Source organism: Microtus pennsylvanicus, chromosome 9 (genome assembly GCF_037038515.1).
Source record: "Microtus pennsylvanicus isolate mMicPen1 chromosome 9, mMicPen1.hap1, whole genome shotgun sequence".
In the NCBI taxonomy this organism is placed as follows: domain Eukaryota; kingdom Metazoa; phylum Chordata; class Mammalia; order Rodentia; family Cricetidae; genus Microtus; species Microtus pennsylvanicus.
The window spans coordinates 40,788,572-40,855,048 of record NC_134587.1 but is presented as its reverse complement, the minus strand read 5'-3'; the positions used below and the strand labels follow the sequence as shown (position 1 = coordinate 40,855,048).

The 66,477-nt window shown below is 54.5% G+C and overlaps 2 protein-coding genes across 7 annotated transcripts; one reads left to right on the top strand and one right to left on the bottom strand.

Moving 5' to 3' along the window:
- Positions 1-10,178: 10,178 nt before the first annotated feature.
- Agpat2 (1-acylglycerol-3-phosphate O-acyltransferase 2) lies at positions 10,179-21,431 on the top strand. The gene is made up of 6 exons (XM_075985506.1): positions 10,179-10,453; positions 17,439-17,572; positions 18,225-18,400; positions 18,516-18,611; positions 19,872-19,944; positions 20,755-21,431. The coding sequence occupies exons 1-6, from the start codon at positions 10,272-10,274 to the stop codon at positions 20,925-20,927; spliced, it is 834 nt and encodes a 277-aa protein (XP_075841621.1). The 5' UTR covers positions 10,179-10,271; the 3' UTR covers positions 20,928-21,431.
- Positions 21,405-33,314, bottom strand: Egfl7 (EGF like domain multiple 7). 6 transcript variants are annotated; one of them, XM_075985507.1, is made up of 10 exons: positions 30,302-30,481; positions 28,792-28,882; positions 25,436-25,554; positions 25,095-25,220; positions 24,083-24,198; positions 23,826-23,921; positions 23,496-23,660; positions 22,846-22,910; positions 22,220-22,382; positions 21,405-22,105 (listed from the first exon to the last, which is right to left on the bottom strand). In XM_075985507.1, the coding sequence occupies exons 3-10, from the start codon at positions 25,513-25,515 to the stop codon at positions 22,083-22,085; spliced, it is 834 nt and encodes a 277-aa protein (XP_075841622.1). In that variant the 5' UTR covers positions 25,516-25,554; positions 28,792-28,882; positions 30,302-30,481; the 3' UTR covers positions 21,405-22,082. The 6 variants fall into 6 exon arrangements, with proteins under 6 accessions (XP_075841622.1, XP_075841624.1, XP_075841627.1 ...); XM_075985508.1 differs by lacking the exon at positions 30,302-30,481 and adding an exon at positions 33,211-33,314 and having other exon boundaries at positions 21,939-22,105; XM_075985509.1 differs by lacking the exons at positions 28,792-28,882; positions 30,302-30,481 and adding an exon at positions 27,868-27,900 and having other exon boundaries at positions 21,850-22,105.
- Between the last annotated feature and the right edge of the window lie 33,163 nt (positions 33,315-66,477).

The following is a 66,477-nucleotide window of genomic DNA, read 5'->3' as shown; positions in this document are numbered from 1 at the left end:
GGCTCTAGTGATCTATAACACTGACAGGCTCAGGACCAGGGAGGAAGATGAAAAACGCTAAGAGCCCATCCAGAAGTCAGGCCCCTGTGCTCACACAGGGCACAGTCATGCCAGCACAGGTCCCAGGACCAATGTCCCCAAGTCAAAGACAAACGTTCATTTCATGAGCATGCTCATTTCAGTCATGAATGCCCGACATTCCAGGAGTGGAAGCAAACACATGGTTAGTCCTATTAAAAAGGTTCAATTTGAGACATGGCCTCATGTATCCCAGGCTGGTCTCAAACCTTCTGTGTAACCAGGAATGATTTTGAACTTCTAATCTTCCTGCCTCCACATCCCCAATGGGTCCCATCACATCTTGTTACTGCAGTTCTGGGAATCAAAGCCAGGGCTTCATGCCCTAACCAGTGGAACTGCAGCCCTAACCCCCCAAACAGGTTGTTTTTGTTTATGAGACAAGGTCTCACTATGTAGCCCTGGCTGACCCGGAACTCACCTGCAGACCAGGCTGACCTTGAGCCCACAGAGATTTGTCTGCCTCTTCTGCCTCCCAAATAATGTTATTAAAGGTGTGAGCCATCATGTCCAGTTGAACAACTATTAATTAATTAATTTTTTTGTTTGCTTGCTTGTTTCCAGGGTGTTCCAGACAGCTCTGACTGTCCTGGAACTAGCTCTGTAGACCAGGATGTCTTCTACCTCCCGAGTACTGAGATTAAAGGCATGCACCACCACCGCCCAGCACTGAACAACTTTTTAATACAGGTCAGGGGAATACACAGGACCTTTGGGCCAGGAAGCAGGCAAGAAAGCCTTGGACAGCTTGGCATGGTGGTGCACACCTTTAATGTCAACAAAGGTAAAAAGAGGCAGACAGGCAGATCTCTGTGTGTTTGAGGCCAGCTTGGTCTATATAGTGACAGTTCTGGGGCAGCCAGAGCTACATAGTGAGATCCTACCTCAAAAAATAAATAGACAGACAAACAAATAAGAAGGAAAGGAAAGGAAAGGAACTAAGAAAGAATGCAATCCCTGGGGAATAAGCCTATAGGCCTCCCCTGTTAGTCCTATAAGGAATCTGACCATTGAGTGTAGCTAAGAGACTGACCTCTTGTGACTGGGAAAGCCGCTTACAGAAAAGTGATCAGACTCAGATCTACTAGCCTACAGTTGTGCAGATAAGGAGACCAGGACTCACAGGCAGCAGGTAGCAGCTGCCTGGAGTCATATGCAGAGCCCCGGGTCTAACAATCTTATGAGACTGACTCTTGAGCCCACTATTGAGCCAGGACTGCTTGGCTACCAGGGAGACAGTATCCTTGGGAGCTCGAGACCAGCAAACCTGGACTAGGCAAATTCCACTAAGGTGGTGAACACCATCCCTAAGCAGCAGGCTGGCACTGTGAGATGCCACACACCCCCCGTCCCCTGCGCCAGCAAGACTTAGAAGAAGGGACCACTCAACTTTTTCCCCCAGGTACTTAGGGCTAGGGCAGAGGTCACGAGATCTACTGAGGTTCCTGACACCCCCCCCATAGGGTTGTAGAGATGCCTATCTGAGGGACACAGTAACTGGAGAGTTGTTCTTACCAACCATTGAGAGGAATGGACCCAGGTCTTCAGACTGGTTGTGGATCCTAGACAGAGTGCCTTGTCCACCAGATACCCAGACACAGGGGTACTGCACAGCATCTCAGAGGCACACACAGTCACCTGTGGAGCCTGGCAGGGAATAACCTGGCTTGATGCCAAGGACCTTGGTGATTTTAAGCTGTATTCAAACCCAGAATGGATGATGGAAATGTTTCATCTCTTAAAATCAAAGAAAAAGGCTGGGTAGTGGTGGTGCACACCTTTAATCCCAGCACTTGTGAGGCAGAGGCAGGAGGATCTCTGTGAGTTCCAGGCCAGCCTGGTCTACATAGTGAATTCTAAGCCAGCCAGGGCTACATAGAGAGACCCTGTCTCAAAGAAAAAGAAAAAAGGAAGTGAGGGGGGAAGAAAAATGGCCACCTAGAGTTGAAGATTTGCCCACTTTGGCACCTGTGTGGTCGGGGGGCACTCTTGCTGTTTTGTGGAGGTAGAGACCCAGGACCCCTAAAGACACACCACAGTTCTGACCTCCTCAGGGGAGCACTGGCCATGCGGGGTAAAGGCAAGGAAGGAGGAGAGAGGGGGAGGAGGGAAAGTGACTCCTAGGAGCTGTAAAAACTAGGGCAGAGGTCATGCTCAGTGTCCCCAGAGCAGACTGAGGGAGGGCAGAGGTGGAGGGCACTGCCCTAGGCAGCAGTGTTTTATCCTCCCCTGTGTGGACATCAGGATGGGCTTTCTGTCCACAGGCAGGGGGCTTGAGCTGCTCACAAGCAGCTAAGAACCCCATGTGTAGGGTAAAGACTTGAGTCGGGAAATAAAGTACACCCAAGGGTTAGAGGAGAGGCCTTCTGCAGCCCAGTGCACCCAAAACCATTGGAGCCACCCCTGTAGCTTTGTTAGATAGACAGAGCTGCCTGGACTCTGTGAATTCGAACCCAGCCTGATCTACATAGTGATCGCTAGTCACTGTCTCAGCAGCTCCAGGGCAGTCACCAAGAACCCAAGCCCACTCACTGCAAGGTACTGCTGAACCCTGGATGCCCCTCTGTTTCTGGACATGGAGAGAGTCCAGGCCCACTGGGCCCTGGAGGACGGTGTGTGTGTGTGTGTGTGTGTGTGTGTGTGTGTGTGTGTGTGTGTACTCTGTGCCTGCTGTCCTCCTACACCTATCCAATAGAGGGCAGTGTGCTATGCCTTTTGCCCCAGCTCAGACTCCAACCAAGGGGTCACCAGGTAAGTACAGGCTGGGATTTGAATTTAGATAAACACAATAATGTGTGCTCAGGGCTGGAGAGATGGCTCAGAGGTTAAGAGCACTGGCTGCTCTTCCAGAGGTCCTGAGTTCAATTCCCAGCAACCACATGGTGGCTCACAACCATCTATACTGAGATCTGGCGCCCTCCTCTGGCGTGCGGGCATACATCGAGGCAGAATGTTGTATACATAATAAATAAATAAACCTTAAAAAAAAAACACCAAAAAAAAATAATGTATGCTCATCTGAAACCAAGCCAGACCAGGTCTGGCTTTCCTTTGTTCACTCCAGCAAGCTTCCTAGACACTGCACAGGCCACCCTGAAGACTGAAGGTGCTTCTCAGAAACTAGGGTGGGAGCAGCAGGAGGAAGATGCTGCAGCCCAGCACTGACTCTTGAACTTGCTTAGGAGGGGCGGGGCAAGGTGGCGTGAGGGTTGAGCTCCTGGACCTTGCCTCTCACATCTTAACCAGGAGAGGACCTGGCTCATTGGCTTCCACTTAGGACTCTGAGGTTGAGGCCTCCATGGTACCAGGGTGTGGTGCCGGTCAAAGACCAGACAAGTGGGCCTGCTGGCTCTGGGACTGCTGTGTTCTTCCTCCATGTTGTTGACAAGCCCTAGGCTAGAACAGCACACAGCTTGTATAGCTGAGGCTAGACAGCTTCCTTCTCCATCCAGACACCTGCCCTCATCTGTGCCTGCCTGGGCTTCTAAAACCAACATGGGGTGTGTGTGTGTCCTCTGGTTAGAATCTCCCTGGGTCCTTTAAGTCATGAATCCACTTCCTAAAACCAACATGGTGTGTGTGTGTGTGTGTGTGTGTGTGTGTGTGTGTGTGTGTGTGCGTGTGTGTGTGTGTCCTCTGGTTAGAAACTCCCTGAGTCCTTTGAGTCATAAATTCACTTCCTAACTAACATGGTATGTGTGTATGTGTGCGTGTGTGTGTGTCCCCTCTGGTTAGAATCTCCCTGGGTCCTTTAAGTCATGAATTCACTTCCTAACCAACATAGTGTGTGTATGTGTGAGTGTGAGTGAATGAGTGTGTATGCACGCACACACACGTGTGTATCCTCTGGTTAGAATCTTCCTGGGTCCTTTATGTCGTGAATCCACGTGGAATTTAACTGGGTTTCTGATATGAGTCAGGCGCTATGAATCACCATTACAGCCTTTGGGAGTTGCTACTTGCCTAAGAACAACCACATGGGGGGCGGGGGTTGGAAGAAGGGGTCTCTACAGAACAAAGAAGAGAAAAGAATGAAGTGAGGGATCAGACAGGAATGACAGAGACCCTGAAGTCCTGCACAACCCCTGTGCCCAGGCTCATGCCTGGATACTTGTCTGATCCAAGAGGCACAGCAGCCATACTTCTTCCACGTGGCCTCAGATCCCTCAGCCCTCCTTCGCCGTGAACCCTGGCCTCAGATCTGCATTCTGGACACTCCCACATTCCCAGGTTCACCCAGGCCCACAACCTCCCTGTTCTATAGGGAGGCAGGATCCTTCATTCAATTCTTCTGCAAACTCAGGGTATACACGGAGGACTTCTTGGGGGAGGCCCAGAGCAGCTGTTGAACCAGATGGAGGAAGAGAGATGGTGGGATAAACCAGGGCTGGGATGGAGTAGACAAGAAGCCACCCGCCCCTAACAACAGGGCCTGGCCGGACCCTGGAATGGATGCTACCCCTCCCCCTGCCCACACAGGCAAACATGGGTCCCACAGCCCAGAGTCTGACTTAGCTTACGAAAGGAACAAAGGTCTACTCTGCCTTCTCTGAACTCCATGGAAGGCCTGTAAGGGCCACTTGGGGGTCACACTGGAAGTGGGGCTCTGGGAAAAGGCCACAATAACAGCTCACTCAAGGATAGTCTCTTTTTACCAGGGCCAGGACAGTATTGTCCTTCCTCCCACCTGACAGAGGAGGCCCCAGAGGCCTGCGTGGGGAAAAGGGCCTACCTAGACTTCTAGTCAGAAGAGGCAAACGGGACCCAAGCTGGGCTTCAGACTGCGAAGCTGAAAGCTGGATGGTGGTTCCCGTGGAGCTCGCAAGTCCTTTGACAAGGCCCCTGAGCAAACCTGTTGGAGGCACCGGCTGTAGCTAGAGAGTGGGAAACAGCCAGCTGTCTGTCCCTGAGGGTTGTTGGGAAGTTAGAGGGGATTGGAGGGGAGCAGTCACATGCTTACGTGCGGACCAGACCCTCCAGCCATTCTCTCATCCCCACCTCAGTCACAGAATGAGACCTGACCTTGGGTACCACCCACCGTGACCTCTAGAATCCAGATAGCAGGGCCCACCAGGCAGGGTGCCAGCCGCACAGAGGAGAGAGGACGGGTCATCAGGTGACAGCAGCCAAAGCCAGGCACCCCAAGACTATCCACACAGAGGCAGCCCCTCCCTAATGGGCAGCATGGGGGGAGATAGCACTGCCTGCTTGGGCTCCATTCCTGTCCCTCTCCAGCTGGCAAGAGGAACGGCCAGTGCAGCTGACCGCATTGGAAATGCCAGCTGGGCCAGAGGTCAGGTGGTCTAAAGACTTTAACATGGTCTGCCAAGGGCTTGCTTGGCACATCTGTCATTGCCTCTTCCTCAGATGCTGGAAACCTCCTAAGTCACGTCTTGTCCAGAGCAATGTCCCAAAGTATCTATGCCCCTGTCCCCTTTACACAGACCAGACCAAGAGAGGAGGGACGGGCTGGAGGTGAACTGGCGGACAAGTGGCAGGGCTGGATTGCTTGGCTTTGGGCTTAGGGTCTGTACTATGAAACAAATTCTCTTAACTTGCTGGGGTCCCCGGGGATGTCTACTCACTTTTCTAGGCCTCCTTTACCTGCCCAAGTGTGGGGCTGGGTGAGTGAGCCACCAGGGCTGCTGGTTCAAGGACCAGCAAAGGGTATTTTCTGACGCTGGCCAGGGGCCCCTCTCCAGCTCCTGTTAGCCAACTGAGGGTATCACTTAGATGTAAGGTGGGGGGTCAGTGGGGAGAATCCAGCTCTTCCGAGCAGGGATTCACTTTCACAGAAAGGTCCTCTTAGCCTCCCAGACCGGCTCTTGCTCTTCGGGCCCACCCCCTTTCTCCAATCCCTCAGCATCCATCACACTGGGTGTCACTCTGTTCTACCCCCCACCTCCCCACCCACCCCCACCCCGTGATCAGTACTGATTGCCAACTTGACAGGATCTAAAATCACCTAGGGGAGAAGCCTCTAGGCTTCTGTGAGGGCTTATCTAGATTAAGTTAACTGAGGTGGGAAGACTCACCCTTCAGGCTTGACTCCACCCTGAAGAAAAAGGAGAGAGAGCTGAGCATCAATACTCTCTGTGCTTCCAGTTGCCTGCAGGAGCAGTGTGACCACCTGCCCTAAGCCCCTGATGCAGCCAGAAATCGAATAAACCCTCCCCTCCTTAAATTACTTCTTTTCAGGTACCATGGCCGCAGCATTGAGAAAAGTAGCACATTCCAAGCCTGGAGACCCAGAACTCTGGACGCTACTTCCAGAGGTATGATCTCCCAGATGTGGACAAATCCCTAGGCCTCAGGGAACCTGGCACTGATGTGCCCTTTCTCTCTCTGTTCCCATGGGAATTTGTGGGTACCCCCTTCCCTGCCCAGACAGGAACCCCCTATACCTCCCCGCTTCATTCATTTTTAAGCACCAGCCCATGAAACATTCACAGGCTGCTTTATTTACAGGAGGCAGGGAAGGCATCAGTGTTCCTGTGACACATCCACCAAGGGACCCCAAGCTCTCCAAGAAAACACAAAGGGGACAGGCTGCAGTCAGTTCCTCTGCACAGCTCTGGGCTCTGCCCTCTCTCCTCCTCGGATCTCTGTTCCTCCACCTCCTCTTTCTCTTTCCCTCCCCCACTTCTTCTTCTCCCATGTCCTTTCTCATCCTTCCTCTCCTTCTTTTCCTCCTCCCCCCTTTTCTCCATTCTCCTCCTCCTTTTCTTCACTTTCCTTCTCCTTTTCTTCTTCCTTCTTCTCTTCTTTATCCTCCAGCTTCCTCTACTTCTGAGTTTTCCATAAGGAGCAAAATCCCCTGGAGTCTCCCACCAGAGAGAAGTGGACCACAGAGGGCATTTCTGCTCTGTTTCCAATCCCACCCAAGGCTTTTCTTCTCTCTCCTGGGCAAGGTCATGAGGGCCCCCTGCATGTACCTGCACCCCCCACCTGATGCTTCAGAAACACAGGGCAACAGGTTTTCTTTCAACCCCCTAGTTGAAGCTAGCGTCTGCATTTTACATAGGAGGAAATACATGTGTGTATAAACAAGTAACCTGGAGCTGGCAATCAGGTCAACAGGACTTCAAAGTGGGTACCCCACCCTGCCCTTCCTGCATGGCATGCCACAGTTAGGAGTCACCCAGCCTTTTACCTCAGCTTCCAGGAAGTAAGGAGCTCTGCCTGCTTATGGCCCTTTCCTCCCCCTGCTCCCCAAAAGAGATACAAAGACCTCGGTGCCTCACCAGGTCCTGAAGAGGAAACTGTCAGGGAAGGAGACAGGTGGGTTGGGCTAAGCCTCTGGTTGTCTGTCTACTCCCTGAGCAAGCATACCTCCCACCCAGTGTCCAGGCTTGCTTGCCACAGTGTCCTCTTATCACAGTGGCTCCCCTTCTGGGCCCCGAGCTCTAGGAAGGAAGGGAGCTCAGCCCTGACAATGCCACTTGGTGTCATGTGTTGGCTGGCTGCCTCCCAGCAAATGCCCAGGAGGGCTCTCAGCTGTCATCAGGCTGGGACACAGAGTTGCCTGGCACTGACTGCTTGACACACCCCCAGCACCTCCAGGGTAGTGGGGGCCACCTTCCCTACCCAACCCAACCAGGGGTTCTTTTCTACCCGTCTCTTGGGTAAACAGAGTAGAACCCCCAGAAGTGCCCCAGTGGCTGAGAAGCACTCGTCTTAGGCTTCATTCCCAAAAGTATTTCGACAGCCTCTGAACGTGACTCTGTTGAAAGCTTCCTTGCAACAACCCTTCCCCTTGCATAGGATGAAGGCTGGAAAGCGGCTTTCAACATTTAGTGGGCTAACAGGAGGAAGAGACTGGAGAGAAGTCAGGAGACTGCCTCTCTGAGGGGCCAACTGCCTCGCCTCTGACGATGCCAGCCTCAGCCTCAGCCTCAGCCAAAGCCCCCACCTCAAGCTGCCACCCTTTCCCCCGGAACCAGAAGAGCAGGGCAACTCCCAAACCCTGGCTGGCCTGTGGAGCCAGCCTCCTCCCTCATCACTCGTTGGCTGGTGACTTACCCCCAGGCCTCAGTTACACAGTAAAATAGGGCCAGAATCGATGCACGTGCCAGGGCATAACGGCGCAGAGGGATGAAGGAAGAAAACAAAAACGAGGTGGAATGAAGGGCCAGGAAGAACGGAAGGGCCACATTAAGGTATATAGGACTATCTGGGGGGCTAAGGGAAGAACCAGGAGCTTCAGAAGACCAGCTGGGAACACAGTAAGAGCTTGCCTCAAAACAAGACCTAAATCATGGTCAGGGTTGAGATTATAGTTTAATCAATAACATGTTGCCTAGCGTGCATGAATGTTCGAAGCCCTGGGTGGGACCCTCTGTATCATCAACTTTGCACGGTGGCAAATGCCCTTGAGAGGTGGAAGCAGGAGGTTTAGGAATTCAAGGTCATCCCCAGCTAGGTAGGGCATTTGAAGCCTGGCTGGTTTGCCTTGCTCCAGAAACAAACTGGGCTGGAGAGATGGCTCCATGGTTAGGAGCACTTGCTTTTGTTGTGGACCCAGTTTCAGTTCCCAGCATGCTTGTCTTCTGACTTCCCCGGGTACCTTCCTCAGGTATGCAGACGATACATACATACACACATGCACACCACACACTTACACTCACACATCTTTAAACACTTAAAAGACAGAACTACGGTAGATCAATACATAAAAAGACACATTGGTGGGTTAGAATTAAAAGAGCAAGAAGGAGGAAGCAGCCCCCCCCACACACACTTCCTGAGGGGAATCTCAGGACTCAGCCCTCCCAGCTGGGATCCTAGCAGCAGCTCAGCAGCTCTCCAGCGGTCTCTCTGAGCATCTCCGGGTCTTCTCCCCAAGAAGCTGAAAATCCTGGGCTTGCCCTCCCAGCAGCCTCACAAGCACAGGAGCTCCATCTCAGGCCTGGAACCGGGGTAATATCGAGTGGAGAATGACAAGCTCAGCTGCTCCGGCTGATGGAATGATAGCCAAGGGCTGGATTGGAGCACAGCAAGGAGAGATGACTCTGATAGATTTAGCCACAAAATGCCCACAGGTGTGATGAAGAGGGCCTTGTGTTCATGTCTTTTTTGAAAATGGAGACCACCACTAGGGGGAAACTTTCGCGGTGGTTCCTTAGCCACCCTTCAAGCTGGCACAGCTTTCGGCTCTGCTTTGAAAGCTCAGCAGAGTTCTGTGGGTGGATGTCACAATTATCATCTCCGTATCTGAGAAAAACCAGGGGCCACAGATGCCCTCAGACTGCCTGGGCACGGGCGAGCCCCTGGGCACATCGCAATCTGCAGCCATCCTGAGCCCCACTCCCAGGGGCAGGCTGACCTCTCCAGAAAGAAAGCTAGACGCACTTTGTCATTGTCGTCTGCTTTGAGAATGATTGGGAAGGGTGTATATGCCTGGCCTGCAACCCCAAGGCAGATTTCTTACTACCAGGACTGAGAGGAGAGAGACAAGTGTCCCAGTGAGCACCAAACATAAGGGGCCCTGCTAGGCTACTGGTTCTACTGAGCTGGCCGGGCACCAGAAGGTCCCCAGTGACACACTGCCCCAGGAACACCCCCACTCCAGCTCCAAAACTCATTAATCCCGCCTCCCCCAGCTTGTGCATCATGGGACGGGGCTTCAGTCTCCCTGCTCAAGGCGACCTAAAGGGCCAAGGCTGCCAGCCAGGTGGCCCAGACAGGTCACCATTGGTCACTCAGTAGCCGTTCAATGGTCCTTTGTGTAGTGACAAGATTGGCATAATGGGCACGTCCCTAGAGCCGGCAGCACGCCCTTGGGGAGCTGCGGTTCTGGGCCGCGGTGCAGGGGCGTGGGAGGCAGCGCCAGAGCCCAGGCCACCCGGCTGCTCAGAGATGGGAGCCGCCGGACGAGTGAGGGAAACTCAATGACCGGACACAAGGGGCAGGGTGGCAGGGTGGCAGGGCGGGGCGGGGCGGAGAGGGCAACACCCGGCGGGTAGCAGGAGGCGGGGTCCGCGCCTGGGACTCGGCGGGGCGGAGTGGGGCGCGGTGCCCCCCGGCAGGGCCAGTACCGGAGGGGCGGGGCGGGGACGGGACGGGGCGGGGCGGCCGCACCTAACTCCTGCTGCGAGCCTGGCCCGCCCTCCACCCCCTGGGCTCCTCAAAAGGGACACAGGCGGCCAGCGGGCGGCGGACGGCGGCGCCGTCGGGGTTGGGGTGCGGCCACCATGGATCTGTGGCCGTGGCTGACGGCGGCGCTGCTGCTGCTACTACTACTTGTGCAGCTGAGCCGCACCGCCAGGTTCTACGTCAAGATCGGCCTCTACTGCGTGCTCTGCCTGTCCTTCTCTGCCGTGGCCTCGATCGTCTGCCTGCTGCGCCACGGCGGCCGCACCGTGGATAACATGAGGCAAGAGGGCCGGACGCCGGGATGGGCGCGCGCTTCCGCTTCCCTAACTTCTGTGCTCCTCGCGTTCTTTCCTTCCTGCCCCGCCCGCCCCGCTGTCCTCACGATCCCTAGCCTCCGACGCCCGGCTTCCCGTCCCGGGTCCCCAAGAACGCGCGTCACAATGCGCCCGTGCTTGGCACGACAGAGGGGCTCAGCCCTCTGGCGACCCCTGCGCGCAACGTGGGGTGGTGGGTGGCGCACGCCGCTAGCTTTGGGAGAGGGCGGGGGCCGAGCGAAGGTGGGCCAGGCCCAGTCCCACTTCACCAGCAGGGAAACCCAGACCTGGTGCGGGGCTTCCGGTCCATGCTCCCACCTCTCCGCAGGTGAGAAGACACCTGCGCCCAGGTGCAGCCACAGGTTCCCCTTGTCCTAACTTCTGGCGGCTGGGGGGCTGGGGGCGGGGCGGGGGTGAGCTGCCTTTGGACCAGGGTTGCTAGTGAAGAAGAAGGGGACAGACTGTGACCAAATCCTCCTCTGGCCATCTCCCAGAGAAGGATAGCTTAGTGAATAGGCAGAGGGTACATATAAAGGGATCAGGCTGAGTTAGTTAACCTGCCAATAGGGGCTGCCTGAGAGAAAAGGGCCTCCGGTCCTTTCTCCCTGCCCACATTCCTAGGAGACTGTTGCTACATTTCTCTCTGCCCCGTTTGGACTGTTGAGGTGGTGGGTTTTGCAATGCCCTGGCCTTGGTCTTGGCTGGGTGTTTCGGACTTGTGGCCCCTGACGCCCCACCTCCCCTGCGGTGGTTATAGGAACTATTTTCTGACACTGCTGTACCTGGCCTTGCTAGTCTTTGGCGTTAGGACGCTGTTCTGACCAGTCATATTTCGTGGGTTCCGGTCCTCATTTTTTCAGGGGTTTGGAGTGCTCTATTACCTCCATCCCACGTCCCAGGGAGCAGGCTGCAGGAACCGGCAGGGAGACCCTTACATTTCCTGTTGCTTGACCTGAGATTAAAGCCCGGCTGCGGGAGTGTGTGTGTGTGTGTGTGTGTGCTGTCAGTGAGCAGAGCCGCCCCCCCCCCCCCCCCCCCCCCCCCCCCCCCGGCACTTGAGAGCAGCTGGGGCCTGGTGGGCTTGGGAGCACCAGGTATGTGTTTATCTGGCGGAGTTGCTGCTCTCGCTGAACCGAATCACAGAAAGCCATGTCTGGTCCAAAGGCCATCAGGATGCAGCTGTGGGGTTGATCTACGCTTTTTTTTTTTTTTAAATCAGCCTCTGACTTGAAAGATCTGCAGTTGGTCCCTCCTCCTGGTGCTCTTGTGTGCCTACCTCGGTGGTCTACCACTGCTGCCCAGGAGTCAAATCCAGGCAGCCTTTCTGAGGTGGTGACTGAATATGGCAGGCTGATCAAACCAGAATGGAGTGTCTTGTGCCTCCCCAGCCCCTAGCCCTCTGCCAGATTCCTCTGGGGTTCTGTGGGCCTTCCAGCATCCTCTCCCAGTGTGCCCTGGGGCCCTGGGACATTGGCTGGGTAACAGCAGGTGTTCTGCCCCTGCTGGCAGGAAGGGAAGGCTCCCCACCTCCCTGCCCAGTCTCAGGTCTTAAATCCTCATAATAGCAACAAGTTGAGGTAGAAACAGCAGGCACCTGTGAGCATGCCATCCTCCAGGTGTGACCAGAGAGGGTGAGTGCCAGAGAAAGGGACTGGGTGTCTGGGAGGTGGAGGCTCCCATCCCCATCGAGGGCCTCCCTGGCTGGGGTCAGTCAACTTTGGGCTGCAGGTGCTGGTCAGCCTGGGCAACAGATGAGACTGAGGTTCGGAAAAGCCACCTGAGAGTAAGGTTTGGGGGTGAGTTAGGAGGAAGGGAAGTGAGGGCCCAAGTTTCCCCAGCCAGGACAGGGAGCACTGGGAATCAAACCCCAGAAGGCAATTCCATAATAAATTCTGTTATCATCCCTCATGGCCAGCTCAGCTGTGATGTTGCTGCCCATGGCTGGACACAGTCATGCTAAGGCAGTGGTTTTCAATCTTCCTAATGCTGCGACCCTGTAATATATAGTTCCTCATGCTGGGGTGACCCCAAGTATAAAATTATTTCATGGCTATTTCATAATTGTAATTTTGCTACTGTTATGAAGCAAAATTAAATATTTGAGCCAGGCGGTGGTGGCGCACGCCTTTAATCCCAGCACTCGGGAGGCAGAGGCAGGCGGATCTCTGTGAGTTCGAGGCCAGCCTGGTCTACAAGAGCTAGTTCCAGGACAGGAACCAAAAGCTACAGAGAAACCCTGTCTCAAAAAATCAAAAAAAAAATTAAATATTTGATATGAAACCCTTGAGAAAGGGTCTTTCAAACCCCCCTCCCACACACACAGACACAAAGGATCACAACCCACAGGTTGAGAACTGCTGTGTTAAGGCTGTGGGTACAATCTGAAGGCATTATAGGGCTGTAAGCCAGATCCCGAGTTCCTAGAGGGGCATCCCACTCTGCGCCTGGATTTTAGAGGAAGCCTTTGTCATTCGGTCCAGAGTTCTGAGATGCAAGGAGCAGCATTAGGAACACAGAAGCTATAGCTGACTAATCAGACATGGCTTAGGGACTGAGACCAAGGAAGCCCTTTGCTGTGTGTAGACCAGAGTGGGGTGACAGGAGGCAGAGGCCTTGATTATACCATTTGATTAGGGGATCGTAAAGCCCTGAATGGATGCATAATATTTTGCTCAGCTGCAAAGCTGGGTCACCTAAACAAGAACAATTTAGCCATACACACACACAGCCCCAGTAAAACAAGGGCAAGCCTCTCTTCCCAGCCCTGGATAGCCACCTAGAACTGAAGTGATGCAGCCTGTGACTGCATTGTGTCCTGTTGGGGGTAAGGGTGGGCATGGGGGACGATGGATACCTAGGACCTGCAGAAACTGGTCTTGGTTTTTAGGCAGAACCCTTAGATTTGAGCACTGACTGACTGAGTCCCTAGTGGCTGCAATAAGTGGGCGCCTTCTCTACTGCCTAGCTCCGGCATGGGCCATAAGAGCAGCATCATTTTAGCTAATCCTGGCCATTTGGAGGCAAGCAGCAGCACAGAAGTCTGTGGAACATTGCCAACAGGAAGGGTCCCTTCCTCCCCTGAAGCAATGGTGGCATCTTGACTTTTTGAGGACAGTGAAGCCCAGCTCTCACTGCCTTTGCTACTACTTCCTCTCCTCTTGATCCCTAGCTCCTACTGCCTCCATTCTCTCGGGCGTTTGCCCAGGCTAGATGTCCTACCCTAGCCCCAAGCTCCTGTCCCATCTTGTACTTCATTCCTGTGACATTTGCCAAAAAACTGCTCTGCCAAGTGTCCTTACTCGGATCTTCCCACCGTGGTCCCCCACATGGCCATTCCCAGCAATGTAGGTCTGGTTGGCCACGGAAGCCCCCATCTAACCGTTGCCTATCAACTCCCCACCCATCGTACTCAAGACCAGAAGTGAGGGCAAGGGTCAGAACAGCTGGGCCCTAACCTTGACTGCTTCCCAGCCTGCCTGGGGGAGGGGCCCGAAGAGGTCAGAGGGCTCCTCTCTTGGTGTTACTCTGCCCTTGTCCAGTCACCAAATCACTGTTGACAAAGGTCCACAGTGTGGAGTGACGACATCAGTCAGCTCCGTGGAAGGTGGCTCCGTGCGTCCTTCCCCTTGCACAGGTGGTGATACAAACTCAGGGAAGTCCAGTCACATATGGAATGTGGTGAGCCAGGCTCTGAATTACAGGCTGAGTTGTCCAAAGGGACACTGCCTGACATCCAGGATGCCATGCCAATTGGCTGGGCACTCACTCTGCCCCCAGGCACTTGGGCTTCCAATGGGCTTTGGCTCTGCCCCTGCTTAGAGACAGCAGGGCCCACTGAAGGACCTTGCATCTCATCCTAGGTGCAGGGCTTGGGGACTGTAGCTCCTTTAGGGGAAAGGAGAAGGGCGGTTCTAGTCTAGACTGGGCTGGCAACTCAATTTGTCCTACTGGGAATGACATTTCCCTTCAGGGGAGCCACTCTGTGGCTGAGTGGGGCCAGGCTGCCAAGCCAGCAAAGCAGGCAGACAGGACAGAGAGAGCCTCAGGATGGACTTCTGGAACCCAACAAATCCAGTTGGTATGTGGGCAGCCATGGCCCTGCCCCGGAATGCCCTCTGACCGTACACCTCACCTGGCTGGAAGCAGTGTTAAGAGGTGGACTTGGGTCCACGTGGCTTCCTCATTCCTGGGAACAGGTCACTAACCTTGCTGACCTGAGTTTGTTGTGCAGTCTTTGTAGAGTGGGCGTAAGGGCCTACCCAGTTCCTATGTCCTAGCAGAGCTGGATGATGGGCCTGAAGTCCTAGGTGTGGTACTTGAAGGTGTCTCTCCCCTGTTAGAATAAGGATTCCAGCCTAAACGTCTAATGTCTACCAGCTACACTGTCGCTGTAGAACTTAGCTGGCCCCTTCATCTGGGAAAAACTCATTTATTTGTTAATTGATGGATGGCTAGAACCCAGGGTCTTAATGCAGTCTGGTCCAGTTTTCTGACACTGGACCACACTTCCAGCCCATAATGATAAATGTCTCCCAAACTGGGGAGGGCTGCTAAGGGATGATGTAGCTCAGTGGTAGCATGCTTGCTTAGTGTTGCATGAAACCCTGCACCCCTCCCCGCCCCCACCCCCGCTACCACCCAGTATGAGAGGGGGTGTCCATGTGTGTGCCACTACCAGAGGGCACAGTCTGGAAGTGGCTGGAGACTCTTCCCTGGGCAGCAGCAGCACAGGGGTCTGTAGTGACAACTTCAGGCTGCCTGGCTGTCCCTTACCTAAGATACTCACAGGGAAGATGGTATAGCAGGTAGAGTACTTGCCACGCATGTGTGAAGTCACCAATGCATAAAGCCAGATGTGGTCTGTATTCCTATAAGTCCAGTACTGTAGCTATAGAGGCCAGAGGAGCAAGATTTCAAGGCCATCTTTGGCTACATAGGAAGCCTAAGCTATGTGAGACCCTAATTTAAAAAAAAAAAATTTTTTTTTTTTAAAGAGTAAAAGAGGCTAGGCGATGGTGGCACACACCTTTAATCCCAGCACTTGGGAGGCAGAGGCAGGCAAATCTCAGTGAGTTCAAGAGTTCCAGGCCAGCCTGGTCTACAGAGTGAGTTTCAGGACAGCCAGGACAGTTACACAGAGAAACCCTGTCTTTAAAAGGGCTGGGGGAGGGGGTAAAAGAAAACTTGGAAATAAAGTTTAGATTTTGGATGATTTGAGACTTGGGAGGATTTATACATTTCCAGCGAGGTATCGTGGACTTGAACCGTGTGTGTGTGTGTGTGTGTGTGTGTGTGTGTGTGTGTGTGTGACATGCCCAGAGGTAACTTCCTAGAACATCTGTATTGCGCCTGCCTTTGACTGTGGCCCCTCACATGAGCTCAGATGTGGGACTTTCCACTTGTGACACCCTGTCTGGAAACTTTGGAACTTCGAAGCATTTCAGATGCAGCTTTAGGGATGCTCAGCTTTCATCTTGAGTCTGGGATGTGGCTGGCTGCCAGAGGCTTTGGGTTCCACCCTCAGCATACACACCTTCTCCAAGAAATCATGTGTTCTTTTCAGGGAGTCAATTTTGATACTGTTGCACGGTGTTGGTGTTTCCAGATTCCCTGATTCAGATCTTGATTATCTCCACACCTCTGTGACACTGCCTTAGGACTTCCTGGGAACCTGGCTAGCCACCAACCCGCCCTCTAGATACATCTGGCTATAGCCCTGAGAGCGGTCAGGTGCCTGCGTGCTGGCCTGTTAGCCTTCCTAGTGTGCATCTGAGTAACGGGCCAGGATCCTTCCTGCTTCTCTCTGTGCCTTTGATGGCTGGCGAGACTGGAGGGTTCTCCTGTGTTGACACATTTTCTTCTCTAAGTTGCCTTCCCTGTCCCTTTGGAGCCTCCCGGGGATCCCAGCAGCTGTGACTTACAGATGAGGAAGTGGGTGAGGCCTCAAGCCCTGACCACTCTCTCAGGAGGGTCTAAAACCAGCCTGCCTGCCCCTGCAGTAGATGGGGAGGTCTGGCCTGGAAACAGGACGACCTGAGCTGGCTGAGAGGAGGCACTCCAGGTTTCCAGGCCTAGGGTCATGGCTGGTGTCATCTGGATTAGCATTTTTGCCTCCCTAAGACTCAGTTTCCCCATCGGTGAGAGTTGCTCTCCCCACTGCTGGGTTCTTGATGAGGACAAGCCTTGCAGGCTTGTTTGAGTCCCAGAGTCAGACGCTCTGGGGGGACATAGAGCAGTGGGAGGTGATGGGGACATCGTGTTGGTTTGGAAGGAGAAGTTCCATGGACAGACCGTGGCAGTAGCAGTCTAACACTGATGACCTTAACATACTCAGCTATGTGCATAAAGGCGGTTAAAATAGAAATTTTTACGGCATGCGTATTTTACCATATTTATTTACTTATTTTTGGTTTTTCAAGAGAGGGTTTCTTTGTGTAGCCTTGGAGCCTGTCCTGGAACTAGCTCTATACTCCAGGCTGGCCTCGAACTCACAGATATCCCCCTGCCTCTGCCTCCCGAGTGCTGCCACCACCGCCCAGCCCCATACTATTTTAAAAACTAAGAGTAAAGAACCAGCTTCAAATTGGTTGAACTGTCTAGAGATAGCTCTATAATCTGTAAGGGACCCCTTCCCTCAAGATTGCTGGGGACCCAATGATGGCATCTACTAATGTACATGTAGAATGGACTGTGCTGGGGTCTGGGTGTTGGCACCTCTACTCCCCTGTTCTAGTAGGCAAAGCAGGAGACAGGCCACCCTGTAGTCAGTGCCTGTAGGTCTCTTTTAAATGAAAGAGTACCCCTGTGGGGTAGGCAGCAGAGCTAATTGGCCCTCAGGACTCTGTCTGCCCAAGTCTCCTGTCCTGTGCTGCCTGCTGTACCCTCGCCCCAGCTTGCCCCTCTATGACCTCTCCCTTGGCTCATTTTGGTTACTGGTATCTCTGCCCTCAGCATCATCAGCTGGTTCGTGCGGTCCTTCAAGTACGTGTATGGCCTTCGCTTTGAGGTCAGAGGCCAGAAGAAACTGGAGGTGGATGGTCCCTGTGTCATCATTTCTAACCACCAGAGTATCCTGGACATGATGGGTAGGCTGTCATCAAGCCGTGGCCACAGAGACGGTGGCCTTTTTCATCACAGGTCCGGGGTAGGCTGGGTGGTCCTCTTGCTGGAGTTGGTTTGCAGGACAAGACCTATGCGTCTCTCTAACCACGGGCTTCCCTCAAGCTGGGCAGTAAAAGCAGCAGGCTGTACCAGACACGGGGCACAGGACTGCATTAGAGGCAGGGCCTTGACAGGTGGGCCACCAGCCCCTCCTTCCCAGGGAGTACCAAGCTGGGCTCTGAAACTATTCTCTTGTTCCCCGTACCCCGCCCCCTTTGTCTGTGTCTCTCTTCCTGTCTTTTTTTCCCCATTCGCCCCTCGGTTTCCCCTTCTCTCTCTCCTGTGTCTCATTTCCCCGTTTCTCTCCATCTCTTTCTCTGTGTCTCTCAATCTCCATCTCTGCCTCTCCACCGCTGACTTCTTTTCTCTCCTCTCTGGGTCTTTCCATCTTGCTTGTCTCTCTCTCTCTGGTTTCTGCTTCCTTGGTCTCCCTTGCCTGCTTCTGTCTCTCACTATATTTCTCTATCTCTCTTACGTTTCCCGTCCTCTCTCACTGTCCCCACATCTCTGTCTCCATGTATTGTCTCTCTTCCGTTTCTGTCTCTCGCTGTTTCTCTCTCCCTCTTCCTTCCATAGGCCTCATGGAGATACTCCCTAAGCGCTGTGTGCAGATCGCCAAGCGTGAGCTGCTGTTCACAGGGCCTGTGGGCCTCATCATGTACCTCGGGGGTGTCTACTTCATCAACCGCCAGCGTGCCAGAACTGCCATGTCCCTGATGGCCGACCTGGGTGACCTCATGGTCAAGGACAATGTGAGTATAGGCACAGCAAGGCAAGGTGGGCTTTGGGGGAGGGGGTAGTCCAGCTCTCTGGGGTGGCTAAGCAGGGTGGGGGCAGCCTAAGCCACTTTCTCCTTTCTGCTGGCAGCTCAAAGTGTGGATCTACCCAGAGGGAACCCGTAACGACAATGGGGACCTGCTGCCCTTTAAAAAAGGTGCCTTCTACTTGGCCATCCAGGCCCAGGTAGGCCAAGCTGTGCCCTTCTGGGGTCGGGGGTTGGGATATGGGTCAGAATGGTTTAAGGTTAAAGATGATATCCCAGCCAGACTGGGGACTGCTGGCCTTCAGGGACCTCCTCCACCATGTTGGGAAAGGGCCTCCCCACCAGCTTAGCCCCTAGCACCTGAGCAGGTTGGTGACCCTTGACAGCTCCCGAGAGTATGAACAGCAGCCTCCCCACACCCTAGCTGGCCAGGTGGGTGGTCTCCATCATTTGGGATTTCCTGAAAAGTAGGGGTGGGGCCAGTGAGTAGGTGGTTTGCTCAGCATGATAAAGCAGATTGTGCCTAGAATTTCCCCTGATGCCCCAGGCCTTGGCTTGATCATGATGAGGCTTGAGGAGCAGACACAGGCTAGTGGCAAACCCAGTCCTGAGCAGCACAAATGAGCTCTATCCTGGACCCTGGACTTCCCTTGCCCTCGGCCTGGGGTGGGAAAAGACAACTGGGTATCAGGAGTGTCCCTGAGCGGAGTCTGCCATGGATCAGCGGGTCCCTGCTGTGGGAAAGCCACCACTGGGAGACAGGGACAGGAATTTTTATCCTGCTTTATCGTTTGCTGCCTGGCAAACCTCAGCCTTCTCTGCCTGTAGCAGGCAGCCTTCTGGGCCCCTAGGCCCAAACCCCATACAAGATGGCGTGTACCCTTTCCCTGAAGCCCCCACCAGTTCCAAGGGGTTGGGAAGCCCAGGCTGGAGGAGCAGGAGACGGCACTGTGTCTGATCTTGGGAAAAGAGAGAGACTGGGGGGGCTATGGTAGGGGCAGGAGAATCCGGATATAGCGTTTCCTGCCCCTCCCCCAGGGCCTGTCTCGGGTACAGCCTACCTACCTTCCCGCCCAGGCTCTGGCATCCAGGGTTAATTATTACCCCAGTGCCATCTGTCATCATTGGAGCTGACCCTTGGGCCTTCCAGAAATACCAACAGGCTCCAGCCCCCTCCCCTAGTGTCCTGGGACTGAGAGACAGGGTAGGAGGGGAGGATCAGCACCGTCCACCTCCCCAGTGCTAAATGGAATCCCACCCTTCCACTTCTAGGGTACTTTATGTCCCAGCGTAGAGGGGGGGTGAGGGGGACTGACAAACGTTAACCCCGAGAGCTTCCTACACAGGGTGAGTCTGTGAAACACCAGGCCACCCGCATGGAGGGGTCAGCCACAAGGACGCCTAGCAGCAGCCGAGGCTCCCTTGTAGTGTCGTCCCTCAGCACGCGTCCCTGTCCACAGGTGCCCATCATCCCCGTCGTGTACTCCTCCTTTTCTTCCTTCTACAATGTCAAGACGAAACTCTTCACCTCAGGTGAGCCCACCAGAGCCGCACAGGAGCTCATCAGTCTGTCGTGGTCTCTCTTTTTATTTATTTTGAGGCGGGTTCATGTACCCCAGGTTGGCCTGCAACTCCTTATGTAGCGGAGGATGACTTGTTTAGCAGACGGAGTCCTGGACCCCTAGTAGTGGAGTTCCCACATCTGGGTGGGGAATGAATGAATGTCGGCCCAGCATTGCATCATCTCATTGCTCTAAGTGGGTTTTTCGATTTTTCAGACTGAAAAGCAGGTTCCAAACATAATTGAGTTCCTGCGATAACTGTTGGTCCAGGCTGTGCAGCACAATTAGGGACCTGTAGTGACCCCTGCTGGTGAAGGGTGGGAATTGTAAGCCGTCTGGGCTCCCCTACTCTCACAAACGCAGCCTCTGGCTCTTCCTTTATGTCACTGGCTTCTCTGCCGGTACCCTGACCCTGCCTGTGGGTTATGTGACACTGCCTTGGGAGTCAGAGCGGGGTCAGAGGTCTCCAGCATCTGAGCCCCTGATGCTCAGCACCATGGAGGACTGTAGGACCAAGTGTGACAAGGGACACTCGGGGGTTACGGAGTGCACTTTCAGGGGCAGAGATGTCCTGAGTCATTGGCAGTGGCTACAGGGGAGGGTGGAGTTACTGAAACATTTCCATGTTGCCTTGATTACAAGCATATGTGCCCCTCCCAGGAGCTGAGGATGCTGGCCTGGCTCTGGTGAAGAGAGGCTGGGCAGTAGGAGGCCAGGCGAGGAGGGTGGGTGGTAGTAAGTGGAGCCTCTAAGTCCCTGACATCCACTGCTTCCTCCCCAGGAACAATCAGGGTACAAGTGTTGGATGCTGTCCCTACCAGTGGCCTCACGGAAGCCGATGTCACCACGCTCGTGGACACTTGCTACCAGTCCATGAGGGACACCTTTCTACAAATTTCCCAGATGCCTCAGAACTCTGCCATTAAGGAGCCTGGGGTTGTGCCAGTCCAGTAGCCCAGGCCACAGAGGCAGGGGAGCTGGGGGAAGGCAGGTGGGAAGCAGAGGCTGGAGGATGGACAGAAGACCCTTCCCTCCCACCTACCAAACATCATCTTGTCCCGCTCCCCTGCTGGCCTGGCTCTCACTGGGGCCTGGACACAGGAAGCCCTTTCTGTCACAGGCCTTAGACCCAGGATCCCCATGTAACTTCCCACTTCGTCCCTGTGTCTCCTGAATGTGGCCATTCAGCAAGTGGGCTGACCCCCAAGACCACGAGGCACCTAGGAGTAGGCAACACGAAGCAGGATCAACACTCAGGAACCCGGTAATGGCCTGCATCAGGCCATCAGGAAGAGGAGGAACTTGGTCTCCCAGTCTCAAGGAAACCTGGGTCCCACAGCACCAGAGGGCAGAGACATCCTCACTGTCCAGTCTCAGTCACAAGTCACTGCTGTACTTGGTCTTTTTTTTTTCTTTTTTTTTTTTTTTTTTGTATAAATGAACTCTGAGAAGCACCTTGAGACCAGGGGTCTCTTTCAGAGGATGGGCAAGAGCCCCTCCCCAGACCTCCATCCAGGGATACAGGATAAGGGGGTTATATAACCACCCACATCCCTTCTCTGCGGCTGCAGTGTGTTAAGTTCCTTGCTCCCCACAAGCTGCCTGCAGGAGATGAGCTGTGATCGCCAGTGGTGCTTTTCTCTGTGGATGTGTGGGGTTCACAGAACTGAAGGGTGGGCAGGCCGTGGGCCTGGTGGAATGACCCGCCTGTTAGCCTCTGGCTGTGTGTGGAACCAGCAAGTCACCAAGGGAAAACTGGGGCCCCAGTACCTTCCTGCTGCAGCTCCTTTTCTCAGACAGGCAGGTTCACTAAAGTGAACTGAAGCCTCCAGGGCAGGAGTACAGGGCATGCCCGGTCCCAATTCACCCGCCGACAGCAGCTCAAGTCCCAGCTTTATTATGACAAAGATGGGGACAATCCTGACCTCACCTCTGGACAGGGTGCTCTCGTACCTTTTCTGGAAAGACCCCACTCCCCATGCCCAAGTCCTAGGAACCTCCTGAGAAGGAGGGCCCTCTGCTCACAGGCACCACCAGATAGCACCTGAAGTCTGGCTGGAAGGGGATGTAGAGGCGGCAGCTCAGTCCAGCCTGGGTGGCGAGATGCCATCACAGATCTTTTTTGCAAGAGCCTAGAGCAGAAAAGGAAGGAGGGTGCAAACTTGCAAATCTGTGTATCCCCAGCGGTAGTTCCGGCCGCCCCATGGGTTCCCTAAGATCTCTGGGCGGGCAGGTGTGGCACTCACAGGACCCTAGCTGCTCCTCCAAGAAGGAGACCTGCTCACTCAGGGAATCAATACGGTCCAGCTGCTGGAAGGAGTGGGTCAGCAGGCTGCCAGGGTCTCGCAGCCCATGCTCTGTGGCCCGAGAGGCGACGCTGTACAGTGGGGCCAGCACCATCTGGAGTTTCTGTAAGGGAGGTTGCAAAGAAGCCAAGTGACCCCTCTTAACCTCTATTCCATGAGAATGTAAAAAAGGACCAGCAGGGGGTGATATGTCCTCTACTGAGCTGTAGCAGCAGGGGCCCTGATTGCAAACAGAGGGAGCCCAAAGGCTAAGTAGACGCCCGTGTATAACATACCCACAACCTAGCTAAAAGATCCTGGGACCCTAGAGATAAGCTAGGAAGGTCATGGGGCCTGTGGCTTGATGAGACTTGCAAGACAGCAAGTATAACAGGCTAAGTGGGCTCTGAACCTCAGTTCCTTCCAGGCTGGCGAATCCCACACAGTGCTGCCTGGCATGGTAAGAAAGCCAGAACCCCTACAGCCCTTCCGCCATAGAACCTCCAACCACCCCATGGTTTGGAACCACAGCCTCAGAGACTATGGGGTCTGGACACCAGCGAGAGCCACTCCCAACAAAGCCTCACCTGCTCCAGGACATCAACCCGGGTCTGCAGCCTGTGCACCTCCTCCCTCACCATGCTGTCCATTCCTGGGGGCAGATCCGGGTACTGATCAGAGGAGTTTCCTGCCCCCCTCCTCCCCCAATGAGCTCCTAGCCTTAGGAAGACCTGCGTCTCCTGCCATAGCTGTGGGAGCAGACCCTGGGGATGCAAGGTCTCTGGGTGCTGAGGTCTTGGGTCTCTTGCATGCTAATGGTGGTCCTTACCCAGGTCCGATGTGCCCCTGGTGCTGGGCTGCTGACAACGCATTATTACTCACGGTACGAGTTTGAAGTGTCACAGCGCGTACCAAAAGTAATAATGTGCCGTCACCAGCAAAGACGTGACATCTCCAGGCTCTTTCACACAACTGGCTGAGATGAGGCTCCAGGTATGCCTTATCTCCCCCACGATACCTTCCAGAAACCTCTTCAGAGGGAAGTGGCCCCTTCCACCCAGACGAGGAACCTCCCTCCTGCCCAGGCAGTCTGGGCTCAACCCTCACAGCATCGTGCTGACCTCCATGCAGGGCTAGCTGCCCTCTGTGTCCCCCACGCTCAGCTCAGCCACAGAACAGCGCTCAAAACCTAATAACCACCCGAGTCCATTGCAGCAGGGTGGAAAGGCAAGATTACCTGTTGTGGGGTTTGGGGCCACCAGGGAGGGCCCCTCCTTGGGCAGGCAGCGCATTCCATCCGCAGATGGGCTTTGCCCCTCCCAGCACTGGCACCAGTAACTGCCCACGGTATTGACACAACGCTGGGGACAACTGGCCTCTCCGGTACTGCATTCGTCCACATCTGTAGGAAATGAGGGTGTCCAGTTAGTGTCTACAGAAGGCAAAAGGGCCTGGCCACAGACCCCTGTTAAAACCCACCTATCAATGGAAACCCACTTCAGCCAGCAGTAACCTAGGATCCACAAGGCACTAAGAAGACCTCTCCTTCAAGACGAGTGGGGCTTACCTATCTGGCAAGTATCTCCCTGCCATCCCACAGGGCAGCGGCAGTGGCCTGGGCGGATGCAACTCCCTCCGTTCCCACATGGAGGCTGGCATATGGCTGTGGGCAGAAGAGGCCAGTCTGTCACCAGCTCTGGAGGGGGTCTCCAGAGCCCTATGGCAGCCAGGGAAGCACAGCTTGTGGGGGCAGAAGGCAGCAGGGTTTCTGCTGGGCAATTGGAAGTGGGGTCTCACACATCAGACACTGCACGCTGCCCTCACCTGCTCCACAAGCCCCAGGGAGCCCGCTGGTCCTCTTCCAACCAGGGCAGCAGGCATAGCGAGGCCTGGCGGGAGTCGGCCCAGGGCTGCGGCGATAGGCAGTCCGGTAGATGGTTCTGTGGTGAACAGATGTGGTTCAGAGGGGCCCAACGTGGATGGCCCAGGCCAGGCCTTCTTTAGGTACAATGAACCCTGTCCACCTCATCTGTTTTGGGGCTATCTAGCAAGGATCACTCCCAGGGTCTCAGAGGTTCCCTTTCCAAGGCCCAGCTCGCTTGACACAGACAGGGTCAGCATACAGGCCTGTGTGTACCACTCGATCCACCAAGCTTCTGATGACAGACACACAGGCCCAGGAAGCAGCCCAGGGCTGGCTCCTGCAGTGGTCACTTCAGAGCTGGCTAGGGCCTGGCTTGCTTTGCTTCCTGGGCTCTGGGCCCTGGTGCTAAAGCGGCTCTCTGACTCCAGCACTCCCATAACTTTGGAGGTTCAGAAGTCTCTGAAACCAGGCATCTCGAGCCCGGAGCCAGAGCTCATGCACCTAAGCCTTCCTCAGGTGCTTCTAGGCGGGGAAGAGGCTGAGTTCCCCACATCAGAACAAGGACCTGCCCTCTTGGCTGCGTCCTGTGCTGCTCAGGTTGTTCTCTTAGCCTGGTGGGACATCGGATTGCCCACATGGACAGTGATCCTATGAATAAGGACTTCTAGCTAGCAATGCTGGGAAGGAAGGAGTAAACTCTGAAAGTAGCGGAGTACAGATGTGATGAGAAGCCCCTATACATGTGGGGGATGCCCTTGGAGGCGACATCCTCTCAGAGGACAATGTTGGGCATGATTACACGGCATCCTTGGGTACCAGCCTCCAAAGCGGAGAGGCCACCTTGATCACTGATGTCAAGAATACCTCACTACTTTGGCCTCAGCTCCCCGGGTCAGGGTGAGACAGGCTCTTGGGGCTCCAAGGATTGATTGCTCCTGTGTGGCGATGGGGGGATGGGCAGTGGGCACTCACCGGTAAGTGCTGCAAGCTCGGTGCCCATCACAAGTGGTGAGGAAAGGCTGATACACACGCTGCACAAAGGACTCCAAGACGGGCAAGGCAGGGCCTCCTGAAACTCCCACGGCACACACTCTGCGGCTATAGGGGATGGGGCGGCAGGGGGACAAGAGCTAGGACGCTCCAAGCCCAGATAAGTGGAAACATGAGGCATGGGGGCTTCCCAGTGTTGCTGTGACCAGGATCTTCAGCTGGAGCCCACAGGGAGTTATCTCCAAGAATTGGGGCCCACCTTGGGCAGGGTTAAGGGGCTCTAGACATGACCCCAGCACCCCAAGACCCAAGCCCTTGCTCACCTGGGCCTGTAGACATGCTCAGTACCACTTGCTGCCAACACTAGACACCATGCCACAAGCAGCTGTTGGGAGCCCCACATGGTCTGCGTCTCTAAGCAGAGTAGCCTTCTTTTGGCGGCCTAAGGATAAAGGTTGGGTCCTGTCAATCCCCTGTGAAACTCAGGCTTCCAGCAGCATCTGTACCCACTTACTGGGTGCTGAAGCCACCATTACCCCAGGGGATAGCATCCAAAGGCAATGCTAGCTCTCTCCTGCCTCTGGCCCATCTCTTCCAGTCAAGTTGGCCCCTCGCCAAACACGGAGAGCTAGGCCTGCTGACCAGGACTCTTGGGGCAGGAGGAACCTGAATCCTGCTAGGATTAGGGGCAAAACCCAGAAGACAGGTTCTGGGTGGGACAGAACTTGGCAACTAAGCCAGTCCTCCCCCTACCCAGACCCCGTTTCCTGAATCTTCCACCATCTGAGGTGGAATGCGGTGAATGGGGCTGAAGCTGGCACAGCAGGAGACTTCCTATCCCAGGTGGTCCTTTTGGACTTGGACTTCTTTGTCAAATGCTCAGCAAGCCCCCAAGGCAGTCTGGATTTCACAATGTACAGATGTCTGCTACCTGTAGGTGTGCAAGTTCTGGCCAGCATGGGGGTCAACAGCTTGCAGGGAATACCACTCTTAGACTAGAGTATGCGTATAAACACCTCCCAGCTGCCGGGGCAGTGGCCCTATTGTGCTCATGTCTGGGGCATAATGGGACAAACCCCCTCACACCCACCCAGCATGTCTTCAGAGCTCATCTCCAGCCTTCTTCCGGCTGTGTGTTAGGGAGCAGGAAGGCTGGTGAGGAACGCAAGAAACCCCAAGCCAGATTTAATGCTCTGTGACAATGCCAAAGGGACTGAGTCAGACCTGTGCAGAGGGGGAGGGGCAGCTGTCCCCCTGTCCAGCACAGAGTCAAGAGTGTGGGAGGCTGGCAGGGCTCCACTCAAGGTGCTTCCTAAAGGGGCAGCTTCCCCCTCCCCAGGCCCAGCATGGCCCTACAGACCCACTACCCCAAAGGAATGGGCCAGGAGACAGGTGTGAAGGCATCTGGGGTAATCCCTTTCTGTGAGACACCCCTAGGATGTCTGAGGCCCCTCTGTCCCCCTCAGTGATGGCATTAAATGGTTACTGAGCTCTGGCCGCTAGCTCAGCCCCTCTTCAAGGGCTATTCCGAGTCCACTGGGTTCTACACCACAGTCAAAGGCAGGAAGGTGAGAGGGAGCCTCTTCCCTGTAATCCCTATCCGTCGAAGGAGGGCAGAGATGAGTCATGGAGACTTAACGTGGGGGCAAGAAGACCATAGCAGGTGTGTGTCGTGCACTCTGTCTGAGCCAGCTTGGGAAAATTAACCCTGAAGGGAGAGCACCCTCAGGGGGTGGGCATTATCGTGCCAAGCAAATATCAAATGGCCCTGAGGAATGGGGCCTAGAAAGAGATATAAGCCGGTATATGACATGGGCGAGAAGGGGTCAGAAGTTTACAATCCCTGTGTGCCTAGCCCCTGGGGCCTGGAGGGTTCCTCTCCAGATGTTATTGCCCCCACAAATCTTAGTCCACAGCCACCTTCCTAGACTAGGCTGTCTAGAAAGGGAACTGTGTTTTAAAACAGGAGAAGCAATTTTGAAAAGTCATGTTTTGCCCAAGGCCAGAAGAGGCCAGCACAACAACTGGGCCGGCAGCTCATTTCCTTTGGTGTTCAGCCACTATGTGCCCCCTGCCATGAATCAGGCACAGGCTGTGGTGTGGCCTTCAAGTTGACAAGTAATCACGAACCCTCAAGTATCACCATAGGCCCTAGCAGCCCCTCTCCACCTACCGCTCAGCAGCCCCCAATGGGGGAGACTGGTCCGGCAGAGGAGGAGCCTGGATACCGCAGGAAGAGGGCCCTTGGCCCCTTTGCTGCAGGACAAGTGTCTGGACATCACCACCCACGGATTGGTGTGGAGAGACTAGAGGGACTCGGTGGGGGCGTCCTCTCCACGGCCTTGCCCCTGCCCCTTTCCAGGCTCCTTGGCGGTAGGGGCAGAGTGTGACACCCCCCTAGGACGACCCGACTGAGCTAAACTGTGGGGGTACTGCAACCATGGTGGAGGTCGCATGGCCAGGATGGGTAAGGGGGAAAGGCGCTCCGGCAGCCAGCAGGGGTCGCCATTTCTCAAGGCCCCTGGGCTCATTTTTTCTGGCGGCTGCAGGACCCGGGCTGGGGCGTGGGGTCCGTGCGCGGCCCAGCCGCAGCCCCGGCGCGCTCACCTCTCGGGTCCCTGCGATCGCTCGGCGTCGCCTGGGTGACCTACCCCGAGCTTGACACCCGACAGTCTCGGTCACCCCAGGCCCGCCAGGGCTGCCACCATACCCCTGCCCCCAGCGCCCCGACCCCCCTGGCTCCCTCCGCACTCACCGCGCGGTCCGGGGCGCGCACGCGCCGCCGCAGCCGGCGTGCTGTGGGGGGCCCCCAGTCCCGCCCCGCCCCTCCCTCGGCCCCGCCCCACCTGCTGCCTGAAAGGGAGCCCTACTCCCTCCCCATGGGCTCCCAGTTCCATTAGTCCCCATTTAGCAGATGGGGAAACTGAGTCTCAGCAGCGGAGGCTCCTAAGAGCTTTGTAGCGAGTAAACCAGACCCTGGTGGTGTAGATGCGATCCAGCCTCTGAGTGCTGCCGCTCGAGCCCCCTTAGTGCATCCTGACTGTCCCCAGCCCTGCAGCAGGATCGAGTATCTACTGGGGACATAGGACTAAACAGGTTCTAGGAGTCAGGAAGTCGTGAAGGGCTCCCACAAGGACTTGGCTAACTCTCCTGACTGGTGCTCCTGGGTGGTATTAAAAAACTACAGCTGACCAGGTAACTAGATGCCAGACAAGAGGTGAAGTCAGACTAGTCTTGCAGCCATGCAAAGGGTGGGCATCATGACACACCCAGCCCCAATACTAGTCTGAGATCACTGGGCAGAGCCCAGATGAGAACCACAAGCCTCCTTGGAAGCCATGGGCCTTTACGTGGGGAGACCTACCAGGGATCTCTCTTGACACCCCTTGTCACTGCCTTATTCAAGATAGTCAGAACCACCCCTGGTGCTCCTCCTATAAGCTGACGGAGCCCAGGCTCTGCCCCACAGACTTCTGAATTGGTCATCTTTCCTCTTTCCCAGTCTCCATTTCTGAATTCCTTCTGCATTTCTATTGCCTCTGTGATTATCCTAGCTCTGAAGGTGCATAAGCTAGTCAGTTTCTTCAACCCTAGCCATATCTTGGTTAACATATGTTTCTGGGCATGCTCCCTGCAAGGCAGAACTCCTGACTGCTGTCCAGAAGAGTGGGGGACTCACCTGTGGTCCGGCTTCCAGTCATCCCCTGGGTACCAGTGGCAGCTGTTCTTATGAGCAGACGGAACAGCCAGAGTCTTGCAGCTTCTGGAGGCTGTGGGTCAAAAATGGAGTATGAATTGGGGCCTTGCTTACTCTCGCCCAGGCTTCCGTATAGCTACAGTGTTTCAACCTGCTCCAGACCTGCAGACCCTTCTGCTTACCCATCATGTCCCAGGTTAATCTGGCCTGGTTCCTAGAAGCAGCCCCTGACCACAGAAAGCACCGGTTTGATCTACCCAGCTCCCCACCACTGGTCAAATGTGACCCTGCTGAGTAGAATGGGTGTTCCCCTCCCCTTCAGAAGCCGAGTGCAGTGTACAGACTATGCACTAACAGGAAAGGCCTAGCAGCTCAGAGCTCCGGGGTCCACCTTGGTCGGTGCACAGGAGCTGAAGGGAGGGATTTCTGAACACGGCCTCTCCTCTGTTCATTGGCTACTACCCTGCACTAGGAATCCTCCTGTCAAATGGGACTACTGTTGTAATGGGGTTCCTGGGTCTCCTGCCCCCCCAAACCCATGCAAGTCATTTATCACCCAGTCTCAGCAGTAAAGAACTGCACCGGATGCCAAGGTGGGGAGAACCCTGCACAGCTTTTGCCCATATTGGTTCCTGGAGCTGTGGTCATTTGAACCTTTGGCCAGCAGCGGGTCTCTTTCCACTGTCTGCAGAGGGCAATTTAGGTGCTTTTAGGTGCTCTTCTCTGCCTGAATTTACCTAGGCGGAGACCTAACCATCTTCTAGTCTGAAAAAGGTGTGCTTCCCAGAGATGCCCCTGATTGGAGAGAGGGTCCAAGAAGCCCCTCTATGGTTTGGGGGGCCGAGAACAGGGCTCGGGTACTAGGCAGAGGGAGCACAAGAGGCTTCACCAGGAGCCAAGATGGAGTGACAAGATCACCCAGGTGACTCCAACTGCACCTCATAAAGCTTCCTAAGCCTGAAGCCCAAAAGAGATGGGCTCATCCTAGCCCCTATCCGTGCCCCTCGATGTGCACAGCTCATCCAGGTTACAACATGGCTTTCGGGTTCCCACTCTAGAGGCTAATTTCCTGGCCAGCATCCCCATTCCCCAGGAACGCAAGCTTAGGAGACCACAGCCCTGTTTCAGTGGAGAAGAGGACATAAGCCTTGATCAAGGGTCCTGCTGGGCTGAGCTCTGATGCCTAGCCAGGGGATCCTCCCAAGAGAAAGAGTGGGGCCAGGAGGCAGGTGGGTGGGGTGCCAAGCTGCTCTCAACTTATCGTTGCACGGGTTGGTTCCATGCTGCTGGGCATCCAGGGCTGAGGTGTGGAGTCCTGGCTTAGCCACCCAGAACAAGTGCTGGGCTAACAGGCAGTAAGGTCTCCTTAGCTAGATCGGAATGGCTAACAGTGAGGACCCAGCTGATGGGTACTGCAGCCATCTCATATGGGTCCTGGGGCACTCAAGACCCACACCACCCGCTTTCTACCCTGCAGGGCCATCCTGCATACCTGATGCCGCCCAGGCCTGGCCTTGGCCATCTCTGCTGCTTCCGTGAAGCCAATCATGCACCCTGCCCTTCAAGGGAGCGTCTGCTGCCCAAGACCCCTCTTGAGGTCTGCCCGCCTTGTCCTGTCAGCTTCAGCCTTCCTTGTGGCCCGCACAGCAGCCTGCTGGTGCCCAGAGGCTCCTCCCGAGCAAGGAAGGGTGGCTTTTTATGCTCCATCCCTTGTAAATCGGGATTGGGATGGGCCCTTCCCGCCGGACTTCCTGTGTGTGTTCTCTGCTGATAACAGGGATCCGTCAGCGAACAAACAGGAGGCCAAGGGGCTAAGGGGGGCATTAAGGGAGGGGGACCGACCAAAGTGTGGAGGAGGGGGTTGTTGTTCCCCTGGGACTCCAGGGTCTAGCTCTGAAACAGCCAGAGCCCCAGCCTGTGTTCAGGGACAACCTGGCTAGTGATGGCGTGAAACAGATAGTGTGACCAGGTCCTTCCCATTACACAGAGGTAGCAGGACCATAAGACTCCGTCCATGTGGGTGACAGAAGGGGTCCTCTGCTTCTTTGGGACACAGGAGCTTGGTTGCTCCCTAAATGGATGTGACACCATGTAGGTCCCCGAAAGGGGAAGCCTGCCCCCCTGAAGCTGTGACCAGGACACATGGGGGTGTGCATTGGATGGGAACTGGGAGTAGGCCAGTCAGACAGTCTGGGAAGAGCTTGTTCTGTGTAGCTCCCAAGGCCTAGGACTGGGGCAAACACCGAATCAGGCTCAGCTCAGACTCTCCTCGATCCCAGGCTTTCCTTCCAGGAGAGCTGCCCAGGCTGACAGGGAGCCAGCCCCCTGCCTTCAGAGGTGTGTAGGCAGATGGAGCTGAAAGCCTCCAGGCCCAGTTGACACAGGGGCTCTGGGATGACTATCCCTACGACCTGGGGAGCAAAGGGTGCTCTTAGCCTCTCCTCCCCTCCCTTAGCCCCAGCAGGCTGTGAAAGGGAGAGGTCGTTTGGTGGCAAAAACGGGGCTCTGTAATTCCCTAGGATCCTGGTTCCCAGTGTGACACTCAGCGGTAGGAGACCCGCGTCAGACACAGAGGCCCTGTGGAAGTGGATGGGAGGAGTGCAGTGCCAAGGGCCGGGCAGCCGCCAAGAACATGCCCAGATCTCGGTGACTGAAGACACCCAGAGTGAAACTTTTCCACCCCTGTCTGTCCCTAATGGTACCAGCCTGCCCGATGATGCCGGGGCATCTTTTCTGTGCCCTAACACTCTCCCACCCCACCCAGCTGGACACCTTGGGCTAGGATGGAGGTAGGGAAAGCCTGGGAGCTTCCTGGTGGAGTGTTGGGTTGGAGATACTGCCCCCACCCTGCTATTGCTTGCTTCACATTGTCAGCACCCTCCCTCTAACCTGGCCAGGGGAGGGGACTCCTGGAGGCCTCAGCCTGTGGGCAGGGAACAGAGTTCCAGGATAACACACTTCTTCTCCCAGAGCTCAGTTTCCCCATTTGTCCCAAGGGGACAGGAGAGGTATTGGTCAACAACAGAGTCATGATGGTTAAAGGGGCTCACGGCATTCAAATGTTGCTGGTCTGAAGGTCTAGAGATAGATTTTAGGAAGTGTTCTTGTCTTAAATTCAGACCCGTGAGGTGGAGACCCCATTCCCACCTCCTCCTCCTCCAAGCACACACACTGGCCCCACCCTCAGCCCTCCATTGCCTTGCTCTTCGTGGACTCTGTTTCCACCCGAGGGCTCATACCATCTACAAGGGCCAGAGTATCCCTCTCTCATGTCACCCGGGCCTGCCCCTCTGTATCCCAGCTCATGTACTGAGCCATCTGCCTTTCCCTCGTCTCAGCAAACATTGGACTGGTTAGGTCCAGATCCTTTCGTGTACTGAAAGGGAAACTGAGGCTCATAGAGGAAAGGGACTTGGCCAGGTGATCAGTGAGGTGGACCAGAGCTGAACCAGGTTAGTTCAGGAACACCCCCCTCCTTCCCTCAGGGAATCAAATCAGTCTGGGAAAAGTCATCAGACTTGGCTGGGCCAGCAGTGGCTGAGGTTACAGAGTTGTGATCCACCCTCCTACTGGTGCTCAGTGCTTAGGGAAACTGCCCAACTTACAGGTGTGGAGACAGGCTCCAAACCAGAGTCCCGTGGGTCTGCCTGTGGAGACCTGTGAAGGACTGCAAGCCAGTGGGGGTAGTCTGCTAGTCTGTTGTCCGTGTGTCCATCTTCCTCTCCTGACTACTCTGCCTTCCCCTACCCCAACCTGGTCAAGACTGGGACAGAGCCAAGAAAAGAGATCCTTGCTTCAGAGCCCCAGCGTACCATCTTTGCCCCCACACCGTCACCTGAATCCCAGCATGGGTGATGACTCACAGACACCCCTCAATCCCAGGGACAGGTAGAGAGGGCAGGCTGGGGTCTCACCTTGACACTGGGCACGTCAGGGACAGATAAAGGAGGGGCTACAAGGAGAGGAGGAGGAGTTGACTGACAGGCCCTTTGTGCTGCAGAAGGAGCTGTGCCCTAGGGAGATCAGGGACTCCCCTCCCCACCCCTGGAGTGCCTACTGCTTCAGGCCCCAGCTTGTTTATAGTCGACACAGGCTGGAAGAAGCCAGCAGCACCTCCTACTCAAGTCTGCCATCAACCACTGCCACTAGGGCACCCACACCCACACACCCGCCTCCCACAGCTCCTGCAGACTGGAGACCAGATGGGCACAGCCCATAACTGGGCCTAAAGTCCTGTGCCAGGAGCCCAACCCTGCTTAAAGCTTCACTGAAGGTAGGAACTGCTGCAGCCAGGAAACTACTCCCCACACTGTGCCTCAGTTTCCCCACGTATCTAACTACCTCCTAGCCTACCTGTCCATGCTCTGAGGTTGATGGTTACCAGGACCATGGTTGCCTTACCTTCCCACAAGCCAGGTAGGGTGCAGGGACAAGGACTGAACAGAGGCTTCCTGGACTCCCAGGACTCTCCTTGGACTCCTCACCGCTGAATGTCTGGCCTCTGCAGCCCCAGGAGAGGGTGGACCTAGGTCTCGGCAGAGGCCTACATGGGCATCTTGGAGAGTACAAGACCGAGGGGCAGCAGGAACAGATGTGTAAGCCAGCTGCACCTCAGGAAGGAAAGACCAGCACACTGCACAGAAAAGAAATGGGGCTTCCTGTTTATCTCCCAGCTTGGTGGCTGGCTTAGGGACAGGATGGCTCTGTCAGCCAAGCCTGGGCCCAACTTCCCATCAAAGGATGCTGAATGGTCAGTCCTCGCTGAGGTCTGGAAGGGACATGGCCGGGTAAGGTGCCGCATGGACCAATAGGTAGTCCACCACTGAGCTAAACAGAGGCAAGAAAGGGCTTAGATTAACAGAAATGGAGTCTGCGGCCTGACCTGAGCTTCCATTCCCTTCCCTTCCCAGAGCTATCCCGCCATCAGGCATGGGTCATGGATGTCCAGGATTCTTTCTTGATAATTCCCAGTCAGCTGAGGCGGCAGAAACTCACAGAAGTGAACCAGGAGATGGGAGCAAGCCCTGCACATAGGGTCCAAACATAAGCAATGGCAGTGGAGGCTGCTGGGGGACACTCGGCTTTGCCTCCTCAGAGCTCCTTTCCTGGATGGCGCCATACATGCATGGCAACCTTTGTTATGCTCTGCACTCAGTGTGTAGGCCAAAGGCTGAGGGCTGCCCATGGGCTCCCCGTTTGGCCCTCAAAGTGTCCCAGGGCTGGGAAGTATCCACAACCTCTCCCCATTGGGCCTCCAGTGTTTCCCCATAATCTTTGCCTCTAAAGAGTGCCAGGAATTGTCATCTTCCACATGTCACTGTCCCCGATCTCCAAGCCACCAAGGCCCTCCCGGGTCTGGGTAGATTCCCTGCCCATCATGCTCATGTCTCGTGAGGCTTCAGAGGGACGGAAGCAGAGCTTGTCTATGGCTAACGCTTCTCTCCACATCAGGACGAAGGTCCATGATGGTTACTTGCATGGGTCCTGCCCCACCCTTCCAGGAACAGGACAGGGACAAGGGTCCTTGGGGGGAACAGAAGCAGTGCAGTGCAGATGCGGAAAGAGTAAAAGCCCCATCTGGCTGGTGGCCATTTGACATTATAGGGTATCGTGCTATAGCAAGTGCAGGCGTGAGTGCTCTTACCACAACCCTGTTGTTGTCCAGCCAGTGACCCAGGCTGGAGACAGAGCCCCACTGCCACAATCAAGGTTGCTCACCGTCCTGACCCCTATAGGCCCGTGGTGTGTCATGAGACCCACAGGTGCTGTGCTCACTCGTCCAGCGTGTTCAGTCCCCAATCAGGTCATGCTGCAGCCCGTGGCGGCATAGCCCAGCGTTTACCCACACGCACTGCTACGTTTTGTGGGGCCTCTTTCCAAGCCCAGACTTCCCCAGACCTGAGCACCTATGCATTCTCTGCACCTAGGCTGTCTCTGAGGGGTTATTGGCTCCAGGAAAGGCAGAAAACCAGCAACTGTGGAGCGACGCTCCCTGTGCTGTTAGGAGTGCCACAGTGCCGCAGTCTCAGCGGGCAGCCCGTACCGCTGTCATTTTAGCTGTTCTGCTGAGTTTACAGTGGAAGTGTGTGCTATTGCTTCATCCGTGTCAGGACTTGAGCCACAGAATCCCACCCTAAGGAGAGATTCATTTCCCAAGAAGATTCCCTCGCTCCTCACTCACTGCTGGGGACTCAGGAGGAGCAGGCCAGAGCCTGCAGCTCCATGGTAGAAGCATCATGAGGGCACCGAGGAAGGAGAGAGGTATCATGGAAGAGGCAGGAGATGTCTCTGGGTATATCAGCTTCTTCCAGGATCTAGACTCCTCCTACCCCAATTTTCTGACCTTCATGGATGGGCAACCCAGATTAACAACAGGGAAAAAATACTCCATCTCCAGGGTAGAAAGGGAAGTACCCAAGAACTCAGGTCCTGGGTCACATCAGTGGAACTAGCGTTGGGCCAGCATCCCAGCCCCCATTTAAGGCCATCCTGCCCTCTTCTTCTCTCCCTGGTAGAGGGAACCAGAGTGGGCACTCAGAAGCAGGGAGAAAGAGAAACTAGAAGATCAGGCCTACAGGCAGGCTCTGGGCTGCTGGCCTCGCCTGGAGGGGAGGAGCTGCCTCACACCAAAGCCCCAAGGGAATGGCTGTTCAAGGTCACAAAGCCTGTCACTACTGGGTCTAGACTGCCAGGGCTTAAGCTTCCCCAGGCTCTGCCAGCATGGGGAGGGGGTAGAGAACTCTCTACCTGGTGACAGCCAGTTGGCCACAGCAGTCAGAGGAGGCAGGGATCTCTGGGAGGGGATGAGTCAGTGAGTGTCCATCTTGTGAGACTATTATGGGCTTCCATGGAGGTTTCCCCATACGCCGGGTCAGAGTGTGGAGAATATCAGGAGTGGGGGGGGGATCTTCAGCCCCGCTACTATGGGACAGACCCAGGATCCCAAATTTAGAGGCTGGATGTCGGCCCTAAGGTTCCTCTCACCTCAGGCACCCATGCTGCCCAGCTTTAAGCTGCCTATTCTTGTTATTTTTAATATTCTTTAAAAGCTGGAGGAGGGGGGCCTGTATCTGTGGCCCGCCAGAAATCTCTGTTTCCTCTGGGCCAGGAAACAGGAAGTGTGTGTGTTGGGTGATGGGGAATCTGGGCCTCCGAGAACAATGGAAACACCATTGAGGGGAAGGGGAACTACGTCAGGGCCTGGGGCTGCAGGAAGCCTGACCTCTCCTTCTGTAAGCCTGAGGGGGCTCTGGCATAAATTTAGCTTGAGTTCTTTTCCTGAGGAAAAGCCCCAAAGCTCCATGGTGGGAGCAGGGGTGCAGAGTCTGATCTCAGTCCTTGGCGGGTCAGGGTTTCCTTCATCTGTGGGTAAACTGAGGATGGGGGAGAGAAGAAGCAGAGGTTTCTGGGTCCTGAGGCATTGACTACTCTCTCAGTCCACCTCTCTGCTAGCGCTTTGCCTGCAGACATCAAACTGGGTCTCCAGGAAATGCTGCGCCCAGCCCTGGGCATATACAGTCACTATAGCTGTGTGGCTACAGGCAGCGTGTGTCACCTCCCAATCCCACTTTCCTAATTCCTCAAGGATGTTGACTCTGGCTGCCCATGGCGTGGCAGGGCTGTTGAGGGTGGGCACCACTAACAGAGAGAGCCCTGGGCTCCTTGTAACACTGCTTCACGGCCCTAGGCAGCTCAGGAAGAGGGCTCACGAGGGACCAGGCTGGGAATAGCAGATGGGTTCCTCTTGTTAGCACAGCAACTTTATCAAGAGGATGTTCCCAAGCGTGGTCCACACATTAGCATGTAAGACTCAATGTGCTGGGGACAATCGGAGCTTGTGTGACCGTTATCACCGGCAATTCTAGAGTGCCGTCGCTGCCATCCCCAGGCCTCAGGTAATCCTCTAACGCAGTCTCCTGTCTCTCGAGAGTAGCCCCACTGGGACAGCACTTATTGTGTCTGCCCTCTCTGCTGTCGTCGTTTTTTGTTTCTTCCCAGTCGTAGCATGAATCATAGCTTGGTTCCGGTTGAGGGCCATTCCATTATACGGCTAGCGCACATGGTGAGTCCATTTACCTGTGCATCACGGCCTCCTTTAGTTGTTCTGAACCTGGTGCTGTGGTCTTTCAGACCATAAACAACCTTTTGTGGCCATGCATCTGGGTTGGGAGGCCAGGGGTCAGACGCCAGTCTGTATCTGATTCTCTTAAAGGGTTAGCCCCAGCTGTTTTCTAGGCACTACCCCATGTATGATCCACAGCCTCTGGCCATCTCCAGGGGATCTGGGGAGCTAGTGAGGATGAGGCAGCTGGTGGAGACAGTGCCCCATTCCGTCAGGATGCCAGTACAGGGGTTAGAGTGACGGAGTTGCTGCCGCTGCTGCAGCCTCCTCTGGACCAGGCACAGATCTCAACCATGCACCCCCACCACACTCTTGTAGTGCTCTTGAGGAATAACATCACTTGGGTCAGCTCCTTCACCTTGCTGTGGCTGGGGCGCTGAGACCTAGAGAGAAACTGGCCGGAGACCCTGGCCTGCTACAGGCAAAGTGAACTGGGCAGTGACCGTGGGCTCCAACATCAAGTTCGCCTATAGGATACGTGGCCAACGGAACAAGGAATCCCAGCATCCAAAGTCCTGGTGGGAGTGACAGTTCTGACAGGACAGGGTATCAGGGCTGGGTAAGTAGCCAAGGTCAGAGCCCTGGCTGAGTGGACTAGAAGCGGGCACAGGCTCTCCTGGGTCCTAGAACCAGCCCCCGTCATACCTCCAAGGGCCAAATACATGGGATGTCCTTCTGCAGACCCCAGGAAAGCAAATCTTAGCAGGGGCCTACTATGGTTGGTAAGCTGGCCAGTCTAGGACCTACCCTCAACCCCCAAGGTTGATTCCTGGGATTTTTTGCCTTTAAGAATTTCTTGCTGTTCTGCCTCAGTACTCCAGAGCAGCTGCAGCCCTGGGGACCATGTTCTCTTTATCCAGGATGAGAGAGGGTTGGGGAGCAGACACCAGGTCCAGTCAGGCCTGTGCACAGGGTTCCCCGCTAGGGTCCTGAGAACCCCAGGTCCTTGTGTAGTCTCAGCCACAACCCCACCTTTTCCAGTCCTGTTTCTTCATCTTAGGGAATGCCAAGCTCTATCCACCCAGTCTTTGTATCACGTAGATGTTGGTGCTTTCCCAGCCCTCCTCATGCTAGGTAGGGCCCATGGCTGAAACAAGTCACTGCTTTGTGTATACAGCCATACAGTAGTCTAGAACACAAGTCCCCGAGCCGTTGCAGCTAGTGCTGGCCTCTGCCCACTCCAAGCTCCTGTCCCCTCTATTCTAGGATTCAAGTGCTAGAAGAATATCAAGCCAGAAGCCTTGAGATCAGGTCTCTTGACTGCCTCCAGCATGACTTTCTGGGCTCCCCCAGTATCCTAGGTCCTGCTTTTTCCCTCTTCACTTGCCCTGAGGGTGATCACATGAAGACAGCCCTGGGCTTTGCCAGGCAAAAGTGGCAAGCCCAGCCTTTTTAAGCCCTTGGCAGTCACTGTGAACAAGGAAGAGCCACCCTCAAGCCCCATCCCATCCCACATGGCCCCTTCTGGACTCAGTCAGGATGTCCCCAAGCCCTTCCCCCACGTTCACCCTTTTCTGAGGATTGCAGCTTCCTGAGCCAGCTCTGGTTTGGACAATGGCCGGAAACCCCTGGCTCAGGCTGCAGGGCCAGGCACGTGTGGTCCAGGGGCTGTGGGGACTGGTGGGTGGGGGCTGGTGGCTGGTAGAGTGTTAGAGGGTGATGAGTCTGGCTGGAAGGTGGTGGGGGCTGGTGGGTAGGTGGGGGCTGGTGAGAGTATGTTGGTGAATGATAGGGGCTGGTAGGTCGTGGGAGTTGGTGGGTGGTGGGGGTTGGTGGGAGCTGGAGGGTGGTGGGGGCTGGTGGGTGGTGGGGGCTGGTAGGTAGTGGGGGCTGGTGGGTGGTGGGGGTTGGTGGGGGCTGGTGTGTGGTGGGGGCTGGTGTGTGGTGGGGGCTGGTGGGTGGTGGGGGCTGGTGGGTGGAGGAGGCTGGAGGGTGATGGGGGCTGGTGGGTGGTGAGGGCTGGAAGGTAGTGGGGGCTGGAAGGTGGTGAGGGCTGGTGTGTGGTGGGGGCTGGTGGGTGGAGGAGGCTGGTGGGTGGTGGGGGCTGGTGGGAAGCTGTCTGGGACACTGATTAGCTATGGGGAGGAATTGGTGATCAGTGGCTTGAGTGAGCTATCCCAGCCCTCCCAGCTGCCTCTAAAGGGCCTTTCTCCTGGGTATCCAGGCCAAATATGGAAACCACCCTGTGGGGGCCTAGGAGAGCAAGGTGTTCTGAAGCAGGCTGCTGGGCTCAGTCAGAAATGACCCCTGACCTTCTCCTGGCTTCTTCTAGGTCTCTGTTACACAGCAGAAGGGCCATAGCCCCTAGCCATAGAAACAAGGGTAAATTTAAAAAAAAAAACAACAACATCCTGGGGCTGGAGCCATGGCTCAGCAGTTAAGAGCAATGACTTCTCTTCCAGAGGACCTGGGTTCATTTCCCAGCACCTCATGGCAACTCATAACTATATGTAACTCCAGTTCCAGGGGACTGAACACCCATGGCAAAACACCAATGCACATAAAATTAAAAATGTTTTAAAAAATAAAAGAAATGACCTTTCACCCTAAAAGAAAAGAAAGAGAGAGAGAAACATCATCCAGCAAAAGGGAAGAATTGTCACTTCCAGAGTTCTGCCCACACTACATTTGAGAAAAGTGGTCACTGTCCAGCCTCACCAGCCACAGGAAGACTGAGCCCTGAGCCCCAATGCAGAGCCCAGGTCCCAGCCCAGCAAGGCCTTCGGAGCCACAGCTATTCCTGCCCTGTTCCTGGAGAGAGTATGATGGGAGACACAGCTGCTTCCTTCTGGGAGAAGCGCCCGGCCTGTGACAGAGGTGGCTGGAGAAAGCTACTCTAGGATAGGGACAGCTTGTTTATTTTCTTCTTCAATGAAAATTGGAATCAATGTTTGTTTATTGATTGGACTGTGAAGGAGTTTGGAGCCTTCGGAAGACACAGCTGGATTAATGTTCCCAAGCATTAAAAAAGGTGCCCCCAAATCTGGCTATGGTGCCAGTCACACACATTTTGGTGGCAGACAGGATGTCCTGAGGACTGACAGATCAGCAAGCTCCATCCCAGGCCACCTCCCAGGGAGAGGGGCCCAGGCTACAGATCAGCCTCACTGAGGTTCACAGCAGAACTGAGCCAAGTGGAGAGATTCTGTGTGTCTGTCCCTCACCACAGGAACTCAGTCATCACAATGGGGAACCTGCTTTGTGCTTGAGGATTGCCTAGGTGCTGAGCATCCTTGGGTTTGGACAGCTGTGGTGGTCCATGTCCACTCCAGGGCACCAAGCAAAGGGGTTCTCTGCCCCAAGAGCACTGGGGGCAGGTCCAGCACTGGGGAGCTGGGTTTGGGTAATCCACCGCCATGGACCTGTTGTGGGACTTTCTTTTTTTTTGTCCCACAGAAACACCATCACGCCCCACTCGATCCCTAGGAAACCCCTGAAATGTCTCTACTACTCCCCGGACCTTCATGTCCCCAGAGCCGTCCAATGAAGGCTCCTTTGAAATGGCGCACGGCACAAGTGTGCCCATGGTTTGCTCCCTGTTACTTCTGAATGGGAGTCCATGGTTCCAGGAGGAGCCATTGTCTCCCACAAATGCATATGCAAAGGAAGAGCCTGTGGTTAGGGATGTGACTCAGATGACAGAGCGCTTGCCTAGTGAGCACAAAGCCCTGGCTCCTGTCTCTAGTCCTGCAGGACAACATACTTGTGATTCCAGCATGTGGGGGTGGGGGAGGCAAGAGGAGGAGGGAGCTAAAGGAACTCAGCAGCTCTGATCCCAGGTAGCCTCCGAAAAGATTGGAAGAATTCTCACGTCTACAAGGTCTGGACTAGCATTCACAAGAGCCAGGAGAGGGACGCTGCAGATGGAAGATAAACAGTGTGTAGCAGAAGCAGAACAAAGTGCTGTTACTCCAGCTGGGTGGCTCAGGGCAGGGCTTGCAGAACAGACACGAGGCCCTGGCTTCCATCCCCAGAATAGAACAAGTAAGTAAAAAAAAAAAAAATAAAAGAACAGCCCAGGCATAGTAGTGCAAGCCTTTCATCCCAGAATTTGGGAAGCAGAGGCAGGAGGATTTCTGTGAGTTCGGGCCAGCCTGCTCTCCAGTTCCAGTTCCAGGCCAACCAGAGCTACCGAGTGAGGACTTGGTCTCAGAAAACCAAAAGTAAATAAATAAAATAAAGGATCAGAGTTCTGGCTTTTGCTCTAATGTGGAGGAACTGGGCAGGGGAGGAAGCCAGGGGTGTAGGACACGCACTAAGTGGTTCCATTGCCTGAAGTGTCCAGTGTGGGAAACATGAAAAGCTTCTCTGTCGTCCTGGGCACTGGGCATATGTAGTGGGGAGGCTGCTGCTTCTTGGTTCCCAGCCAATCGGCTAACTTAGACCCGAAATAATCACACAGAAACTGTATTAATTAAATCACTGCTTGGCCCATTAACTCTAGCTTCTTATTGGCTAACTCTTACGTTAATTTAACCCATTCCTATTACTCTGTATATCGCCATGATTATTTCAGGTCTACACTAACCAGGCTGCTGGGAACCACAAGCAGCTTCCTTATAACTGGCACAGAGCATGGGAGATGACTGCTAATAGGGAAAGTTTCATCTTGAGGCAAGAAAAGGTTTTGGAATGAGCAGTTATGATGACCACATTGTGAGTGCATTTATCCTATTGGAAGACACTTAGAGATGGTGAGAACCAGCCTGGAAGGAGTGCGGGGCTCCTCTAGACATCAAAGCAGGAGCACCGTGAGGTCTGCAGCCCCCTCTTCCAGGGTGTGGGAAAGAACACGAGGTCAGTGTTGGAAGGGACATCCACCCTCCCGTGTTCACTGTGGAACGATGACAGCAGCCAGGGCAGCTGTCAGCCCAAGTGTCCATCCGTGACGGATGGTGAGGACACGCACTTGCATTGGAGCACCGCCCGGAAGAGAGAGTCCCTGCCGTCCACACCACCAGAATGAACCAGGCAGAGAAGGCAGTTCCGTGACCTTGCTCACACACAGCCTGAGAGAAGCAGAACACCCACAGTGACTGCGGTTGTCGCAGTGGTCACTCGGCACGTAGCGACCGCGTGATGACCATGCAGTAGTATACGGTGGCTACCCAGCGACCACAGGGACTGTGTCGTGATCACATGATGATCTCAATGTCTCTGCAGTGACCCCTCAATGAGCAGAGTGAGCACACGCTGACAGGAACCACATTGTCACTACAGTGACCGGGCAGTGTTGTCACAGAGGGACGACAATGACCATTCAGGGAATGGCCACATTGTCCAATGAGCATGTAGTGAACAAATAATGACCAGGTAGTGATGATGCAGTAACCTCCACTGGTGATCCCACTGCCACCCAAAGACCAGGTGAGACCACACAATGACCACCAAGTGACCATATTGACTATGCAGTGGCCACACAATAACTGCCGAATGACCACAATAACCACCACAGGAGTGACCACAGGAGCCACACAATGACTATCCAGTAACCATAGAATGACCACAGTGACTACATGATGACCACCATGCAATGACCACACAGTGACCATTCAGTGACCACACAATAACTGCCAAGTGACTATAGTTAACACTAGCAGCCCTAATGACCGTGCACACAGTGACTACAATGACCATGACCATGTAATGACCACCTAGTGACCTGCTGTTGAACACAGTGACCCATTGCATGTGTTATCACTGTAGTCACTGGTCACTGCGTGGGGACTGTGCGTTCATTCTGGGTTCCTTGTGGCCATCAATGTATCACTGGATGTCCACAATATGGCTACTATAGTCAATATGGTCACGTGCAGCCACTCTGAGGTCACTCCATTTGCTGGGTACCCATTGAGTGGTCACTACTGACAGCAAGAGTACCATTGGGCAGTCCCTGTGATAGCTAGATGGTCACTAAATGATCACAGTGCAATCACTGATGTCACTGTGTGGTCACTAGGATGTCACTGCTTTGTCACTGGGTACTATGTGGCCCCTGTGCACCACAGGGGACAAGAATGTCAGTCCCTCAGTCTGTCATTGGGCTGGGGTGGAGTGTTGTGGCAGACAGAGAGAGCACCCTGGGGTACTCTTAGCACTCTAGGCCCATGCCTCTCTGGGTCCCCAGGCTAGAAAGCCACTGAGGGAGCCTGGAGTGGGGTCAGACTGAAAGAGTGCCAGGATTCCTAAGGCTGCCAGAGCACTCTCCCACCTCTCCCCCCACTGCAAGAGGAGGACACAGAGCCTGGTGTGGGCTTTGTGCTCTTTGTTGGCCTGGGCAGCATCTACCATGTGGACACTGTCCTTGTCCCTCACCCAGGCCCGAAGCCCCCGTGCCTGTGGTATGTGCTAGCACCTGAGAGACAAAAGAAACAGGGACTGAAAAAGGCAGAGGGGAGGGAGACACAGGCGGGCCATGGTCCTCCCTCCCTGGCAGGCATGAGCAGGAAAGGCTGGCGGGGCTGGGACAAAAGGCGGACGTGCAGAGAGCCATGTGTGTCTTATCAGGGCCTGCACTCTCGCCCCCTGGCCCAAGAGGAAATACTGCTCTACTCTGCCCGCCTTCCTGTCTGTCCCCCGTGCTACAAGGGGCAGGAGAAAGGGGAGGCCTATGAGGGGACCAACACCTACTCCCAGCAGGGAAAGGAGAAGGGCATTTGGCAGCCCCTCCGGAAAGATCCTAGCTATGCGTGGCCATCGTTCCAGCCTGTGGCGGCCTGTGGCGGCCTGTGGCGGCCTGTGGCAACCAACACTCTCCACTGCTGCAAACCCTGCAGTTCTGCAGTCCCTGGGGGAGCCGAAGCCCCTGAAAATAAGGGGCATTGACTTAACAAGCTCCCACTTGTACGACTCGAAGGTGATGTCATGTAGCCTAGGCCCCAGCTGCCCTCTAGTGGACATGGGACAGCACAGGACAGGCTCGGCTGCTGCAAGGAGTGGGCTGGAAATCTGGCTGTCTACTCAGGTCCTTCGGGAATGGTCTCTCTGTTGTCGGTGTTGGTGTTGTTATTGTTGTTGTTGGTGGTGGTGGTGGAGGTAGTAGAGGAGGTGGTGGAGGAGGTGGTGGTGGTGGTGGTGGTGATGGTGGAGGTGGTGATGGTGGAGGTGGTAGTGGAGGTGGAGGTGGTGGTGGTGGTGGTGGTGATGGTGGTGGTGGTGATGGTGGAGGTGGAGGTGGAGGTGGTGATGGTGGAGGTGGTGGTGGAAGTGGAGGTGGTGGAGGTGGTGGTGATGGTGTGTATAAAATGGGATCAGCTGCCAGACAGTGGTGACACACACCTTTAATTCCAGTACTCGGGAGGCAGAGGCAGGTGGATTTCTGTGATTTTGAGGCCAGCCTGGTCTACAGAGCTAGTTCCAGAACATGCTCCAAAGCTACAGAGAAACCCTATATTGAAAAATAAAAATAAAATAAAATGGGATCAGCAGCTTGAGTTCATTTCTTCCTCCCCAAGCGTAAATCCCAACTCCCTCGTCTATACTGTCTCCCTCTAGGCTGATTTGGTGGGGAGAGGTGATGGACCTGGCACACTAAGCCAGGCTCAGGAGGTGTTTACTATCTCCTGGTCCCAATGACTTCACCCCTCTATAGGCCTATTCCTTTCCTAGTCTTCTCCTTTCATTTTGGCTAATGACTAGTTTGTTGATTGTGTGTGTCTGTTCACACACGTGTGTATGAACACGTGTGCCAGAAGACCACTTGCAGGAGCTGTTCCCTTCCACTGTGGGGCTGGAACTCAGGTCTTTGGGCATGGTGGCAAGGACCTCCATCTGCTAAGCCATCTCGCCCTTTCTGTTTCTCTTTCTTTCTTTTAAGATACAGTCTCACAGGGTAGCTAAGGCTGGCCTGGAACTTGCAGTCCTTTTGCCTCTAAGTGCAGAAACTACAGCATACTCTAGCAGGTATGGCTGCGGGCTCGCTCATTCATACTCTGGGGAGACTTGGAGTCCTGGCTAGTGACCTCCTCCTCTTCACCCTTGTAACACATGGGGCAAGGCCAGACTACTGCCAACCACCTAGGGTGGCCAACCAGGTAATCAAAACCGTCAGACCCAGCTGTGCCTCAGTTTCCTATCCGGCAGACAGGCGGTTGTTGCTGAGTAGTGCTTCCTCTTGCCCTGAGGTACATGGCCTGTGGACTGGAGGGGTGGGATGTGGCCCCATGAAAAGCCTGCACTCGTGTCTGAATGCTGGCTGTGGTCTGGCCTGACCTGGAGAAGGCCATGCCTTCATGAATCCCAGAACCAGAGGAAGTCCCAGGGGCCTCTAACTTCCCCTGCTGACTTCTTCACCCTCTGGGTCCCCCAGGAAGCAAGGGTTGTGCTGTTGAGGCCTAACCTTTGGGCTGCGGACCACTGTGGCTCAGGCCCACTCTACAAGGCCCGCCTGCTAAAGCCCTGGAGCTGGGGTCTCATTCCTTTGCTAGCTATGTTGGGACTGTTACTCAGATCCCAAATATCTCTGCGTCCCCACCCAAGACACAAAACCTAAGCCAACCTGCCCAAGGAACCATCACCCTCAAGTCACCAATATCTGTCCCCCTCCAGAGAATTAGTTGGGCAGAGAGAGCCCTGGTCTGGTGACCACTGGGGACTCTGCAAGGACCGGGAAAGGCAGACCGCTGATGCAGTTTACCTACCAACCACAGGGTGGCGGTGTTTCCACATATAGGCGGAGGTACTGAACCAGGAATAACCCTGACACCCACTTTGGGCTGACTCCAGACCAGAGTGTGGGAAGCACAGCCAATACACTGCCTGTTGATAGCTTGAAGCAACTTTGGCTCCTCCAAAAGGCCTTTAAGGAGCCAAGATGGAAGGCCTAACTCAATATGACGTCACAGCATCCTGATTGGTCGACAATTTCTGTATTGAAAGGTCTGCACCTCCCTAGGAGCTAATCTGGAGACACCCTTTCCCTGCATACCTGCCAGGCCCTGCCCACAGGAAGTTTCTACTAAGGTTCTGCTTCTACAGGGCCAGCTGGCCTGGGCTGGGTTCCAGCATTTGAGGAGATTAACAAGCATAGCAAAGTTTTATGTCAACTTGACACAATCTAGAGACTTCAGAGAGAAGGGAACCTTAGTTGAGAAAATGCCTCCATAAAATTGAGCTGTAGCTGGGCAGCGGTGGTGCACGCCTTTAATCCAAATACTCTGGAGGCAGAAGAAGGTGGATCTCTGAGTTCAAGGCCAGCCTAGTTGGCTGAGTGAGTCCCTGGACAGCTAGGGCTACACAGAGAAAACCTGTCTCAAAACAACAACAACAAACCCACAAAAGACAAACCAACAACAACAACAAAAAGATAAAAGATTGGGCTGTAGGCAAGCCTGTGTAGGGCATGTTCTTAATTAGGGTAGGAGTGGAAGGGCCCAGTCTATTGTGGGTGATGCCCTCCTAGGCTGATGGTTCTGGGTTCTATAATAAAGCAGACTGTGCTAGCTATGAAAAACAGTACCGGCTAGGGAGGGGCTGGTTCAGAGGAGACTGGCTGTTAAATTGGGAGCGTAGACCCCAGCCCATTGCATCTATCCCAGGCCTGAGAGTTGTATTGGTCTGGACTCCAAATCCCAGGATGCCAGGGGTCAGGACCCCTCCCACAGGGTATTTAAACTCCCAAAAGAGGAACATGTGATCTCTTATCCTTCCTCCAGGTGGTTGCTGGGGTCTACACTCCCAACTTAACAGAGGCCACTTGCTCTAGGTAGGAACTCAGCATGAGAACCAGCTGGAACCAGACTGGAAAAGGGGAGTCTGGGTGGCCAGTGTCTGGTATTGACCCAACTCATCACACTGGTTTTGGAGATTCCAGACCAGCTTCTATCCAGAAGCAGAGGATGAGGTCTTAAAGCTCACATCTCTCTCTACCCTCCCCTGCACACACTTCTGTCCTGCTTGCCCCCGGCAGCTTCACACCCCAAGTTCTCTTTGGGGGTGATAATCAGCGCAGGTGGTGTCCCAGATGTACGGTTACCAGAACGACTGGTCCACACCAAACCTCCAATGCCGAGGACCCAACTTTGGCCTCCCATATAGGAAGCTAGCACTCTCGCACTGAGCCACGTCTGCAAGTCCATTTGATGGAGGAAGGTCATTGGCTAAAAAAGAAACTGCCTTGGCCCATCTGATAGGGCAGAATTTAGATAGGCGGAGTAAACAGAACAAAATGCTGGGAGGAAGAGGAAGTGAGCTCTGAAAACATGCAGCTCCTCTCAGAGCCAGACGCCACGAAGCAAGCTGCCAGGTCAGACTTGCTGAATCTTTCCCGGTAAGACTGATGCTACACAGATTATTAGAGATGGGTTGATCGGAATATCAGAATTAGCCTGTAAGGGCTAGAGTTAATGGGCCAAGCAGTGTTTAAAAGAATACAGTTTGTGTGTTGTTATTTCGGGTAAAGCTGGCCAGTGGCGGGAGCTGGGTGGCGGAATGCAACCTGCAGCTCCCCACAACACCCATTCCCTCTCTGCTCTGCTCTGGCCGTCAGCTGACTGGAAAGCAACCACGGATGCCACTGTGGGTGACCAACTTTACTCGGTGTCCTTCCAGCGTCACCTGGGAATATCCCACAGACATGTCCACAGTGATGGGGGGCCTATATCCGAGAACACGGGGTTAGGGAGCGTTAATTGACGCATAAACACTAATGGAAAAGGGCAAACGTGAGTCCTGCGGCTGGCAGTTCTGCAGACCGCGGTGCAGCTTGTGTGCGAACTCCCCTTTCAAGGCTCCCCAGGGCACATGGCAAGAGGAACGGTAACACAGCTCACGGCTTACTTCCTGAGATGGAGCAAGGAATGACCCTTTGCTCTGCATCTTGGGGAAGTTTTTTTTTTTAAAGAACCATTAGTTGACAGATTTTTAAAACTATTTATTTATTTATTTATTATGTATACAATATTCTGTCTGCATGTGTCCCTGCAGGCCAGAAGAGGGCACCAGACTTCATTACAGATGGTTGTGAGCCACCATGTGGTTGGCTGGGAATTGAACTCAGGACCTTAGGAAAAGCAGCCAGTGCTCTTAACCACTGAGCCATCTCTGCAGCCCCCATTGGGGAAGTTTTTTAATTATATGTATAAATCCTTTTAATTAAAAAGCAAGAAGTTGGGATTCTGTCGGTAAAGTACTTGCCACACAAGCCTAAGGCCCTGGCTCAGATCTGCACCACAGAAATCACACATGGTGCTGTGTATTTATAATCTAACACCAGACGCGGAGACAGGAGGATACCTGGGGCTCACTGGCCAGTCTGGCAAACCCGTGAAGCCCATGTACCATTGGCAGACCCTCTCCTGAGAAACACAGTCTCCATGCCTCTGCTTACCCAGGGGTCCCTGTCTTCACTTGCTACCCCATCTCTGCCCCAGAACACCTCAAGTTTCTTGCCTGCTTATGCTCCCCTTGGCTGTGACAGCATCTTAGACACCCAGAGGCCAGCTGGGCAGGAGCCTTGACTCCCTTTACTTAGCCTACAGCTGCTGTGATCACAGCGTGGGCCTGCATAGGCCACACTCATCCCATGCCGGCGCAGACTGTCACCGCGGTTCTCAGCCGTGATCACCGAACAGAGACTGTGTTAGGCTGCTCAGTGGTAAGCTATCACCTCATCCCCGCCCCTAGGAAAGGAAGTTACCGGGTTCCCCCATGCGAAGGTGTGGGTGTGGCCTGTGTAGGCATCACAGGTTCAAGTGTTTAGATGTTGCCAGGGACTTCTGCCTGAAGCTGAACCTGAGTCTGACACCGTGATTCCGGCCCCTCGCTGGCTGATCTCTAACTTCCGTGGTAATGCGGACAGCCTGGACCTGTCATCTGATAGCCATTCTCTCACTGCCGTCTGTCCCACCTGAGGACTGGGTCCAGAGCCACCCATTCCCCCGTGGGAACAAGCATACTGATAGGGTGCTTCTGGCACCCACTGTGTTGGATACAGCAACTGTCTCCTTTACTACGCAGTCAATTATGGAAGTGACCCTCAAGATCCTGATCTGCGTCAGCTGACAGGCATCCAGTCATGTCTGGGTTTTGGCTTAGATGTTGTTGAAAGGACTGGTGTCGGCCTAAGACAAAGTTCTCAGCACAAAAGAGATTTATTTATACCAGAGGGACAAAGGGCAGGGAATAAGAGACATAGACAGGACAGCGTGTGGTGGCGACACCTTTAATCCCTGCACTCTGGAGGCAGAGGCAGACGCATCCTTGACTTTGAGGCCAGCCTGGTCTACAAAGTGAGTTCCAGGATGGCCAGGGCTACACAGAGAAACTCCGCCCGAACGGGGGCGGGATAGAAGGGTAGTAGGGGAAAGAAACAAAGGAGAAGGAAAAGGGATATTTGCCCTGGATGGACAGAGGACTGGCTCTGGGTAGAGCGGACACAGATGTGGCCCATAGATAAATGTCAGTTTATAAAGGGGGCTGGAGAGATGGCTCAGAGGTTAAGAGCACACTGACCACATGGTGGCTCACAGCCATCTGTAATGAGATCTGGTGCCCCCTTCTGGCCTGCAGGTGTCCATGCAGGCAGAACACTACACATAATAAATAATAATAATAATAAAAAAAACATTTAAAAAAGGGGGGAATTTTGATTGGACTTCGTAATCAGTTGAGCCAAAGCGGGCTTTTGATTGCTGTACTTCAACACTTGATAGCTGGACCTTGGTGGTCAGCCTCAGGAGGTGGAAGTGGCCAGTAGGGGAATGGACCTTGGTGGCAGCTTTAGGAATGGAGAGGGAATGGGGACAGAGGGTAAAAGGGAAAACCTGTCCGTGGCAGGTCTGCCATGCTGGGGCCTGTGCTACGTCAGCCTGTTAGAGCCCCTTAGTTATTGTAGATATTTCATTAACAGTTTTTGTTTTATTTTTGTATATAGTGTGGCGGGTGGTGTTTGCACATCAGTGTGCGGGTGTGTGCGCCCACACACTCACGTGCAGAGGCCAGAGCTAGGCATCAAACGTCTTTCTCCTTGTTGTTTTGAGACAGAGGCTTTCACTGACGCAGACCCTCCTCGTTTCTGCCAGGCTGCCTGGTCGGCCAGTGCATCAGATCCACCTAGCTCAGGTCCCAGTGCTGGGCTTGCAGGCAGTGCCCACTTCTCATGTTGGCTTTGTGGATTCAGGTGCATTGGGCCCACAGAACAAATGCTCTGATCTGCAGAGCCATTTCCCCAGCCCCAATAAATGTTTTAAATCACTGGTGCTTTATTGGTGAAATACAGAAATTTCACAGTTTTTTGAACAGGCCCTTTCCTCTTCATCTTGCAAAGGTAACTCCATTCTAGCAACTGCTCATAATTTTCAAAAAGATTCTCAATCAGGTCTAGTAGTATAGGCCTTTTCTCCCAGAAAACTGGGGCAGAAGAATCTTGAGTTCTAGAATTTACTGAGCCACACAGTGAGACTCTGCCTTACTGTTCTATTGCTGTGAGAAAGACACCAGGACCAAGACAACTTATAAAAGAAAGTGTTTAATTTGGGGTTTACAGTTTCAGAGTCCATTATGGTAGAACAAGGCCATGGTGGCAGGAACAGCTGAGAGTTTGTATCTTGATTCAAAAGTTGGAGGCAGAGACAAAGAAGTCTTTTTAAACCTCAAAACTCAGCTAACCCCCAGTGGCACACCTCCTCCAACAAGGTTACACCTCCTAATCCTTCCACCAATGGGGGACCAAGCATTCAAACATAGGTGCCTAGGCCATTCTCATTCAAACCACTACAGTGTTGTAATTTGTTTCTGTTGTTGTGATGAACGCCAGGGTCAAAAAACAACTTAGGGAGGAAAGGGTTAATTCAAGCTTACCATTCCCAGGTTGCAGTCCATCAGGGAAGGAAACCAAAGCAGAAACCTGGAGGCAGGAATTGAGCAGAGACCATGAAGGAATGCTGTTTCCTGGTTTGCTCCACGTGACTTGCTCACTCTGCTTGTATATATATATATATATATATATATATATATATATACACACACACATATATATATACATATACATACATACATACATAAAATCCATATATATAAAGGACCACCTGCCCAGTGGTAAGACTTCCCGCAGTGGTCTGGACCCTGATACATCAATCATAAATCAAGAACCCCCCCCCCAGACTTGCTCACAGGCCAGTCTGATAGAGGCATTTTTTTTTCAACTGAGGTTCCCTCTTTCCAGATGACCACAGCTTGTGTCAAGTTGAGCAAAACTAACCAGCAGACTGTTTTTACAAAACTAAAAACAACAACAACAACAAAAAAAAAACCAGTCGTAGGTGACCTACACCTGTAATCCAGCACGTGGGAGGCAGAGGTGGACAGGTCTCTTTCAGTTCCAGCCTGGTCTACACAGAAAGTTCTAGAACAGTTAGGGCTGCATAGAGAGACTCTGGAGAGAGAGAGAGAGAGAGAGAGAGAGAGAGAGAGAGAGAGAGAGAGAGAGAGAGAGAGAAGCAGGGAGGGAGGGAGGGAGGGAAAGAATTTTGTACTTAAAAGCTGTGCCTTTCTCTGACCAATGCCCTGTATCCTTCGGTGGCCTAGAGGTGTCAGCCAGGCCCTGCTGTGAGCAGATCAGCAGTGTTGAGAGCAGGCCTCCGTCGTGTCAGTCTTGGAGGGTTCAGTTTCTGCCCCATGTAGCATAGGCATACACATGCCTAGATCTCATCAGTTACTAAGCCCTTCTTGCTGAATGCTGAGTGCTGGGTGCTGCTGAGTGCTGGGTGCTGCTGAGTGCTGGGTGCTGCTGAGTGCTGGGTGCTGCTGAGGGCTGGGTGCTGCTGAGGGCTGGGTGCTGCTGAGTGCTGGGTGCTGCTGAGTGCTGGGTGCTGCTGAGTGCTGGGTGCTGCTGAGTGCTGGGTGCTGCTGAGTGCTGGGTGCTGCTGAGTGCTGGGTGCTGCTGAGTGCTGGGTGCTGCTGAGGGCTGGCTGCTTATGCTCATACGGCAGTTAGAGGACCACATCTGGGAGTCGGTTCTCACTTTCCATCCTGTGGGTCTCCGGGATGGAACAGGATCCTCCCAACTGCGTTAGACTCAGGCTGTGGTTCTAGGTGGCAAGTGTCTTTAACCTCCCATCTCACCCTGTCTTCGGTTGTTTGTTCTAGTTTTGGTTTTGTCTTATGTGGTACTGGGAATCAAACCTATGGCTTCGAGCATGCTAGGCAGGCACTCTGCCAACTCTTGATCGCTTTTGATTATAAACTGAACTTTAGCAGGCCCAGGATTTTTCTGGCTCCTTTTCCTCCTGTGTCAGTGTTAGCAAATTTTGTCCTTTGGGGAATTTTTCCCATTCATCTGAATTGCCAAAATTTCGATCATCAGGTTTCTTTTATGGCTCTGACACGTTATTTCCCCCTTTTGTCCCCCCTTCCCAGGCTGGTACCCTAGCAAGCCCTGAGCTCCCCGTTTCCTCCTGAGTGCTGGCCCCACCATGTTGCCTATCGCTTTCCCAATGTCTGCTGAGTGTGCGGCAAGGCTTCGTCTTCGGATCCTGACTTTTCTTTACAAGTCTCTCCAGATTTAATCGTGGGTTACAATGACTCTCTGGTTGGTGCATTTTATTTATTTCTTTCTAAAAGATTTTAAGGTGTTTATGTACACTTGCATTTTGCCTGCACATGTATATCTGTGTGAGGGTGCCAGATCCCCTGGGGACTGAAGTTACAGACAGTTGTGAGCTGCTATGTGGGTGCTGGGAATTGAACCTGGGTCCTCTGGAAAAGCAGTGGCTCCTAACCACTGAGCATCTCTCTAGCTCCCTGTTGGTCCACTTTTGTTTGTTTGTTTTTGCTTTTGTTTTTAGAGGCAGTGTTTGTGGAGCCCTGGCTGTTCTGGAACTCACTCTGGAGATCAGGCTGGCCTTGAAATTGGAGATCTGCCTGCCTCTGCCTCCCAAGTTCTGGGTTTAAAGGCATGTGCCACCCCCACCCAACTCCTGTTGGTCCATTTTAATTTCAATTCTATCTACTCACTTTTCTTCTGCTTTGTTTGTAATTAATCTCTTGGAGGGGGAAGCCCTGCCACATCTTTCCCACAGGCCTGGATCCTGGGGAGGAGCAGGTCCCTACCACCACCTCTGTCAACCCTGACCTGCTTCCCTGGAGGGGTCCTAAGTACTCTTCTTCCAACGTTGGGGTGCATGAGGGAAGTGTGGGCTCCCGGGCCATAAACCCAGGCTCCGAGTACAAACCACAGTGTTCAGACTAGTGGGCTCCCCAACTTCCTCCCCTCTGTCCCTCAGTTCCTATAGACCCCAGGAAGCCAACGCCTTTGCCAGCTCTTGGTACCAGTGTACCAACCTAGATGATGCAGAACCACAGCTGACCACAAGGGGGCAATGTGGCTTTAGAAAAGGCTACAGTGACGGCATGTGTGACCCAGTTCTCTCCCAGGTAACCACAATTTGTCCCGATCCGGTACCTGGCCCCTCAGCTTTTCTCTCACCCTAGACCCAGTGGTGATCAAAGGCCAGGCCTCTGAAAACCCTTCAGTATCCTCATGGCCTACCAAGGGGTGCCAGCTGCTTGAGGACCAGCTGCCGGAAGGTTTGTGGGAGAGGGGAGAAAGGATAGACTATATGATGGGGGCAGAGGGGTAGAGCGCTGCTGAAAGAGGCAGAGGAGGGTTCACCCTGAGTCCGGGCCCCTCTCCATCCGAACTTCAAATGGGAGCTCCCCACTCCCAGAGACACGGATTGAACCTCAAGAACTGACCCGCTTCGGAGTCAGGACTAGAAGTTAGTGCAGGGCCACAGGCGGATGCTTGACACACGGGTGGACGAGAGAGGATGGAGAGGCCTTTGGCAAGGCAGACACGGAATGGGGACAGGGATGCCTGCTGGAGTTCCTGAGGCCTGCAGGGAGCGACCCTTCCTTTCCTGCCTCTGGGGCTGGTCAGGGTATTGGATGATATTGTTCTCGGGTTACATTTAACCAACACCCCCTTCTTAGTACCTCACAGGGTCCCTTGTGCTCTGCCAGCAAAGCGCGGGCTGAGTTGTAACTCCCTTGGCTTGGGGAAGCTGGGGGGCTTGTAGCCCAGTTACGGGGGGGGGTGTCTCTGAGGAGAAATGGGGGACAAGGACACCACCCGGCCTCTGAGGCGCTCCATTGTGCCAAGGTGGGTAGGGTGGAGTATGTCAGCTGCTTCCAGCCCTCGCCCCAACAAATCAGAGCAGCAGCATATGGTCAGCAGGCCTTTGTGTGCCCAGAAGAGTGGGCTGGTTCGCTGCCAAGGTCCCATCACAGGCCCATCCCTGCCCCGCCTTAGTGGCTCTGTTGAGCTCCATCCCTAGCCCTGGCAACAGCCAAGTCTGGCTCCCAGCTGGCCCAGAGCAACAGGTACCTGTGCTGTCAGACAAAGCAGGGTGCAGGAGAGGCAGTACCCAGTGAGGACCTTGGCCTCCAGGGTCCCTAACAAGAGGCAGGCCACACCTGAACCTGCATGGCCCCAGCTGGTGTCCGGCAGAGACTCAGCACCGGGGAGGCAATTTAGAGCTCTGTCCCCCACACTCAGCTACAAAGACTGGGGAGGGCAGTCTACAGATCTGTGGGTGTCTAGGTTTCCTCTTCTGAAGCAGAGTGGGGTTCGGACTTCAGGGTGCCCGGCTGCAGGCTGAAGGTGCTCGCCTGGCATTCCCAGGACTGAAGGCTGGACCCCAGCTCTGGCACTGAAACCTGGGTGGCATGCCTCAGTGTCCCCGAGGGTCAGAACCCAGTGGAGTATGGCAAGCTCCAGTCAGATGCCAAGGTAGAAGGCCAAAACTGTGGGAACAGGAAGAGAGCAGATGTCACTGGTGACCACGGTCTCCCCAGGGACTGTCATACATACGTGAAGCAGAGGGATAACGTGGGGCTGGCCCTGTGTGGTTGCTGGGCAGGCATCCCGGGCAGCTAAGGGAGGAGGGACAGACAGCTCTACCTGGACTTCATCTTGAAATGCCGGTGACGACTCCCCAAATGGAGCAGCACCCTCTTTCCCTCATGCCCACGCCTCCTTCCTTGGATTTGGAGAAAGCCCTCCAAGCAAGACTCTTTGTTGCATAAACTGAAGCCCGTTAGGCAGTCCAACCTCTTGATCTGACTAGTGGCCTTTTCTGTTCAGTGAGACTGCAGAACACATAGCCTTCCACAACCCAGCAGCCTCTTCCTGAAGCTCCAGGCTGGGGCCTTAGTTCCTCCCTCCCTCCCTCCTTAGCCCCTCACGCCTCATATTCCATTATATTGTCCCCCAGTCCTCCTAGTCCAGTCACCTGACCTCCTCTGGGGTTCAGACTGGACGCTACCCATACCTTCTTAGTCTCTACTGAATACCCAGGGTCACAGAGGGCCACCGGCATCCTCTGTCCTCAGTTTCCCACCTCTCTGTTCTGTGATACCTAACATGCCCAGCCAGACCCAGGTCCATGACCCTATAGACATTCATAGCACACGAATTGTCTTCATTTCTTTAAAAATGGGGTGGAAAGTAACCTTTGGAGGTAAGAAAATGCTGTGCTTATAGTATTAATAGAGTTCCTGTATGTCAATATGGCCATCAAATAGTTTTTGCTAGTTTAACTTTCTTTCCTTTTTTAATTAATTATTAATTAATAATTCTCTGTGTAGCTTTGGCCCATCTGGAACTCACTATGTAGATCTGGTCGGTCTCAAACTCACAGAGATCCACCTGCCTCTGCCTCCTGAGTGCTGGGATCAAAGGCGTGCGCCACCACCGCCCTGTGCTAGTTTGACTTTCTATGGTTGAAATGAACGGGATGTTGCCCATCCACCAGCCCCAGGGACCTCTCATCCCAGGCTGACTGCACCTTGCTGGACTGGCTGACGTGGAGGTAGGGCCAGGTGGAGGCAGCCCTGGCACCTACAGGTCTGACTACCCTACTGAGGCCTCAAGGACCACAAACCCACCTGGCTCGCCCACCCTGCTCTTTTGGTTTGTGGTCCCAGGGTTCTACAGAATTTAGGAAACATTGAGCCCATCCCCAGGGGTACAAAGAGGGCTCCCGAAGCTGCTGGGACCGGGAAGGCTTTGAAGTGACCTAGAGGCCCTGTAAACTGGCTAATGAGGCTGATGAAACCAATAAACACAGAATGCAAATGAGTTTCTTCAGAGGCTTTGAGGAGTACTGGGTGCCAAGCTACAGGCTTGTGGAGCCTTGCTGGCTTAGAGCCTGGGCCAACACCACCTGCCAGGGCCCTCCTTTACCTGCTCAGCTGGGAGGTGACAGTGGCCCTATCTTGGGAATCACCCCCTGCTCTGCTTGGCTGCCCTCAGTCCTCACTTGGATCATGGGAAAGCTCTAAGGCACATAGTTGAGGGGTGCTGACAGTTTGGCAATGCAGTCATCTTCCGCCAATGCATGTGTGTGTGTGCACGTGTGCGTGTGCATGTGTGTGTGTGTGCATGTGTGTGTGTGTGCGTGTGCATGTGTGTTATGCATGTGTGTGTGCGTGCGTGTGCATGTGTGTTATGCATGTGTGTGTGCGTGTGCATGTGTGTTATGCATGTGTGTGTGCATGTGTGTGTGTGTGCGTGTGTGTGCATGTGTGTTATGCATGTGTGTGTGCGTGTGTGTGTGTGCATGTGTGTTATGCATGTGTGTGTGCATGTGTGCGCGCGTGTGTGTGCGCGTGTGTGCGTGTGCATGTGTGTTATGCATGTGCATGTGTGCGCGTGTGTGTGTGCGTGTGTGTGCGTGTGCATGTGTGTTATGCATGTGTGTGCATGGATAGACAGCGCTACTCACCCACATGCGTACTTGTGAAGGTCAGGGGTCTACGTTAGGTGTCTTTCTCTATTGCTCTTCTCCGGATGTTTTGAGGCAGGGTCTCTCACCAAATCTGGGACTTACCATTTTGGCTAGGCTAACTGGCCAGCAAGCCACTGGGATCTGCCTGTCTTTGTCTACCCCTAGTACTGGGGTTACAGATATGCCACACTGTCCCCAGTTTTTTACCTGCTGCTGACTATCCAAACATGGGTTCTCATGATTGCTCAGCAAATACATTACTCACTGAACCATTTCCCCATCTTTTTTGTTTGTTGGGTTTTTTAAATGGGGGGGGGGGTGTTTCTTTTTTCAAGACAGGGTCTCACTTTGTAGCTCTGGCTGTCCTGGAACTCCCTATGTAGACTAGACTGGCCTTGAATTTACAGAGCTCCACCTGCCTCTGCCTTAGAATTAAAGGTGGGCACCACTTTGTCCGGGCTTACATTTCCCCAGCTTTGAGCATCTCATTTTGTAACTGGAAAACGGAGGCTCACTAGTTACACAGATGCGCTAGGCAGCGGCACCTTCTGGATGGCAGGTTTCACTCCCTCTGCCAGCTGGAGCCTGGGACTCCATGGAAGGGCTCTGACCCAGGGCAGGGCTCTATCTCCCGAGTGTTGCTCCCCAGTCTAACCAGTTGTTATAGAGCAAAGACCAGAGCCCACACCTGAGGCCCAGCCCAGCCCAGCCCTGGACCCTCTGAGGCTCTCAGCATGGACTACAGAGCCTTGGGGCTTTCCCACGGTGCAGGTGCGGTCCGGGATGACCTGGGGGAGTAGCCGCAGGGAGCTGGGGGCTTTCCTATGAGAAAGGACTCTTCCAGCCATGCCTTTGTCAGGGCCTCTATCGGAAGCCAAACACAGACCTGGGGAATGTCAATATCTCAGGCTTGCCACCTGGCATCTGGTGCCCAAAGGCTAGGCGGTGCCTGTGGAGGACACTGCAACCACCCGCAGACAAGACGCTCCAGGCTATTTATAACGTGGCTGGGAGAAGCTGGGCAAACATCAGCGGTCCCCTCCCCACTCCCCTTGACCTCCAGGCTGTGTGTTTAAACTCTCACTGGGCAAATAGGAGGCCGATAAGTGCAGAGATTAGAGGGACAGTTCAGCTCCGATAAGCAGCTTCCTCCCTGAGTACAGGCTTGCTTGCACGGGACTTGAGCTGGCGTGGGGAGCCGGCACTGTCCGTTGCCTGAGTCCCTCTGCTGTCCCTACCCTCTTCTATCTCTTATTTCTTCTGGCAACCCCCAGTTGAGGCGCACCCCACCTCACACGCCTGCAACTGTCGTGTTGAGGTCTGCCTCTAGCATGTGACGGACCCAGTCAAAGCGCACAGCATGCCATTCCCTGCTACACATACTTGAGCACGGGGGAACTAGCCTAGGCAAAGCCCAGGGGAGCCTGTTCACTCCTTGGGGCCTGCTCAGAAGAGCAAGTATACAGCAGGTGTTCCAAGTATCAGATAGTCCAGTGTCCCATTCCATCCCCGCAGCTAGCTCCTTAGCCTTTCTGCAGGCGACAGCCCAGCCAGGCTCTTTCCTGAGACCACGCTGCCCTAATTTACTGTGAAAGTGGACACAATACCCGGGGAAGGTTCAGAGCCCAGTGCAGATCGACTTTCATCTTCTGTAGTCCACTGTTAACCTCTGCTGAGGTAGCTAACCCCATAGTGGCTTCAGTCTGGGAAATAAGGTGAGACAGGGCCGAGACAGACACCCCAAGAGCTGGAGGCCTGCAAAGAGAGAAATGAAGGTCAGTGTGGAGCTAGGATCGGTCTGTTTGAAGTCAGGAGCCATGCTTAGGTTGAGATCCTAGTCAGTCTCTCGTTCTGAGCTTGTGCTAGAGTTTAGTGGATAGCAGGGATCAAGATTTCGTCAGTGCTATGTCAGGGCTCAGTGTGTGGCTGGGATCAGGGCTCAGTCAGTGCTGTGTCGAGTCTAAGGCTGGGAGTCACAGCTCAGTCTGTCACTAGGATCAAATCCTGGTCGATGGCTTTGATCAAGGCCCAGCTTGGGCTGGCGTTGAGGGGCTCAGGCTGTGACTGGGATCAGCAACAACAAACTTGTGCCTGACATAAGGGATCTGTCTACGGCTGGGGTCAAGAGTTACGCAGGTAGGACCAAGGCTCAGTATGTGAATCACCTTAGTCAATCAGTATCGGGGACCAGGGATCAGGAGGGTATTCACGGCTAGGTATTCTGTGTCCGTGGAAGGCCTCCATGCCAAAATGACAAGAGTGGGAAAGGTGATAGCGGGGATCAGGGCTCAGACTGGGATTGGAATACAGGCTCTGACGGTAGCAGGAATTGGAAATCATCTCAGGGCTTGGATTGGAGCTCAGTCTTGGCCTGAGCCTGGACAGTGTGCATCTACCCAAGGTTTCCTCACTTCCCAGTGGTCCTGGGTCAGGTTGGGCAAGTGAACTGTGCTTCCTCTTCGGATCGGAGTGTTCTTGGCCAGCACCCAGGTGCTGATTCCCAGGAGAGAGGCCTGTTCCTGCTAGCCACATTCCCACGCTCGCCTGGGAGGGTGCCAGCGGGTGGTAAGTGTCAAGGGGCTGCCTTCTAGGGGGTCTCTGTCTTATCCTCCTAGCTGTTGCCCATGTCGCCAGCAGTAGGCTTCTGCAGAAGGACCCTGTCTCACAGGTCCATCATCCTACTGCTCGATAAAGGACAAGAAGATGGAGCATTTGGGAGGTCTACATCCCAAAGCTAAAAGATCAAGTTACTTTCTCTCAAGGGACCTGCCAGCAGTGGTTTCAGAAGTTGAATGTGGGCCTGTGCTTTCTTGGGCCTCAGTTTCCCCAAAATGACAAGAGAATGGGAAATATGATAGCCGCGACAGAATCTGCCAATGGCCCCTCTACTGAAACAGCTCTGATGGGTTTCACTTGCTCCCGAAGGGATTTCCATCCCAGGGCCTGGTGGGACAGAGACAAGATTCAGGGTTTTGAGGGGCTGGCCTGGACTCCAGGGATTTTCGCTGACCTCAGGTCTGTTACCAGAGGAGTGTACCTAGCTTTCAGAAGGTAGGTGCACACAGGATGAGCAGGCCCATGGCAGGGCCGCAAGCCAGTTCTTGACTCCATGGGACCAAAGAAGTATATCAACGTGGCTACATATATACAGGGACTCAGTCCAACAGCAGACAAGAGCAGAGAGGCAGAAACCACAGACCACCATTCCCCAAACTGTTAGTGCCAGGACCTTAGGATTTCTGGTTTTGTGTCCTGGAGAGACAGCCACCTACTATGGCAACAAAGATCTGTGCCCCGAGGTGGCCATTTCTGTCACCGTGTTTCTCTCGAAAGAGTCTCACTGCGGCCTGTGACGATGACAGGGTATACAGCTGAGTCAGGCTTCATATATGTCTCAATCAACTTTATCACTCCAGCTTCGAGGGGTGGGAATAGGACCAGGGAGGGCCAGGCCCCTGTGCCAGGCCTCTAGACTAGCTTTGGGGAGGACAGAAGCTTATGTCCTCGCTGGCCTGGGGGCTGGGATGTGGGAGCTGCTTGGCCTGTGTTGCAACCTCCTCTATTCCTGCCGTGTCCAGACTTGCTGCAGCTCTTGCCCCCGGGCCCAGAGGAGAGCCTCACCTTCCTTCCCAAGACCAGGACGACAAGTCTCAGCGTGGCCTGGTCTCTGTGCCAGCTCTGAGCGTGAGAACATGCTGAGCAGAGGAGGGAAGAATGGCAGGTGGCCAGGTGTGAGCACCAGCAAGTGCCCCTCAAGAAGCCACAAGGAAGCTGCCCAGCCCCCAGCCGCTCCCTGACTGGTTGTCCAGGTCTCGATTGGAGCTGGTGGGGGGACCCTCTTCCTATGCTCCTGACTTGACCAGCCTGCAGCCCCACCCACACCATCAGCTCTGCCCACATCGGCACTGCACGGCACACAGCTGGTGCTTACTAATTGCTTCTGCCAGGAGGTAGAATAGAACTGAGCAGTTTGACCGCGTGCTCAGTGAGGGCCACAGGAGCCCGGCCAGGGTTATGGAAATCAGAGCTATGGAGTCTCTGTACCCCTGAGGCTACTGTCCCCTGTATAAGAATGGAGAGCTGAGTCTAGAGCCTTCTGGGGTCACTGTGTCTGCCTCAGGGATGGAGGTAAATATGCACTCAGGGCTTGGCACACAGGTACCTGGCCTCTAGGGTCATTGGGTGATCTCTGGCTCCTCATAGCAGAGAGACATTGAGGGGGATCCCAGGGGCTGAGAGCCAGCTCTAGGGGCCAGGAAAGCCATCTCTAGCATCCAGTTGCAGCGAGCATTGCCTGGGCATGTGCTCTGCTTGGTACAGCAGCTGCCCTGAGAGGCATCATCGTAAGTGTCCTTAGCACCAGAGGAGCCAGGCAGTGGTCTTCAGGCACTGACCATGGCATTGACAAAGAAGTAGCTTGCCCAGGACCTCCAACCTCTGTACGCTGAAGTGGTTTCAGAGCCTGTCCGGGTCCTGGGACATAGGGGAGTTCGGTCAGGGACAGGGAGTCCTTGGGAGGCTCCTGGAGGAGGTGACCACAAAGTCAGACTCTGCTTGGAGTGACAGAAAAGATGAAACCAAAGGGGCATGTGCTACGGAGGAGCATGGAGAAGGGAACTTTAGCCATGGAGGTCCAGGCTGTGTCTTTACAAGGCAGGGAGGGACAGGTGGGTGTGGGCCACCTTGACCAGGGCCCACCTAGGCCTGCTTACTGCTACCCTTTGTTCAACACTGCTCTGAACCCTTTGCCATAGCCACCTAGCTTCCATATGTCTGTGTCCTGGACACTGAGGGTCCCTAAAGAGACCTTACTCAGCTCCCTCCTAGTCAGAACCCCCAAAGCAGTGGCCGTATTACAGACGTCAGACAGGGACAGTACCTTGACCAGACATTGGGGCGGGGCGGGGGGCCGAAAAGAGACCAAGGAATGAGGCAGGGCCAGGCGGCAGCAGAAGCTTTGTAGGTGGGTGGTAGGACACTCCACGGGCTCGAGGGTGGTGTCTCCGGAAGAGGTCTTGAGGTAGGTCTGGCTGCTATAATGCCAAGTCCTGTGAGCAGTGTGTAACCTGCATAATGGCACGGGAAAGCTTTGATAGGTACAGCCAGAATGACCAGAGAAGAATTGCCTTGGCACAGGGAGGAGGCTGTTAACTCCAGGAGCCTCTGCTTGCAGGTCGGTTCCTTCCACCAAGCCCAGCACCGGGACCATCTCACCTCTAGCAGTGCCACTGCGGGGAGATGACCTTTCTCATTTGTTCCTCAGCTCCCTGCCTCTCTACTTCATCTGCCCAGAGGAAGGAAAACCCTGTCACTGGCCCCACCAGCAGTAGTCTGTGCTGTGAACAGGAAACCCAGGGCGTGAGGCCACCACCCACCTGCCTGCAACCAGGAGAAACGATCAGGGAAGGGGGTGCTGGGTCTTGGCTACACATAAGCCTCAGGCCCCCGACCTGTGAGTCCACTCAGAACTGCCTTTCTCTCTAGCTTGGTCCATACTCCAGAGAGGCTTCTTGGTTTCCAGGCATGCCTAGACAAAACTCACAGATAGCTTCCTCGGGTATCCAGGGTCTCTGAGGAATAGCACGCTATCACTCAAGGGCAAAGGGTGCAAATGAGGACCTGGAGGAGGGGCCAATCTCAGTGTGCCCCCTACTCACACACATTTCCCAGATGTGGGCAAGGCTGAGATGTGCCACCCCCAGACATCTGATGGGGGCTTTGGGCAGATGACCTTTGGGAAGCCAAGGTACCAGGACCCAATGGTTATTGTGAGGGCTCTGGTTGTTTGGGGTCTGGGCATAGAGCACTTTTGCCCAAGCAGGTGAGACACGCAGTGCCCACCACTCCTCTCTCAGGGACCTGCAGCCTAGGGACATGTCTCCACAGGGTCTCTGGGCTGGTACCCCCTCCCCCGTGGGAGAGAAGCCTGGGAGCCCCAGGCGGGCAGCAGGTTGGGACCTGAAAGTGACGAGGGTTTCTGCCACAGCCTTCGTGTGATGTTGTAAGAGGAGCAAGAAGGCTGGCTGCAGGCACTGGGTGGGTCCCGGGGTGGGGGCAGTGACTAGAGGCTCTGGTGTGGGAAGAGGGGCTCTGTGGGATCCCAGAGAGTTCCGTGTTCTCGGAGACCCCCCACGTGGGGAGGCAACTCCATGTCTGCTCCTAGGAAGCTTCGGTCAGTGTCCCTCTGGAAAGATTGAGGGAAGCAGGTGTCTCCTTCCTGGTCTTTGGTCGTGAGTCACATGCCCAGTCTGCAAAGAGGCTCCAGTTTGAGCCAGGGATCTGGGAGAAGAGTATGGCCTGGAACATGGCAGGCCAGCTCTTGGGCACTGTCTGGCTGTCCCTCTATCCCATTCCTCCTTTCCAGAGAGCACCTCGCAGGACCTGCAGCGGTGTGGTTACACGATGAAGAGACGAGGAGGAGGGCCTAGCGTAGTCCACCCAAATGTATCTGCAACCCCAGGGAAGGTCACCTCTCTTTCCCAGGCCTTGATTGCCTTCAAAAAGCCATTATGGTCAAATCGGTCTCTAGAGACCTCTGGGATTCCCTGACCAGTGGCCACAGCCCCTGACCATGTCTGTGAAATCTCCCTCCTTGGCCCTGTGACAAGTTCCCGGCATCTGCTCCAGCTATAAACAATTATCTCTGGCAGGGCAAGGCAGCCCCAGATAATGAAGCCTGGAGGACAGGGGGAACCAACGCCCCTCCCCGTGCCAGCCTGCTTGCTGAGGTCATACACATCGGCCCAATAGTGGTGGCTGGGGTGGAGTGCTGGCTCTGCATCTATGCTTCATCAGGGACACCACAGTAATCAGCTGCCCCTTCCCACCCCTCCCCTGCACTCTCAGGGCCATCCCTTAGGACACTGCTACTCCTGGGGGCCACTGGGCACTTGGGTACCTACCTTCCATCCGGAACCTCTCTGTGGAGGGTGGGCAGAGGTCCCACAAAACATCTTATGTTCATTGCTGCTATCGCCCCATGCTCAGCACAATCCAGACCCTCCTGTAGGCATGAGTGGGGGCGGGTAGGTCATCCCTAGCTTATCTTGCTAGTCAGGGAAGATGCCAAGCCCTGTGACTTGTGTGCTGCCCTTGCTCCAGGCTTCCTAGGCTACCATAGCTCTTTCTTTACAGCCTAGCTCGGGACCTTGCCTGACCCCTTTCCTGCCGACTCTGCCCAGGGTGTTCCAGAGTTCACCCAATAAGGGAGGAATGACCTGCTTCAACTCCCACAGGGAGCTCTGAGAGCAGGATTTGGACAGGCCCATCATTCAGACCAGAGCCTGGCTCTAACCTAAAGGCTAAACTTCCAGCTTTGTCCTGAGAGACCCCCAAGGGCTTGGCTGGGTTTGGCAGGGAAGACAGTGTCAGCGTGGGGGGTGGGGAGTGTGGTCTTGACCCCCAGGCTCTAGAGTATGTGACACAGGAGCCACATCGAGGAGGGTGGAGGCAGAGCTGAGGGGTGGCAGATGTGTGGCACAGGATCCCCCTGCTCGGTTCAGGCTGCAGGCTAGAAACCCGTCTGGTGGGTATAAGCCTTGCTTTGACTTGATGGAGACACCCGGCCATTGGGTTACTCCTGATGACCCACAGCTGCCCCTCGCGTGCGGCCACAGGCGGCCAGCTTTCCGGGCCCCACATTCATTGCACAAGCTCATGGGCCATCTACACAAACATCCCTCTTGCACCAGAACTTGAGTCTGCTTCCTCTTTGCTCTGCTGAGGCCTTGGCCGAGGGCAAGCAGGGCCCCAGCTGCTGTGGTCCAGCCCATCCTGGGGGCCCATGTGCCGAACAAGCCATGGAAGCTGCAGGCTTTGTGAGACAGGGTCAGCCCCCTGCCAGATGACCTGGGTCCCCAGAGAACACTGAAGCACAGTGACTCTCAGAACACAGGGACAGAAACACAGAGGAGGAGGGAGCCTGGCACCTTGCCCGCGGGTTCATCTATCTACACGAGGAACTGCCAGGAGAGATAGGACCAGCTCTTCTTCCCATCACACAGAGGGACACTTAGCCTCTGAAAACTCTGGACAGATGCCTCTGTCTCTAGGAAGACCTTCTAGATGCCAACCCTCCCCTGCAGAGGTCTTTGTCTCCTCGGGTGACAGGTCCAAGATAGTGGAGCTGGGTAGAGCTAGAACGGGTCTGGTAGACCCCAAGTCCTTTGTCCTTGCCTGATGCTATGGTCCCTGTGTCCAGAGCCTACGTGTCCAGCTGCCCACCCCAGTAGCAAGCAGCCTGACCCTGCCATGGAGGTTAGAACACAGCTCAGAGCCTGATCCCAATGCCAAAGGGACTTGAGTGGTCTCCCTCATGTTAGACATGTGACAGAGAACTAGCCTGTTTTGTTGTTGTTTCTTTGCTTTTGTTTTTGTTTTGTTTTGGAGTAGGAGATGAAGAAACAGGAGATGCAGCAAGGCTGGTCCACGTTAGGAGCCAATTACCAAACAGTGGGTACCCTGTTTGGGTATGAGTATGGGTCAGTCATAGTCCGGCCCATGAGGCTCCATTCTACTGAGTGTTCTCTTCTGGGAGTCAGCCTCAGGGCCACCTATATACTTCAGAGGACGTGTGGGAGGCAGAGACACCGTGTGGGCCAGCGTGGACACCAACACCTGTCACCGAAGCCAGGTTTGGAGCCAGGCACTGCCTGCAGCACACAGAGCTGGCTTACCCCAAAGGCTTACAAGCTACAGGTTCTGTTGATGTGGGGAAGCTGGCAAACGTAGAGGGAAGAAGGAAAGACAGGACATCCCTGTTGCCCGGCGGGCTGACTCTCAGGCCTTCTAGATGGTTCTCACAGAATCCAAGTGCCCTGCTCGCATGCGGAAGCCTGTCAGCTTTTTTCCGTTTTCCAGTTCAGCACTTGTTGCTTGATCATCTTTTCCACAAGAAAGTGAATCCTCACTCAGCCTCAACCCTCTTCCTCATGACCCCCCTCATCCCACCCAGTCCTGTAAGCCACCCCTTTTCTAGTTACCTGTGGGCTCCAGCGAGTGGGTGGGGCTGCCCAGGTGATGCTGGGCTGGGCCTGAGCAGGCCTGGGCAGAGGCTGGCTCATCTCCCTCCAGGTTTCGGCTGGTGGGGAGTTAATTGCCCCGAAACGCAGGTTCTGTACACAGCTGTGCCCTGACTCCGTGCACCTGTCAAGAAGCCTCCAGGCACCCTGGTTCAGCCTCTGGGTGCAGGGAGCCCCTAAGAAGAGTCCAAGAGCAGCTCTCTCCTGCAGTTTCCTCTCGATTATCCCCAAATTGAGAACCCCCCACATAGCGGCCAGACAACTCACAAGTTGGACTTAGGACCAGAGAGTGAGAGGTTCACTCAAGGTGGTCTGAGCTCCTTCCAGGACCCCTTACTCCTCATGCCTCCCTGAGCGCTGAGACATCACGGCCTACACTAGGCTTCCTGTCATGGTCAGCCCCATGCCCCCATAGAAAGCCTCTGTTGCTACCCCATTCACTAATCTGTGTCTCAAGTACAGCTTGGTGTCAGCCTCAGACCCAGAGTCCTGCTAGGTTTCCCACACCCAGAGCCTAATGAACTTCCCTCCTCTGACGCATGGTTCTCTTATGTCCCTGATAGTCCCAAGGGGCCCCTTGTGGTACCCTCTCTGTCCCCGTCTTGAAACCCAAAGCGTTACTAAACCCAGACAGAGCAGACTGATGTGTTCTCCAGACAAGACAGCATCCAAGCCATGTGGGGAGTTCCACCCACCCTCTAGCTTGATCCCGTGGCCCAGGGCCTGGGAAGGCAAGGTTGGAGGAGCGAGATCAGTAGAAAGAGTCCCCAGGTGGCTCTGCAAGCTGTGTGGACAGCTG

Bases quoted from the DNA above. Each gene is read 5' to 3' on its own strand.
- Agpat2 (XM_075985506.1), top strand. From the start codon at position 10,272: ATGGATCTGTGGCCGTGGCTGACGGCGGCGCTGCTGCTGCTACTACTA. The intron at 10,454-17,438 runs GCAAGAGGGCCG...CTCTGCCCTCAG, and splicing joins CGCACCGTGGATAACATGAG to CATCATCAGCTGGTTCGTGC. The intron at 19,945-20,754 runs GTGAGCCCACCA...CTTCCTCCCCAG, and splicing joins GACGAAACTCTTCACCTCAG to GAACAATCAGGGTACAAGTG.
- Egfl7 (XM_075985508.1), bottom strand. From the start codon at position 25,515: ATGTGGGGCTCCCAACAGCTGCTTGTGGCATGGTGTCTAGTGTTGGCA. The intron at 25,221-25,435 runs GTGAGCAAGGGC...CATCCCCTATAG, and splicing joins GAGCATGTCTACAGGCCCAG to CCGCAGAGTGTGTGCCGTGG. The intron at 23,922-24,082 runs GTGAGGGCAGCG...TTCTGCCCACAG, and splicing joins CCCTGGGGCTTGTGGAGCAG to CCATATGCCAGCCTCCATGT.